Source organism: Homalodisca vitripennis, chromosome 5, assembly GCF_021130785.1.
Source record: "Homalodisca vitripennis isolate AUS2020 chromosome 5, UT_GWSS_2.1, whole genome shotgun sequence".
NCBI classification, from domain to species: domain Eukaryota; kingdom Metazoa; phylum Arthropoda; class Insecta; order Hemiptera; family Cicadellidae; genus Homalodisca; species Homalodisca vitripennis.
This window is the reverse complement of record NC_060211.1, coordinates 129,655,176-129,727,264: the sequence shown is the minus strand read 5'-3', so window position 1 is coordinate 129,727,264 and position 72,089 is coordinate 129,655,176. Positions and strand designations below refer to the sequence as shown.

Below are 72,089 nucleotides of genomic sequence, written 5' to 3'. Positions count from 1 at the left end.
TTAAATGCCTTCCCTTATTTTCTTACGAAGCTCGTCATGACATTTTTTTCAGATCTTATGGTTTTTCTCCTATCCAGCTCACACATAGCACTTACAAACTACTTTTGATGCTTCAGGATGCATTTCTCAAACAACGTCACGATCGAAGTAGGTGACTGTTTCGTACACTCAAAACTACAGTGTATTTAGTGTAACAATGTTATTTTTCGGCAAAAAAGTTCAGATAACATTATGTGCTGACTCGTTTGCGTTCTGCGCTTTTCTGTCACACATTTTTGAAGTGAGACTGGGTTGAAATAGTTTCTACTTTTGTTGTATAAGAATCATTACTTTTTCAGGGTGATGGAAATTATTTTTGTGGTTGTAGGCTACATATTATTTAATCCTTCTGCGATACTTACACCAGGTACTTTCTATACTTGAGCAAAAGTCGTACTGTGGTGTCTTATTCGATGACAATAAATCAAAATACTTAATCTAGACTGCACCGTAAATGTCTTTGGCAGAAGATAAGTTTTAATATGGCTTGTTTATAATCTTCTTGCATCTGAAGAATTGCTCTATTTGTTCGTGATTTTCACCAACGTTACTTCCATTCAGTAGTAACGTTTTTTATCGTTTCAAAACTTTAGCCTTGAAACCATTATTTACTAAGTTCAACATCGTCACTATAAGACAATAATACAAACTTCAGCGCACGTTTACGAATCAACGTCACCTAAATATTTAGTTCGTTACTTAGTCTAAGGATATCATAGTTATGTAATAATCAACTAAATATTTTTACTGCGTAATTAACTTCCATCATACCAAAGCTTCCATGAAATTTTTCCAAGCAACTGTCTAAATGCTGATTTTTTTAGTCTGTCATACAAGACCAGAACTTAGACAGAACTTTAAAAACTAAGACCCACCCTGAATCTAATGAGGTTAGAAAAAAAAAACAATTCAGGGACGAGGGGTCCTTATTTTGCCAATACCCGTTGATAGCCACTGCGAAATCTCTAGACTTGTTATTTATAGCTAGAGAATTCCATACTACAGTTTCCCCATATTTTTTCTAAACAGTGTCTAACATGAAAGATAAGAACTGTTCATGGAAGAAATATTTAGAAGGAGGTGGACTGAAGTTCATTACAGCACATATCACATCATCTGCTGCCTTACTCTTACCTATGGATCTGAGTCTGTAAACTAAGCCAAAATTTACATTGTTAACCACATCTTAGATTTTATTCAACCCAATGTTTACTATATGCTCAAAGTTCGGATTAATCAATTTTTGCTTGCACAAAAAAAACTCAAATTCTAAATTTCCAGCAAGACCTACAATCTTCTTTCGCTTTATTATCAAGACTACGTAATATGTCTTACAAAAAGGTATTTCATGTAGAGTGTTTCATAACCTATGTCCACAATATTTTTAGAATCATCAGTAAATGTTTTGTAAACATTCAAACTCTGAACTTATTTTTTATTGGATTCAGACCTAAACCTAGATTTTTCTTGCGCTGGAAAATCTAGGGTACAACTAACATAAAACATAAAATAGGCCTAGGCTTCTTTTTCCAGTTTCTTTTATCACAAATACTGTCTGATATGTTGGCATCACAATATTAGCAATAATCACTGCATAAATAAAAGTAACTACTATAAACAAAACACTCACGGTTTAACTCGTATTAAAACACAGATAACCTCTATAAAATTTAGATGTACTATTTGTAAACATCTGTGAGCTGTCTACTGGCTAAATTCAGCTTCATCAGGTGAGACAAGTAATAAAAAAAAACTTATTTTTTGTACCTAATATTATGTACAAAGGTCAGCAACAACACACAGTTTAAAGTGCAGTACATAATACTATGATAAAAGTTACTCAACTGCTAAAATCTTTGAAACTAGTCTAACATATAAATTTATTTATGATATTTTCCGAAACCGTAGAAACATAAATTATACCGGAGATTCTCTTTCATTTTGAGCAATAGTCAGAAAATCGATTTTTTTCAACATTGAATGGCGTTAAAAAAGAGAAAACATTATCTTTGTATTAAAATGTGGAGGAAAAGCTGCTGATCTCTAGCCTAGATGCCTGTAAGTTCAGGAAGTATTTGCAAGTTTGGACCATTTTCCATAAAGAGTTTTGTTGTGATTTATTAAAACAGCATTGTGGTAGAGAAATCCAACTTAAAAAAGCTTAAAGGTAGATTGTTTTATTTGTTTTATGTACACTAACTTCTGTGATTGCACCTTTTTCTAATATTAAGCTTTCAGTGTTGGCTCTTCAATCCTGGTTATATTTAATAAATATTTGATTTCTTTAATATTTTGTCTTTAGTTATTTTATTAACAAATAGTAATCTTTCAGAAACCCCGTAGTAACTATAAACCCCGCTATATACATACGGGTTTAACTTAAATATAAATTTCGGTATATAATTTTGAATAAGGAAACAAATTTTGGTTATGTAATTTAATAAGGGAAGTATCCCATTCACTTGTTATTAGTGACGAATGAAATATCATCAAAGATATTTGGTAGAAAGCCCATTCTTAAAGTACCATGGAATTTGGCTGAATGTAATGCTTTTGTTAGTTTTTTCCTGTATGATTATTTTCTGTTTGTCTATCGGTGGACACGTCTACAGTTAAATAATTTACAGATTGGATATTTTACATGCGACCTCCGCGAGGCCTGTTACGCGATACGTAGGGAGCCATACCTTTTCCTTAGATTAAGAACAATAAAGCTTTTAAGAGGTCGTATTCAACTGTTATTTCAATTTTTACATTTTTTGTACTATTAGAAATCTATCTGTCTTACCAGTTAACGTTGAAACCAGTAGTCAGTATCCAACGAGAATTTAGAATTACTCCAGAGCCAAAGTATATAGTTTTGACTAATATGGAAAACTGTAACAATAAAAATTTGTATTGCAACATACAAATAGCTGATATTAAACAACTTAGACCTTTTATCAAACAATAATTCTTAGCTATATGTTATGGATAGTTTATGTATCGTAAGAGTACCTCATTATAGTGATGCTTTAAATACCTAGAATAAGTTAGATCAAACAAAACTATGAGAGCTGATTGGAATTCAAACAAGCCTAAAAAATTAATTGTGTCCATGTATCTATTTTTGTATATATTATAGATAATTATAGTTAATTAATGTAAACTTCTTTTGCAAATACTAAAAGTGTATAGGAAAAATAATATATTTTATGTCATTTACAATATTTTCAACATTTTGTATATTATACAAGAATTTGTATAAATACTATACTTACCATAAAGGGAAATTTTGCTATAGTTGTTTTTTTACCATTATATATCCCAAGACTGTTTTCCTGATTGTTTCTGATACTATCGTGGGTGTAGGCGTGAGAATGTTTCCCAATTAGAATCTCACTTGCCAAACCTGTAAATTATAGTTACGGTTTGTAATGTACATTATTTTTTTTTAACTAATCTTCCTTACAATTATTAACCATTGAATCACATTGCTCCGCCGGGATTCGAACCTGGATCTCTCACTTGCCGGGTGAATGTGCTACCATTACACCACAGAGCGCTTACTTTTTCTTATTCAATTATTTTTTATTTGGACGTATCTGTCACATATGCGTTTAAATAAGCAAACTAACATATGATCGAAAGACCAAATACCTGTCAAACGACTTTCATTTACATTAAATTGTATAAATGGCAATAGCCTTATTTAATTTCAATAAACATTGAATCACAAAAAGCACTTGCTTCGCAGGGAGTCGAACCCGGACATACATACACACAAACACACACACACACACACACACACACACACACACACACACACACACACACACACACACACACACACACACACACACACACACACACACACACACACACACATATATATATATATATATATATATATTTCAATGGGCGTAGTATAATTTGAATTGGAATAAGATTTATAACGTATTAGTAACATAATACTGTTCTAGTACGTTTGGTGTAAGTACAAGGTATATTGGTTATTTCACAATATTTGCGCCAATATCAACTTTCATTAAAAACAATTACTGTGATCATTATTGTACTATACATTTATTTTACGCTCAAACCTCTTGGGAATATGATATATATATATATAGGCCTAAAATAACTGTATAGTGCATTAATGATCATAGTAAATGTTCTTAATGGAAGTTGCTATTTGAAATTATTATGAAATAACCAATATACCTTGTACTTACACCAAACGTACTAGGAACAGTATTATGCTTCTAATAAGTTATAAATCTTATTCCAATTCAAATTATGTTAAGCTCATTGATTCACAACCATTCTGCCCTGAAAGTGAATATCGTTATCAATAAATCCATTAAATGAATGTAGTTGAAACCCGTCATGCCAGCAAAAATGGAAGTTGCAAATAAAAGAAATAATCTACATAGAAAGTATTAGCTGTATCGGGATTGAAAGAAGTTTTAAAGTATATAGAAATTATGAGTTGACAATATATATATATATAGTAAGATTGGTTTTCTTCATGTGGAATTTATTTAACACCAATTAAACATTTCAAGATGATTGCTACACTTAACAAAGTAAATGTATCATACTTTGTTGCAATAAACTGTTTTTTTAAAGAGGCTAATTATCATAAAATACACTATTTATCAAAAGAACAAAATATCAAATAATTACTACAATACTTACACACATGCAACAATAGTAGGCCTAGGCCAAAAGATAAAAATGAAACTTTCATTCTAATCTTTGAGGAACCACGGTATTAGATGAAATCACTTGTATTGAAGTGTACACTCTAAAATGAATGACTACACTAACTTAAACAAGCATTTTATTAAGTCTGATTGAAAAGAGCTGATAAGATATAACTCTTGATGTTTGGTTGCTGCACGTAAACACTTCAACGATAGCATTGTCTTAATTTCAACCTCCACTCACGGCTGAATTGACATGAGTAATATAACAGGAACATATACTGGCTACCTAGAAATGTGTTTCCATTACTAAAATTATTCGATAACGTACGGATTGTTACACGTGTCATAAGTGGAGTATTGCTCTTTAAACTATTTATTCTTTGGTTAAAAGCTTAAACATATTACATCATTAATGATTAGAAGATAATATGGGGGAAACTGTTGCACTATACATTTCAAAATTAACTATAATGTAATTATTTCGAATTATAATTTAAATTAATATTATCATGATAAAACACTTATACTGCAACGGTTTTGAAGCTCGTTAAAGTTAAAACATACGGTTAAACATTACACTTGGTCTAATTATATATGCCCTTCTACTATATATTACATTCATTTGTATACTATTTGTTTCATTACCTAAAACATTCATAACTAAAATCCACTAATTTTTGTTGAATATTTCTTGTCCTCCAAACACGTTATATCGGTATGATTAGTTAATATTGGTTGCCATTTAGTTTGATCCAGAATTTTTGTGTCTCTCTTAAGACAAGTCAATATCGCACCACACCGTGTGACGTAACAGACTTCACTAGGGTTGGATGTAAAATTTCAAATCATTATAGCTCGTTACATTCTCTATTCATTCTCTGTCTTGCTGAGAGATACACAGTCATACAATAATAAAGGAAAGAGATGTTGTCATATCCCCTGTTTCGCCTACTAAGTGATAGGCTTCAATAACGCTTAGTCAAATTCCATGGATGGAATGCACGACAATATAATTACCTTTTTTAACGATATAAAAATTCATTTTAATTCAAAATTAAATGTCTGCAGTTGTAAGTAATCTCGTAATACATAATAATCTACATAATAATCTACGTAATAATCTACATAATAAAATCTCATTTTTGTTCATTAAGTTAGGGTTTATAGCAGTATTCAAATACTAAAAGTTCATGTAAGATTTACTACAACGTAAGAGCGCTCTGAATTAAAATATTGTATTTTTAATACTGACTCTAGTTAACCATAGTTTCTTTTACTCTATGAATAAAATTTCACTTGTGAATAAAATCACCTCATATTATTATACTCACTTCATGAACAAATTTATCTATCCTGCTGTTTTGTCGTTGCAATCATGGCTAACTGTAATAAGGGCAATACAAAATATTCCTATGAAGTAACAGACACAACAACTGAACTCAAGGTTGCCAATATAGAAATGAATCTTCGTGGAAAATACCAAGTCTATGATTTCTGTAGGTTTTTTTATATCCTGGTGTCAGATATGCACGTAAACAGGCAGACAGATAGACAGACAGAAACGAAATATTTCCAGCCTCTAAGCGGTAGGTTTCGCTAACGCTCATTCGATAAGGTTTCAAAATATATTTAGTATAATAAATAGCCGTGTATAATTTTTGCGTCAATTATTCAAGTGTAATTTCTAGAATAATTATAAATAGAGAAACAAATATAGTATTTTTAATGTCAACATAAAAATTATGTATTATATAAACATCCGTTAAGCGTAATTGATGAATCAACGCACATATATGAATACGAAGATGGTAAAATAATTATCAATCATAAAAAAGTACTTGTAATTATTCTACTTAATCGATACTATTACTCAATGTTAAGTTTATTCGGGAACTCCTCAATGTTTGGAATTTATTATGGAGTCTACTTTTTTGGCATTTATTACTTGCAATTTTTTTCGATTTTTGGACAATTTTTTTTTTGCGTTGGGGTATTGGGGTGGATTCATAGATCCTCACACGTCAACCTGAGCTTATTGTGTGCCCCTTTGATGTTAGAGGGGTAAGCCTATCTTTGTGCCCTTCATTAGTCTAAGAAGCTTTTCCCCGATACTAGCATCTGGTTCGTCGCCTGGTTGTTTATCACCGAAAAGAGCCCTTCTCCTTGCTCCCAGTCTCTCACAGTCCAGTATTATGTGTTTTGCAGTCTCTTCAGACTTATTGCAGAGTCTACACTCCGAGTCCTCATTTCGTAACCTAGAGTGTTTACGTGTTTCCTGAAGTGTCCGTGTCCAGTGATCAAGGCAATCACTTGCTTAACCTGATCCCTGCCCAGCCCCATCTGGTGAAGCCGGAGCTAGAATCAGCAAGCAGTCTTTTGCCGAGTGCTTGTCCTTGGTGACTTTGGACAATTTAATGATGGATATCTAAATGAAAACATGTTGTGGAAAGGGGCTCAATATAAAACATTCCTCAATTATAGTGATCCATGACATTTACATTTTTAAGCGTTAATTACACTAAGAAAGTGTTACCTACATGAAACTGAATTATTTACTACCTAAAAATAGTCGGTGGTGATTAAAATGTATATTTAAAGAATTTTATAAATGTAGGCAACATTTAAATTTAAATCTTGTGGATGTTGAGAACTAATTATGTATATCTACATAAGACGAAATTAAAATGCCACAAATTTGTGTGAGTGTGTTATAAAATAACAGCAGAAATAATTCTCATAGCTTGTAAGTATACGAAACAATGAGAAATGAAATCACAATAAAAATACGCGGAGAATAGACGTTGACAGATCACAAGAGAATTAACTCTGTCTCAATACTATCGGACAGTTTCATGACCGTAAATATTATCCCAAATTATTGCCATCAATATAATAACAGCTTACTGAATATCCCCAACATTGCAATACTTCTCTTTATAAAACGAAAATCTGAAATAGATCAAGAGATTGGAATGTCATTTAATTACTATGTAACTAAGGAGTGTTTTATATATTAATAAAATAATGTTCTCATCGTGTTGCTGATATTCAATAGGAAACTGCGTGCAAATTTAAGATTACCCGCTAATATGTTATACTCCAATATAAAACGAGATGCTCAATGTTCCAATGCTTAAGAAATGTTGTGTGTGTTTTATTGTGCAGCAAACACACGACAATCATCGGTAGATTCAGTATAATCATAGTATAATATATGAACGTAAACATGATTCTCGATACCACGTACTTTTCAGTCGATTCCCATACCAATGTTTTCAACGCACCTTATGTTATCAAGACTTCAAACCGTAATGCCAATAATATTATCTAACTGTGTCTATAGATCACGTCAATGAAATATTCAAATCAATATATTTTTTTCTAGTTATTATTTTAACATTACTATGTAAACCAATTAACAATAAAAATTGTTTAATATTTGCAAGTAAGGTGCTTGGTATTATGTTTGTTTGTTATTGTAACATGCAATATTTGCAATAACTGAAGGAAAAGCAATAAAATAACACAATTAATCCATTCCATCAATAACAATAATATGGGGTAGAGTACTACACTACCTGGCCTAGAGTACTACAGAAATCCTTTGAGCTATCTAAAAACAATCATGGAATCTTGCACACAAATTCGAACTGGAATATTTTTCATTCTATATCAACTATCTCATTATTCCAACACTACTTATGAAAGAAATACTCATGAAAACTCTATTATTTACGACGAGATTACGTGCAAAACTGAAAGAAAATGCTAATAAATACAATTTGAGTGCCTGACTTTATAACCAGAACAGCAATGAAATATACACATGTATACATGCAATTTTGTGCTGTCGAGGTGGACTAATGAAGGATTTTTCACTCCAACCTCTGCGCTTGGCAACACTGGCCTCTAAAGTTGCGGAAATTTCCATAAGAAATGTACTGCAGCAAACACTTGCTATTAATTAAAGTATTATGTAATCAGTTGTTTAAAGTTAACTAATTCCAGTACTAAATATATAAAAATAGCGATAATTCTCAAAACCACGGGTTTTTTTCCACTTGATTCCGATGCCAATATTGTCTTTAATTCATTGCACTTAAAACAAAATAATAAAAAAAAATTTTTATAAAAGCTTCAAATACTTCAATACTTCAAATACAAAAAGCAATGAAAATCTTTCACCTTCTGAATAAACCTAGCAGAGATACATTTTATAATTTAAATTGTTTTATAGCACATGACAGCAAGGAAGAGAACGATAAAAATAAATAAATTATAAAATTATAATGAGACATATGACTGCAAAGATACTGGGTTCATATTGTTTCACTGTTATGGCTTAAGAGGATATCAGTGATATTTTACTATAGCAATTATTTCAAATATGAATTAGTGTAAATATTCTATCGATATCATGGAGAAAGATCAGAACTCTCGTGATCTGTTATAGTCCATTCTCCGCGTATATTTCTTGTGATTTCATTTATCATCGTTTGTGACTCTTTCAAGTTATTGAGATTTTAATTTTCATACCTAAGTTATGGAAAAATAATTTGCATAATTTAATATAGCTCGTAATTCTTAGGTTCACACATTTTAACAAGTTCACAATTACATGTTTTAATATTGAGAAGTAATTTTAAATAGCAATCACCATTTTTACTTGTGCAGATATACTTAAAGTTTTCTTAATAAAAGTAATATTTAAAATCTTAATATTTTATGATAAGACAGTTCTACCATCAGATTCCTATTCATTTTTTTCCGGCATTAAAATCACAAAATGTACAAAACTTCAGTTGATGAGAAGAATGAATCGTTTACTATAAAGAATAATTAAAACAAGTGTATTATGATTGATAACAATTTAACCCTCCCCATGTCCGTATATGAATTTTTATATCTCAATTCCGTAGAGTTTTACGAATTATGTAAAACGTATCCAACAAAATTTGAAAATAATAATACGATCATTTATATTTTTATTACTTATCAGGACATTAAAAATAGATATATAGATTATCATATTATCTTTGAATACAATTCAAAAGTGAAGGGTCATAAATGACGGCCTAAACCTGAACTATACCCAAATAACATTTTTACTACCCAATAACAATTAGGAGAGTTTAGGTATAAATACTTAAAGAATTGTAATGATTAGTGTTGGAGAAAGGGTATTAAATTTTTTTCACTGTTAGCAAAAAGTATAGTAAGAATCGTGATTTTTTCACGTTGTGGTTATTTAGAGTTTAATTCGATTTATTTTTTATTTTCTTCAAGTAATCACTGGATTATATAATTTTTATAAGTGCGAAAGATTGTGTGAATTTTGATATATCTGTACCTTCAAGTTTATAAAGATTATGTAAAACGTTTTCAACTATGATTGAAAATAATAATGTGGTCATTAAAGATTTTATTATTTGATCTTGAAATTAAAATTGTAAATTTAAATTATCCTATTATCTTTGTATAAAAGGTATATAAAAGTTAAAGATCACAAATGGCAAACAAGACATGAACTATAAATAAATAAAATACGAGTACTTATAACTAAATATTGATTTTTAATAGTAAAAAAGTGCATTAAGGGTAGTGAGTGATTGTTGCACGTAGTGACTATTTAGTGTTTAGTTCGAGTTACTTTTAATTCTGTTCAAGTAATCTCACTTTAAGCATTAAATCACTGGATTCTATACTTATTACTCGTATAAATATGAAGGCTTTGTGACGATGTTTGACGCTCACGTAATACCCAGTCAATAGATTTCGACAATTAGCAGGCACAATACTTGAAATAAATATAAATTTCTGGTATATTTTTTATTACAAATTATCACTGAAAAATCCTCTTAAAACCAATTTCAATAAAATTATCCACTGTAAAACTAGGCAATATTTCTGACAGCTGATTAAGCAACAGAATGCAACGTGCCATTATTTTGTATTTTATTCATAAATATCAGCTGTGAGGCGAATAGTATTATATAAGTTTAATTATACATGGCAGTAATGAAGGAACTCAAACCAGTTCGTTTACTCTGTTTGGTTTACTGGTTTTACTTAATGGGCAAAATTGAGACTGTATAAATAGAAGGTACAAGAAATTATGTTTCACTTACTATTTTGGAACGTAGTATATAGTAATTTGAGGGAACTCATGACCGTAGCAATGGGAATAACAAAGTAATACACTCGTACTAAATAACATTTTTGACAGGAATGTATCAAGGGCCATCGCTTCCATTTCTCAGTGATGAGGGACAATACTTATTAGGTATATAAATGTTGATATAATACCTAGACTGAACCAAAGAAAGAGGATGATAAAGCAAAAAGGGATTGGAAAGCATGAGTATACTTTTTAAGGTACTCTTTCAGCTTTAGAGATATTCGTTATCTGCGATAAACTATTATCAAGGGTAATAAGCAAAATCACATGCGCTGGGGCCTGTAAAGAAGACATTCATGTCATTTATTTTTTGAGAATTAACTAACCGTAAGTATATCATTAAACCAAGACAGTTTTATTATTATAATCTATGAAACCAGGTGGTCTAAATATAACATCTATCGCTATTATCTCTTTTTTAATAATATTCTTTGTTGAAACTTCAAATCTTATACTTAATACCTTATGGAGCATTTATGTATGGTATTCATTTTATTATTAATATTGGTTAAATAATGTATTAATAAATTGAGTGCAAAGCTAGAGGTAGGTCCTAGAAACTTTAATAAAACTAAAAAATGCTGCAATAAAAGAATTGCCCTAGTTTAAATAATATTTACCATAACAATGTAATTTATACATTTATTTGTACTTTAATTAAATAAATATAGGTATCATTTGTCTACCATGTAACTGAATTATATATATAATTCATATATTAATCATCAAGTTTGTAAGCCAATTATGCCATTTCCAGGTAAACCACTACATTTACTAATTATCAAAAGAAATTCAATCATCCGTACGTTATTTATATAGATTTTGAGAGCATATTAGAAAAGATCCCGACATGCAAGAAAAATCCATAAAAATCGACTACAACCAAGATTCAGAAGTACATTACTTATGGGTTTACGCTGTATCTAGTAACGAATGAGATCAATCGCATGTAAAAATCGATATGTTATCGCGCTACAAACCGAAAAAAATCGACTACAACCAAGATTCAGAAGCACATTACTTATGGATTTACGCTGTATGTAGTAACGAATGAGATCAATCGCATGTACAAACCGATATGTTATCGCGCTACAAACCGAAAAAATCGACTACAACCAAGATTCAGAAGCACATTACTTATGGATTTACGCTGTATCTAGTAACGAATGAGATCAATCGCATGTACAAACCGATATGTTATCGCGCTACAAACCGAAAAAATCGACTACAACCAAGATTCAGAAGCACATTACTTATGGATTTACGCTGTATCTAGTAACGAATGAGATCAATCGCATGTACAAACCGATATTTTATCGCGCTACAAACCGAAAAAAATCGACTACAACCAAGATTCAGAAGCACATTACTTATGGATTTACGCTTTATCTAGTAACGAATGAGATCAATCGCATGTACAAACCGATATTTTATCGCGCTAAAAACCGAAAAAAATCGACTACAACCAAGATTCAGAAGCACATTACTTATGGATTTACGCTTTATCTAGTAACGAATGAGATCAATCGCATGTACAAACCGATATGTTCTAGAGCGAAAAATGAAGAAGATTTGCCTGATGTTCCTACAAAAGTGTTTGAAGAGCTCAATAAATTATCGAAATACATAGCTAAAAAATATAATTAAAAATACATGAAGCCTATGAAATTAACTGAAGAAAAAGAGATTTCATACCAAAATGCTAACTTTTCCCATATCTGTGAATCATCTGCTAATGATGTTGGGTCAATTTAGTATGGTTTTACTCCTGATAGTTGGAAAGATAAGAGTTGTAATAGAATAAGAGATCATTGTCATTTAACAGGAAATTTTAGAGGTGCTACTCATAGAATTTGTAATTTGAATCTAAAATTTCCCCTGAACATTCCAGTTTTCTGTCATAATATTTCAAATTAAGACACTCATTTATACATAAAATAAATGGCTAAACAATATGGAAATGTTGATTTGTTTGCAAACACCGATGAACGATACATAACGGAATAATGTGTAATTTCTCATCATAAGTAAAAATATTTATGGAAATTTTTGGATATTTATATTTGGAATTGTAGCTTCGTTTGTCAAATATGTGTAAATCTTTTAAAGATATTGGATAGTGGAATTCAGAAAATATTTCATCATTGACGAATTTTTCATATTGTTTAGCTCTATCAACATGAGTTTTTGGTTTATCAATCGCGCACCTGATTGAGTATATAAAACAGAAATTATCTTTATTTTTTTATATTCACACAAGCTTTTTTACCTTTATGTCTTGTGGTAAATCGATATATGATCCAGCACTCATCATTTCGTGTTTGTTAAGACTCAAAACTAATTGTTTAAAACTTTTAAATGTCTATACGGAACCCCTATTTGGATGATTTGTCTGTTCTCGATGTGTTAATTTATTAAATTGCTTAGTAATATAATCGTTTACGTCAAATATTTCGTCAGCTTTTATAGTAAAATACATAGGACATGTTTGTGTTTCACCGTTCACTAAAGTTCGTTCTTATTCACATTCTAAGGATAGATAACCTTTCATATTTTTCACATTTTCCTTAAAGTTTTTCTTCAATTCACGTAATTTTTCTATATTATATATCTGTTCATCGTTATTGATTTGATTATTTTAGCCAATTGTCTTAAATAATTTTGCTCATTTTCATGAATATTTTTATTTTTGAGATGATTTTTTTCGTAATGTCTGGTATAATAATGTTCAAAAACTTCTTTTTTGCAGTATAGACGTAATATTTTTTTCGCGCCATTTAAAAAGGAAAAATTTGAATGTGTCAAGTTTCAATAATTAGAGATAATTCAGTAGATTTTTAGGACTTTTCCAAAAAAATTAATTGTTAGAGTGTATGTACATTAAAATCTGCGATTTTGGCTCCAAAACACGTTTTTTTGGAAGTAGAATATCGATTTTTCAACTTAAAATTATATAATTTACCCAATACCTTTCTAAATAAATGGAGCTACTAAAGCAATTAAATGGGGTTCGTGATTGAAAGTTCAAAGACTATAAGAAATTAATGGTATTGGAAGAAAATAAGAAATTTGAATTTTGAATTTGGAGAAAATTAAAGATAAATTCACGTTTAAAATCATGACAGAATTGGAATAATTCAAAGTGCATTTGTCTAATAGATTTTTATATCACTTAGATGAAAAAAGATTAAAGAATTGAGTAAAAATGATAAATTACACTTGATTGATACTGGAAAGAATACAATAAAAGACAAAGAATGTGTTAAAATTAACTTTGTAGAATAAAGATTAAGATTTCTTGATTTTTGTATTAAAACAGCTTAAGAAATTAGAAGCAAACCGTAAAAAAGATATAGATTCGGTAATTTTTCATTCGTGATTTACTGTTAGATTTCTCAGATTCATTTATGGTACATTGAACACTATTTTACATTGATTTTCTGACTGTCCCAAAAGTGGTCTAGAATCGCCATATTTCTATCACTATAATAGTATATATATATATATATATATATATATATATATATATATATATATATATATATACTATTTTTAAACTTCAAACCAAAGAATAAATCATTTAAAGCCTTATAAGCTGAAAGTTGTAGACATTATTGAATAATTTTAGCAATGGAAATTCATTCCTGGTATCCCGAAAATTTTCCAAATATATATCACTCATATCTATTCAGCCGTGAGATGAGATGGTAATTAAGACAATGCCATTGTTGAAGTATTTACGATTTAACAATCAATCATGTTGCAATGTCTCAAAAGAGAACAATTATATCTTATCTTAAAATCCTTTCAATCAGATTTAATAAATAACTTGTTTAAGTTAATATAGGCATTCATTGAAGTATACGTTTTAATACAAGTGCCTAGATTTAATACCGTGGTTCCTCAAAGATTAGAATGAAAGTTTTATTCTTATCTTATCGCCTGTTACTGGTGAATATATATAAATAGGTAGTATTTTAATTAATAATTATTTATTTTAATTTCAATAAACAGAATTATTTATGGTAATTTATATCTATAATGAGGTAAAAGGTTCGACCCTTTAAAAGTAAGATATACTGATTCTTACTGAGTAGATAGTTGAAAATGTTTAATTCTACGTATTTATTCTACAACGGTTCCAATTAAGAACCATGTAAAAATTTTCACGAAATCTCAGTCAAATCCCATGGAGTAAAGCGGCCATCATTGAATTTCAATGACGCATATTCTAATATGAATATTTGGTATAGATATTAAGCTTAGTTCAAGGTTAAAGTTTATAGAAAACTCTCGGATTCTTGTGAGAAGAAGGAAACAGGCTTACAGAAATAAAACTGTTCCAACTCCTAGAGAGGTAGAATTTGCTGACGCATGCCCAATAATTTGAAAGTCACTATATTAATTTATTCAATTTGTTAATAAAATGCACTGAATCATAAATATAAAGAAGATGAAATCAGGATAAATAACAAATAAATAATTAACTATACTACAATTTACAGGTTTGGCGAGTGAGTTTGAGATTGGGAAGCCGTCCCATGCTTACACCCACAATGGTAACAGTGTTACTATAAGGAAAACAGTCTTGGGATATACAATGGTAAAAAAAAAACTATAGCGAAATTCCCTTAACTAGTAAGTGCAGTATGTTATAATGGTTTTCTGTTAACAATGCGTATATATATATATTTCATAGCGCAAAAATACAATACTCAGTATTTTTATTTGATATTTAAAAAATAAGTCAACGCATTGACGGCGGCGTACGCTCATTACTATTATAGTCAAAAACTTTTAAATGTAAGTACCTAAAATGCGGCCTTAATTTCGCATGTGAAACCCTGTACAAATTAAAAGTTTTTGACTATAATAGTAATGAGCGTACGCCGCCGTCAATGCGTTGACTTATTAATATTGCGTTGAGATTAATATATATATATATATATTATAGACAAGGTGAGTCAGAAATATGGTCAAATATTTTTAGACGTGATACTAGAGATGAAAACAGGAAAAAAATGTTATGTAAAGGTAGGTCCGGAAACGCTCCATTACTGAGTAATGGCTGGCGAAAGATTTCAGTTCACCTGATGAAATTAAGTCATTCTGAAATGTTTTGTTCTTACTTTTTAACTCAAATAAGGTGGATTTATAAGGAACATTACCTGATAAATAAAAAAAAAACCAATCTAAAGGTTGTAGTGTGAAAAGTTTTTGAGAAAAAGTGTGAAATTTGCCAAAAGCCTATAACAAAAATACCGTCTTAAATGTTTGATGTCCAATAACATTGTTAAATGACTAATCACCCAATTCTTTTTCCTAATACAGATTGTAGAGATTGTAATTCTGAAAACAACTATAATAGGCAAAGGTTACTAAATGTGTAAAAAAGCTATGAAATTGACTCCTCACGTATTACACTACACAGCTAACTTTTGCTGTTTTATAATAAGGAATGAATATCTGATTGGTAACGGCTGGTGAAAAACAAACATATTATTTTTAGTTTAAGATTTTATTTTTAAATACAATAAACATATCTATAATCGCTTTAAGTCTTACAGGAAGATTAAATATGATGCATAAAATGACCTTCGTTGTTCAAATTGCACGCGTTCAGGCGTCTTCTCATCGAGTTTCGGCCCGTTCAAAAACTCCAGGTGTCTGCTTAATGGTTTCTATTCCATTAGAAATGTTTAATCAGAGTTCTTCAATGGTATTTATTGGAGAAGAGTAAACCAATGTTTTTAAATGTACCCAAAGGTAAAAGTCCAAAGGATTTAAGTCCGTTAATCTTGCTGGCCATGAAACTGGTCCACCTCGGCCTATCCATTGATTTGTGAAACTCTCATTTAGGTGTCCACGAACAGCCAGAGAGTAGTGCGCAGGTTTGCATAAACCACATGTTTGGGCGCAAATGCAGAGGTACATCATCAAGCAGGTTAGGTAGCTCGTCTCTTAAAAAGTTCAAGTACACCACGCCATTAAGCCTGGGAGGAACCACGAATACGACTAAATGATCTGCTAAGATTCCAGCCCAAGCATTTACTAAAAACTGATGTTGTGGGCGATTTGGTTTGATAGCATGAGGATTTATGTCTGCCCAATTGTGGTTGTTATGGAAGTCAATGATAGCTGTTCTTGTAAAGTGAGTGTTTGGATCAGCACATTTTCCCAGAAGCCATCGACAAAAAGCAACACGGGGAGCGTAGTTTGGACGTGCTGGAAGTGGTATGGGTGTAACTGGTACTCGTGTAGTATTCTCCGAATACTAGATTGGCTGACATTAAACTGTTGTGACAATTCTCTAGTGCTCCTTAAGGATAATCAGAAATATCATTAAGAACCAACTCTTCTAATTCAACAGTCCTACATGATCGGGCGATGCCTGCATTACTATGCTCCGAAGATTTCAAAGAACCTGTTACAGATAGGCGTTGATGAATAGTGGCAACACATCTTGCGCTTGAACACCTGCGGTTAGGAAAGTTCTCTTGATACAGACGTCTTGCTGCAGTAGGCCTACTATTGCAGCGTCCCAAACCATACATTAAATGCATGTCTGCTAATTTAGAGTTTGAATAAAAATGAATATTACCTTCCATTTTTAATAAATGAAACACACAACACAAAATCACTAATAAAATGGATTAAAATAACTGGTTAAAATACTTAACACAAACACACAGTATCTTTACAGTTTGTTGTTTTGTTGAATAATGAGGTGAGATATGTCATCTAATAATAAATGCCCAGCTATTTATTTATAAATTAAAATGTTAAAACCACTGTTGTTTAAATGAATAATTACCAATCAGATACTCATTCCTTATTATACAACAGCAAAAGTTTGCTATGTAGTATAATTCGTGAGGAGTCAATTTTATACCTTTTTTACACATTTAGTTACCTTTGCTTATTATAGTTGTTTTCAAAATTAAATTCTCTACAATCTGTAATAGGAAAAACTATTTGTTGATTGGTCATTTAACAATGTTAGTGGACATCAAACATTTAAATCCGTATTTTTTATTAGATTTTTGGCAAATTTCATACTTTTTCTCAAAAACTGTTCACACTAAAACCTCTAGTGTGGTTTTATTAGATTTTTCATGTGATTTTCCTTATAAATCCACCTTATTTGAGTTAAAAAGTAAGAACAAAACATTTCAGAATCACTTAATTTCACCAGGTGAACTGAAAACAAAGAAAAATCTTTCGCCAGCCATTACTCACTAATGGAGCGTTTCCGGAACTACCTTTATATAAAAGTTTTTTTCTTATTTTCATCTATCATCTATCATCTATTATTTTCATCTTATTTTCGATGTCCTTCACTCGCTAAAATGAATTTCTCCTGCGCCCTTATGGTAGGTTAGGCAAAATGAAATACTTCCAGGCTTGAATATTTCGTCCAAACGTCTAGTTAAAGGCTAGCTCTTTAACCAGATATTTTAATGAGGTGATCAGGCTCATTTGGGGACATATACTAATTCAAGTAGAAAGCATGTTACAGTAAAGTAAATAAAATATTTTTTAGTGTAACGTATGTTATTATGCAAAGGTATAACAGTTTAAGTTTTTATTTCAATTTTTACATGATCTAAAATCATTATAAATACATATATATATATATATATATATATATATATATATATATATATATATATACATATGATATATATATATAATTATAAATACATTTACACTTTGGTTCTGGAGTGATTTTAAATACTCACTAGATACTGACTACTGGCTTCAACGTTAACTGGTAAGGCATACCTAGAATAAAGTATATGATTTTTATATAATTTTGATATAAATTGGTCAATCTCTGTAAATGTTTACTGCACAAAACTTTATAGGGAAACCTAATTAATTACAAGTATTAAACATAAAAAGGAAACAATGAATTGAATATACTACCAAAAAAAACAGTGTCATAGGATAAGCTAATTGGTTTTTGAAGGTTGTGACTCAGGTTAATGAAAATAAACTTCAAAATTTACTGATAATCTGTAGAATCCTGAAAATAAATCCCATTGCCCTCCTAGCGTGCCAACATTGTCGGGGATTTAAAAATATAACTACATGGACTATTTCAATTAAGAAAGAAATATTTATGAAACCGGTTACAATGTTTTTTATACGATGGGCTCTCTACAAAATTTCATAAATAAATTTTGTATAATAAAAATTCTAAATAAAAATTATCCAAGATAAACTAACAATAAAAGTAACCGCTTGGTTATTAATGGTAAAAAATACCCATAAAAAGTACAATATAGACTTAATATACAATATAGAAATTTACTATTATAAACATAATGACAAAAAGAAGTCATGAAAAACTTATCGATATTTTTTTATTACTTGATATAAGTCAATAATTACTTTTTATTACTTGATATAAAAGGTTCAAGAGACATGTACACTCGCCTCCGGTTCTATACTGAAAGTTCGAGTTAATAAATTTATTGTTCTCGAGCTTTTCTTGTCCATTTTCTAGTTGCTATTATAATTGCCATAGTTTGACTTAGAGCATTATATAACTTTACTTTACCTAGTTAAAATTTTAATTCTTCGTTTGTGTTCTGTTTCTATGATTTATTAATTTATTGTGTTTCTGATGAAGGTTTCTGAGAACTCGTAAATTAAATTATGAGCGCTAGATTTTCTGTTTTTGTTTAAACTGTTATTTTTAAAGTGATCCAATAGCTAACTTTTTATTCACACGACTTAGCACCACACTTTAAATTTGGAACTTGCTCAATTTTAAGTTTCACTCAGGAATACACTTTCAAATTTTTTGAACAAGGCCGCCATTTTTCAACATGGCGGCCAACTTTAAAAATTTTATGGAACGCCCTGTATTTTATGTTGTTTTTACATTCAACTCTACAAATCAAGACATTACACAAATCAAGGCTTCAGTTCTACACTGGAAGTTCTAGTGTCTAAAGTTATCGTACTCAAGCCTTTCTTGTCCATCTCCCAATTGCTTAATAAATTAGTTGTCTTAGTTTGACTTATATAATCAGTTTGAGCACTGTTCCTTTGACAGCCCTGCCTTCAAGCGAGGTTACGATGGGCATCAGTAAAACAATAGTCATGGGAGGCCTAGCCCTCGGCTACCATTTCGCGTGCCCCCTCTGGTGAAAAACAGTAGAAGCAGAGCAGTTTGAATGCTGTAGGAACAAAATTAATAATGTTGTCTAGTCTAGTTTAGCAGTGGACTATTTTGCTTTTAGTCTCACTTATTATTCTGAATTATTTTGTCATTTCTTCGTTATAAAACTATTGCCCTTCTATGCCAAATCGTATAATAGTATACGTTTCATTTACATGGAAACAACGGGGAACGGATTTACGCCTTCAAAAATCATTTAAAGTAAGCTTTACTCAAATTTGGTCCAATTTCGATGTTTCTCTTAGCAAAGGCACAAGGTTTCGGGGAATAAACGTGATACATGGAAATCGTGCAATAGATATATTCCTCCTTAAAATTTCAAAGACGTATTATAAACATACTTGTTTAGTTTTCTTTGCAAAAGGAAGCAAAATGCTATTAAACAGTATTTTTATATTATTTAATCCTTCGAAAAGAAAACATTAAAATAAATTACTTTAAAAACACCTAATTTTTTATTACCTTTGTGTATCAGATTTATTATGTCATCAATTTCTAGTTTTCAAATCAATTTGGTTTTATAAGAGATAAAAATATTAGAGATAATTTATTTATGGTTACAAAAGAAATTCATGAAACAATTAGCCCTAATAAAATATAAATGTATTATGGTGTTTATTGACTTGGCGAAAGCTTTTCATTCTGTTGACCGTGGTATTTTATTAACAAAATTGGTAAATGCTGGTATAAGTGACTTAGCACTTGATTGGTTCAAAAGCTACTTAATGATAGGCGTCAGTTGGTATCGATAATGTGTGTTGGTAGTAGATTAGCAGAAATTGATGGAGGGGTTATACAAGGGAGTACCATTTGTCCAATTCTATTTTTAATATATGTATATGAACAATCTAGGTTGGGTTAGGTTAGATAATGGCAAGATATTTCTTTATGCTGACGATACTGCTATTATATTCGAGGGTTCGACCTGGGATGAAGTTTATGGTAATGCTGAACAGGGTCCCCGTAAGGTTAACGGATGGTTTGACCAATATAAGCTTACGTTCAATACGCAAAAAACTAAGTGCATGGCCATTTCTCTTAGATCTTCTTCTGATCCTGTGGGATTACAACTCAGGTTACATACTTGTGGCAGAATGAATGGTTGCACAACGTGTGAGAATATAAGTATTTAGGAGTGACATTTGATAAGAGAATGAGTTGGACCCCACACATCATTACAATAAGGAACAAGCTTAGAAAATTCATATTTGTTTTAGCCAATTTGCGCCGGTTGGTTAATCTGAACGTTGTTAAATGTGTGTATTATGCTTATGTTCAATCGGTTGTACAGTTTGGAATAATTGCCTGGGGCGGAGCAAATAAAAATGTAATTAATCCATTAGAAATAGTACAAAAAGATATTATTAAATCTATCTTTCAGAAAGGCAGAAGATACCGGACAAACTTAATGTTTGATGAATTAAAAGTTTGCAATCTAAATCATCTCTATGCAACAATCCTTATTTTATATATTTTGACAACAAGTTTACCCTTTTCACACCTATAGGCCATCACTACCTTACTCGTTCAGTGAAAAATATTGGAATTGTGATTCCTAGATTATCGAAATCTGTTAACCAAACCTGTCGTTTTACATAATTAACGTGTTGTATGCAAACTTACCAGCACACCTTAAAGTTAACGATGTCCTAAGAATAAATAGTTACAAAAAATTAGTAAAACAATGGTTAATTGAAGTGGGTAGAGAAGGTGTTGAACGGTTTATTGTTTCTATATATTCCTAAAGAGTGGTGTGGTGTGTGGGTGTGTGTGTGTGTGTGTGTGTGTGTGTGTGTGTGTTTGTGTGTGTGTGTACGAGAGCGGCTGGGTGTGTGTGAGAGAATGAGTGAGAAAGTGGGAGGAGAGTGTGAGTGAATGTGTAACAGGGAGTGAGAGGGAGATTGACTGAAAGGAGAGAGTGAGAAAGAGATAGAGAGAGAAATAGCTGAATCGTCTTGTATTTGTTGATAGTTTCACATGCAGGACGAAAAGATGCCAACATTTATTACAGTGTTACATAATTTTACAAGTTAGGTCGTTGTAATTAGCTTTTTGAATAAGTAGTCTCAAATTGTATTACCTTTTTTTCTGATCTATTTCTAATTCGCTAATTTAAGTTATGTTAAACCTATTCATAAATTGATTACAAGAGTTAATTTTTTGTTTCTTTCAATTAATTCTACTATCTTATTTATATTTATACTTTATGGTTGCTATATTTGCTTAGTAGACTTTTAGAGCTCGTTCCCAGCACACAGGCATATGCCTTCGCTGGGAACATATTTCACTTACAAATACGTACGTATATAATGCTTACTGTGTGAAATAAAGTTTCTCATTTCTTATTTCATTATGCAATTATTGGAAATTACTAATAATATTACTTGTATCACTCACAGAAAATAAGTGCAAAACCTTTTTTCAAGTATAGTTTTTCAATTAATATTATTTACCATTCAAGTTATTTGGATTAAAGATTCACTTACATTGGTTTCAATATCATCAATTTTGAACAGGTTTGTATCTTCTGTAAATACAGTGATAATCACGATGAAAATCATGATTTTAACTATATTATTCATTGCAGTCGAAAAAATACAGTTTATAATTTTATGAAAACTATTGTAACTGCATAAATAACGGTTATATTTATTTTAAATAAAATATATAACATAGCAATCTTAGATAAAGCGAAGATGTTACAACATTAAGAATTTTACGATAAAAGGGCAAAACTTTTATAAATCTCTTTATACGTATTTCGTACTCACATATCTTTGTATTGTCACTACTGAATTATTATAATAAAAATATGACGAAATTTTCTACATAAAGAACTGCACATTTACATTTTTATTTATATATCGTACTATCCCAAAAATTGCACTTAACAATACATTAATTTCTGTTTTATTCTTTTAAAATTACGCATCCCGAAAAATATGAGTCTCAATAATAAGAGAAGAATTTAATTGCAGCTTTCAATGTATATTGAACAAAGGCAGTCACTAAAACGTTTTTCTTTTTTTAATCCTTCAATAGAAAATTGTCTACTTCTTTTTAACTATCACTAATTTAAAACTCGGTCCAGTTTGGTAAATCAATTAAACATATACCACATAGATAATAACGTATGAGTAAACAATATTAAGTAATTAAATGTTAGTATTAATTTAAAACAATCAGTTAACAATGTTGTCGAAACCATAATACTTTTAAAAAGAGTAGCATTTTCTGTTGCACATATTCCTATCAATTACCTTTACAATGGGTTCAAATTTCGAACGCATTTTAAGACATAAGTAACCAATAAATGTACCTAATTATTTTTAGGTCCCCACTAGAAGATCTGTCGTTCCGAGTAGGAAGTACCAAATGTGACAAGGGCGGCCAGATCTTCACTGCAGACAAGGTTTTAGTGAACGTGAACTACACTGGTTCCTGGGACTACGTCATCGCAGTTGTAAAGCTCAACAAGCCCATCAAGTTTAGCAAGTACAAGTTTTGCGATAGCTAGATGGGGACCGGAGTCAAAAGTGAGTGGTAGTGTATTCCAATTGTTTTAAAAATATATTACGGAATAAAAAGAGTGTATGTAAATTAGCTGCCTAAGCATTGTTTTTAAATATTACTACTACAAAAAGCTGTTGATTGTTTTATATATTTGGTCATATAAATGTCTCAAACTAATCACTTGGTTTAAGAGTAGTTTCCCCAAAGCTTGCATCTTGAGGTTTCGGTTGGTTCTTCGATGTTACTTCTTACGCTTATTGCTGATTTTTACTTGCCAACAGAACCTAAACTTTAGCAGAGAAAACTGTATAGTTGAAGTTGTTGAAAAAAAAATTTACATCACTAGCCGTAAAAAAACTTATGATGTTGTAGAGAGATATATCAAGGGATATTATTTATTAGCTGAGAGTTAGGGGGGGACTATTATTCAAAAGGTTGGAATATTCTTTTCTATGTGTGTCTCCTTATGACGTTCAGAGAATAAACTGACATTTAGACTTAAAATGAAGCTTCATTCTTATACAGGAATCATTTTAAGCTTATACAAGCGACACTAAATTCAACCATTCCATAGGATGTGGCTAAGCGTCAGCGAAAATGATTACACTTCTACTATGGGTAATCATGATTGTAACGGGATATCTTAAACAACATTTTAAACAAATGCATGATATTTGAATATGTAACTCGGCTGATAGTTAGAGACTGTACGCCGGTGCTTACAACTGTCTCTCTGACACTGTTGTGTACGTGAATGGGCCTATATTGGTCGACTGGGTTACAAATGCCATTAAGGAGTGACCGTTTAGTTAAAAAAAAAAACGAATGACTGAATAAATATATTTCTCTTCATAATGTATCTTATTGACATACCTATCAAAACTCTACAGTTATTACGTAAATGTGTTAGAATAGAATGATTTTTTCGCCAAATTATCTCTGCATCTCACTACTATCCGACCTTCTCAAAATAAATTAAACTTATAGTAGATAGCAATGTGCTTAGATGTACGCTTATAAAAATATATTTCATAAAATAAACATAATTGAGCATATTCAATTAAATGGTCAATCTTACATATAGAATCATTTACTAGAGATTACAGACACAAACTTCTATTTAAGATATCAATCAGAGAAATTAATCCTCGCTGAACAATAAGACCTACACTTGACTAAAACAACACAATGTCTCTTTTGAAATTACCTTATTTTCAGCACCGCATAAATGGATTGAATATATACAACGTAAATTAACGCCTATTCACCGGGCAGTTCCACCGCAAGTGGGCCCTTCTGTTGCCTTCAGCAGTTGCCGGAATGGAGATTGAAACAGCTACGGATTGGGTGAATGTTTTTAATAAGTGGTATTGTAAATTTAACTCACCCATTTCGTGTCTGTCGACGAAGTTGTGAGAAGCAGGCCGCCCTGAAGTCGCCCATCTGTCGACCATGGATGCTTTCAAGAGATAGCGACCACCGTTACCAGTCCATCTGCCACTTACTCCTCCTTCGTCTTGGTGACTGTAAAAGTCCGGACTGATATCTAGAAAGATAACTGCCAGTGTTCGTATAGTATCCAGCGTTTCAGACATGGATGCTTCGTGGTGGCCTTTAAAACAGGTATTTGTTTATACAGCATATATTTTTGACGTAGAGCAGGAATTTGGAGAACGAGCCCTATTCACTGTCGTCCCCGCATTTAAGTCGGTAAATTAATTCACAATGGTGAAAAATTGATTATTGTCTGCTGTGAGGTTTTTGGCGTTTCATTATGTAACACGAGGACTGACAACTAACATTTATTCAAAACGTTTGTAACCGCCGATTTGAAAGGGGAATATTTTGAGTTTGGGTTTGTGGCATTGTGTTCTCCTAATATAGAGACTTTTATAGTTGCAACTCGATATATGTTCTCCTTTAAGACTTGCTACTGACTCCTTGTGGAACGCTACCAGTATGATGTAAAATTGATAATTGCTTAAAAAATTTGATTTTAGGTGTAGTATTTGTATGTGAAGTTTTGTTAAATTATTTCCAATACTTAATATTTTGCCATGCACTGCATGCTTAATATTTGTAAAATTTTCGGTTAAAATTACATACTTCAGTAAAAATTGTAATTCTCTGTATAAACTCTGTCCTAAGAAACTATTTCAGAAAACTTTGAAATTACATGTGCTCTTCACATAAAGCTTACTCTATACTTAAAAGACTATAATAATAAAGAAATTTAAATGATAGATAAATTAACTAAACAAACAGTTGTGATACCATAAAACAATGTTTACACAGAACAGTATATTTCACACAGATATATATATATATATATATATATATATATATATATATATATATATATCAACATATATATTACACAGATATTTCAAATGCTGTTTCATTTTGAAGTCAAACCACATGAAGTGAGGCACCACAATCGAAATCACTGTTGCTAATATAGAAATGAATCTTTAGAGAAAATATCAAGTCTATTAGACAGACAGAAATGCAATGTTCCAGCTTCTTTAGTGTTTTTTTTATTCGTATGTAGGACAGTTTTTGACGGATTTCTAAATAAAAACGTTTTTTGGAAAAGTGCGCAATACAGGACTGCCTTAATTGCAACCTCCTCTCACGGCTGAATTGACATGATTAATATAACAAGAACATTTAATGGCTTCCGAGAAATGATTTTCCATTGTTACAATTATTCGATAACGTATAGATTGTTACATGTGTCATGTGAGCAATATTACTTTTCAAGTATTTCAAGTATTTCTTCGTTGGTTAAAATTTTTAACATTGTTTTAACCCACCTACCATCATCTTCCAAATCTAATCAAAGACTATAAGAGAGGCTGGTGCAGTGGGAGAAAAGCTATAATCAACGGAGTTTACTTCAACGTGAGTCTTTCGGGTTATCATAGGCTGTTGCTCAAAGACGCTAAGCTAAGAGCCAGAACACATGGCTACGCATTTGTCTGGTTTAGTGGTGGAAGGATATTGGTGAAAAAGGGAGAAACCAAGTCACAATTCTACGACCTAAAAAAGACAATCTAGGTAGCCTATAGTAAAATCAAACAAAAAACAAAATAAAATTGTTTATTTTATTTATTGTTGTTTATTGCATCTATATCTCTATTGTATGTTGTTATTGATTATTGTTCTTCCTTTACCTCTTTAGTTTATAGAGGAGTCAAAGAGGGTTTGTTAATTTTGTAATAGTCTATTTAGCTTGTTATTACTTGTTGCCTCTCTACCTATTGCCAATAAAAATTAGATTGTTTATTACATTTTAAATTGTCTATTCTTAACTCATTGTTCATGTAGGAGTTAAATACCTATAGTCGTTTATATTACTGTAATAACGGCAGTTTTGAAGAATGGAAAAATAACCTAGGTGAAAATAGAATGGATATTGACCTGCTTTATCTAAACATCAGATCACTGAATAAACCCTGGGACACATTAAAATTACAACTTTTATCCAATAATAGTAGGCCATAGTTTGATCTGATTATTTTATCTGAAAAGTCATGTGACACTCATGAGTTAGCTTTACTATTTAGTTTGCCATCCTACACTTAAGTGTCATAACTTAGAGAAAACAAGGGGGCAGGGGGGATTGTTATGTTTATCAATGACCTGATGCATCAGTTTTCACAAATTACAGTTGATAATATAAGCACTTACAAACAAATTACTGGAGAAATGAGTATAGCAGGGTATAAAATACCTTACAAATTTATTATTCATGCAGTGTAGAGACCTCCCACTTCCTCTAGTGGTTTTCACTCCCACAGGTCATCGAAGAGCTAACTTATGCCCTCACGAAACTGCACAAACTCAAAAATTTGATACTAATAGGGGATACCAATATAAATCTGAAGAACAAAAGTGATACAAATGTAATGAGTTAAAGGCAGCATTAGGAGAAAGGGGCCTAGAAAGGGGTATGGAGGTTCAAAACTAATTTTATAAATGTATATTCTAAGATGAAAATAAAATGACAAGTTTTTACGAGTGACTTTATGAAAAACAGCATAAATAATTTTCACAGATTGTATGTATATTAAACATTTTATATTTGTAATCACCATTAATAATGTAGTTTATTCTTTTATATACTTTAATTAAATACGTAGAAGAATATATTTTCTACCATGTCACTGAATGATTTGTATAATATTATTAATCTTCAAACCAAAGAAAGAAAGAAACTTTATTTCTCACAAATAACAATTAAGATACGTGTTTTATATAATTGTACAGACTAACCAAAAAAATTACATTTACTTACACATAAACAATACATACACATGCAACTACAACTACTATTACACTACATAACACTATGAGAAATAAAGAGAAAAAACTCCAAGGCAAAGCCTGTTTGGAGTAATAAATATCATAACATTAACAGAAAACTAGCAGCTTTATAAACAGTACAGTAATATTTTTAGCAAAACTTATTTATTTTTACTCTGAATGAAGTTCGTGAAAAACACTACTAAATTAATACAAAAATAATCTTAACTATACATCAAATAATCAACTAAGTCTAAATGTAAAAAATTAAACAAATAAACATGGAGATAAATCAAAATTACAGATACGATTTTTATAAACTTGTACAGACTAACCAAAAAAACATTACATTTACTTACACATAAACAATACATACATATGCAACTACAACTACTATTACACTATACAACACTGAACACAACACAGGAACATCAAGAATACTATACATAATGAACACAACTAGAACATAAATTAGATGATGCATTATTATCATTATTAGAAACAGATTACAAGGAAAGGAAACAATCTCATTTTAAACATTAATTTTAAAAAGTACTTCTTCAATATCCTTCATAGACAATAGCCACTTTTTAAGCTGTTTTAGAAAAATATTAATTGAATATTAACTCTTTATATGCTGCGGTAACAGATTAAAAAGTTTTGCTGCTAAAAAAATAAAAGTTTTTGTAAAGAAAGTATTTGAAGGTTTTGGTACTAATGACTCTTCTGCATTTCTGAATTTAAGTTTAAATTTATTTGTTCACTTATGATTCTTGCTTCTCAAGAAAAATATTTTAAAAACTTTAAAAACAAACATATATCTTAAAGGAAGAATATTCAATCTCAAAAACAAAGTTTAGGAAGGGTAGGGTTTGAAGGGTAGAAGATATCATTTAACGCCTTATAAGGTTACTGATAGTCGTAAAAGCTGACGTTGTTGACGTTATTGAATAATTTTAGCAACGTACATTTATTTCTGTTATCACGCAAATTTTCCCGATACTTCAGCCGTGAGAGGAAGTGGTCATTAAAACAATGCCATCGTTGAAGTACTCATGTTGCAACGTCTAAAAAGAGAACAATGATATCTTATCTTAAAATCCTTTCAATCAGACTTAATAAATAACTGGTTTCAGTTAGTGGAGGCATTCATTTGACTATACGTTTTAATACAAGTACCTACATCTAATAACGTGGTTCTTCAAAGATTAGAATGAAACTTTTATTCTTATCTGTTTGCCTGTTACTGGTGAATTTATGTAAGTACGTAGTGTAAGAATTAATAATTATTTTATGTAATTTTAATATACAGAGTTATTTGGGGTAATTTATATATATATATATATAAATTATATATTTATATATATATATATATATATATATATATATATATATATATATATGTTAAGGTAAACGGATCGAACCTGAAAAGATAGATATACTGATTTTTATGAGTAGACAGTAGCCATCTTAGATATTTTATTGGTATTACATTAATATTAATTTAAAAAAACAGAAACAATCATCCAATTGTACTTTTAGTTTAAACTCGTGATTATAATATTTGTCAAATCTAATTAAATATGAGAAGTGATGACTCTTATTAGCGAATTTTTTAATTATACATTTCTTATCTTTGCTGACATCACATGTTAGATATACATTTATCTAATAGAAATTCCTTAATGAATAATATTCATATGCACTATGTATAGAAATGTTGTAAATGATTGCGTTTCCTGTAATTTTTGGTGGAATGAGATTTGCAGTAATATTATTGGAAGCATTTCATATCCAATCGCCCACCATCTTGAGATTTAACGAGGTGTTATAAAAGTCATACGAAATCTTGAAAAATAAAATATTTTATCTGTGCTGTATAGTGAAGAATTTATCTCACATAAAAATGTTCCACAAAATGTTACTATCTTTAATCGTTTGGTGGAGAACTTACCACCTCAATCAAGGCAATCGAGTATATAATATATTGCCACCATTGAGAAAATTACCGTACTAATTTAGTTTCCAACTCGCTCATAATCATTATAATCATCAATGATAAAAATTTAGCAAGATAATAATCACTCTCATGTAACATATCTTGACACTAAGTTATTATGTTACTAACTACTAATTTGTCCTGTTATGAATAATAGACAAAAACAAATATTGCCCGAACGATTCAAAGTCCTATTCATAACAGAACCATTATAGCGTCTAAAAACTCAAACTGGAGCAATTTCACCTTTGACATCACAATTCTTTCCATATGGAATACCAAGCGGCCTAACTACGCTATATTCAACAATTATTGGAATTGTTTATCACTATATGACAACTCAATCTTTTCAAGTAAACATAGAAACATCAGAATTTACGTGTTGTCTTTATCTACTTATTATAGAGGTGGCATACATATTATTGAAAAAGTTAAACAGAGTTTCCATTATTACACCTGATACTGTCTAGTTCGTTACTTTCCCCTTTATGTTATTTTCCTCTTCTCTCACTCCTTTTTCCCTTCCTGTTTGTTCAACTGATGAGATGCGAGTTAGTCAAACCGCGTGTCGCGTGACAGACTCCACTGGAGTTAGAAGCCCAATTTTAAGTCTATAGATCATTTCAATCTCGATATGCCCGTCGATAGACGGAGATACAATGAGACGGAAAGAATTTTCGGCCCACGTTATAGAAACTTGGTCTGAGTAAAAGATATCTGTCAGCCAAATCTCGCAGATGGACATTACATCATTTTGAACTAATTCCTGTATATGTAAAATTTAAGTTGTATCAAAAAGTTAAAATATTTAATAATATTTAAAAATTTAAGTATGAAACCTTTCCCGACATTCATCCGGCGGATGGTTAGGCTAAGTGAATGCTCGGTAAAATCCTACAGAAGTACATGCCCGTCATCAAACATGACGCGTTTTGTAATATAAAATATGAATAGACATGCTTAAATAAACATGAAAATATATTTCTTGATATCTCTTCCCGAGTTATATGCTACCCTAACACTCAGCTAAATTCCTTGTACCTCCCCTTATATGTATCACCCTTTAAATAACTCTATACTGTATTTATGAATAAGATATATTATGATTACGATAAGATGGAGCATCCAAAGACCTGACAGAAGATAATATGAACCTTGCCGACGAATTGTGAATATAAAATAACTTCATTAGACGTGAGACTATGTCACATGTGAAAATGCTTGGTTTTTTAAAGACATATTCGTTATACGTATTTCTTGTCTCCATCATGGTTCCCATTAAGGCCTCTGTAAACATTCTCACGAATGCTCAGTCAAATCCGATGGATTAACACAGCCATAATTAAATTTCAATAATGAATAAACAGTATAGAAACTAGGCTAAGTACAAAACTTACAGTTTATAAAAGAATCGTTTTCGAATTCTCGTGCGAATAGACAAGCAAATATACAGAAATTAAACTGTACCTATATGCTAACGCATAGTCAATAATATAGAAGTTTTTGTATTGATTTATTACATTTTTTAATATAAATGTATAATAAGCATTTCCACATACACTGAATATTTACTCAAATTATAAACAACAAATAAATAACTAACAATACTACAATTTACAGGTTTGGCAAGTGGGTTTGAGATTGGGAAACCGTCGCATGCTTACACCCACGGTGGCAGCCGTGATAATCAGGAAACTAGTCTTGGGATATACAATGGTAAAAAAACCACTATAGCAAAATTCCCTTACATGGTAAGTACAGTATTTTGTAATATTTTTCTATTAAAAATATTAAAACCTATTTTACCTAGCACAAAAATATATTTCCCAATATTTTTATTGAATATTAAAAAATAGGTTAACACATAGACGGCGGTGGACGCACATTACTAATTTAGTCAATATTCCTTAATTTGCACATGGGTTCAGAGGCAAAATTAGTGCCCCTTTAGGTCCTTACATTTAACCTAAAAAAACTAGCACAAAATTAATAACTTCAGTAAAACGTAATATATTTTTAGTATTTAAAATTATTAAAAAATTCAAATAAATATTAAAAATGATATTACTTTGAGTAATAACATATATCGATCTACAAAGAGAATATATTTGCTATACTCACTGACCTGGAGGCAGTATATTATTAGTAGTCACTGTCACAGCGAAGGTGTTAACATTTATAATTTTGTGTTCCCTTATCCAAGAAATATATACAAATGACCAACAAAAACCTTTTTTTCTAACTGAGATTGCCAGAATTTGTGTCTATAATTCTACATTCTTCTGTTCTGTATATTAAGTCAATATTCTGCATATTACGTCGATATTAATCCATGTCACTCCATAAGATCTTGTTAACCATTAAGCATTAGCTTATATAGGGTGAATATAAAGTCAGGAACCCCCCCCCCTACTTTTTTCTATATGTAATATAATGCGATATCCTTTGGGTAGTGGTGCATTATGGAAAGGAAGTTTCATTTTATTATACTGACAATTTTTTGTGTCTCCCAAAAATGCGAAATTTTGGGGGCAACCCAAAAATTTCAAATGTAAACCCCTATCAAGTGACCCCTCATTTTAAAGAGCATAAAAAAACTTAAATAGTGGTGAGAACCAGAGATCACTATATCTTTCCTAATCCGAAATAATAGCCAGTATTACTAGAAAAATTGTAACACAATTTACAACATAGCCAATAAAAATTTTAATGAAGTCTTTACACCTACATTTATTTTGTTTGGGTACAGTTTCCGTCTGCGTGGAAACAGGTTTTTTGGTTGTTTGTGTTCTCAATGAGGCATGCAATGGAAGAAGGATCCAATTTTAGAAAGTAAACTGATAAGGAGTTTATTGTCAATGAGTGACTGGGCTTTCCCGGTTCGAAGTACAGTTAGTACAAACTAGTCCATTCTTTGTTTCAATCTTGTGAGAACAGGTCATACTTTGACAGTAGTTATTATCTTAGTGGATCATTATTATGCAGTGATATTGTGTTGATACTGTTCCGTGAAGTATTTTGAGAAGTTTTTATGTGTTTTAGTGTTATTAGAAAATTTATTTAGGTGCACTTTCGCATTGTAAGTTTTAAATAATATTATCTACTTAATACTGATTACGAGTAAAAATGTCACGTAGTCACGAAGATAAAGTAGAAATAACATTTTCTTTCGGGGCTTCGAATGAAAATTATCATGAGGCAGAAAGGCGGTTTAATTTGGCCCATCCTGATAGACCTGTGACAAGGAAATACTTTAGTAAATAAGTTCCGAGAATTTGGTTCCATCAAAGATGCCCCACGCTCAGGTCGTTTCCCAAATGTCTGTGGTAATGTTATTGAAAAAAAATTCACACTTATAAAATTAAGCTTTTCTATAAGTTAAACAAAGGCGATACAGACCGTCGTCTACAATTTTGTGGAGAATGGAAGCACTAATTTTTGCGCATCCATTGTTTGTTCGAAACGTTGTTTTTAGAGATGGATGCGGTTTTTTTCGTCAATAGAGATGTGAACTAACACAACTGCAGGTACTGGGACACAGAAACTGCCCATGTTTTCCGTGAATCTCGCACCCAGTACCCAGAAAAAGTTAATGTCTGGGCTGGGATTTTTGGGAATCACATTATAAGAAAATCTTTTATTAATGGGAATCTCAATGGTCAACTGTATTTGAAAATCTTACAAGAATCAATTTTTCCTGCAATAAATACTGTTATTAGGGACAGTCAATATGAATTTGAAGAAGAAATCGTTCATTTCCAGCAAGATGGTGCCCCACCACATTATCATCGTGCTGTACGACATTTCCTGGGAACTCAGCTACGTGGTCAGTGGTAGGCGTGGTGTAATAGAATGGCCTGCACAGTCTCCGGACCTTACACCCATGAACTTTTTTCTATGGAGTCCCATAAAATTCATAATTTAAAAAACACAAGTAGCAAACCTGGAAGATTTAAGAAACAGGATTATTGATTCTTGCAACCAAATACCACCTCAGACATTTCAAAACGTCAGAGAGGCGTTCACCCTACGCGTGTCTTACTGCCAAATAGTAGGAGGGCTTCAGTTTGAACATTTGATTTGACTTCGTGACGTGGTGAGTTATTAAAATGTTTTTAGTAATACTGGCTATTATTTCGGATTAGGAAAGATATAGCAATCTCTAGTTTTCACCACTATTTAGGTTTTTTCATGCTATTTAAAATGAGGGGTCACTTGATAGGGGTTTACATTTGAAATTTTTGGGTTGCCCCCAAAATTTCACATTTTTGGGGGACACAAAAAATTGTCAATATCATAAAATTAAACTTCATTTCCATATTGCACCACTACCCAAAGGACATCTCCTTATATTACCTATAGAAAAAAGTAGAGAGGGGGATCCTGACTTTATATTCACCCTGTATAAGCATTAGCAAAACCTTACACATATATTGGAAAGGGCTCTGTTGTGTGCACATTCCCCGGGCAAGTGGGAGGTCCGGGTTCGAGTCCCGGCGGAGCTGGTACTTTTTGTGATACAATGTTTATTGAGAAATTATATATATATATATATATATATATATATATATATATATATTATTTCTATATATAATATATAGATATATATATTTATATATCAATATTATTTATGTATATAAATTTATATTTAGATATAAATATTATTTATATACATATATAAATTTATGTGTGTGTGTGTTTGTATTTGTATGAGAGGCGATTATCTGCTCATGCGATTCAACAAAAACAAAATAAATAAGAAAATTGCTTCGGCCTAAAAGGAATCTACCATTTATATATATGGTTATAAATGGTTATATATATATATATATATATCACTATGGTACATTGGTAACTATAATGGTAATTGGAAAATATCTGTTTACAAAATATGTTCGGTACTAACATACGAGATTTTAATTAACAAGTAAATTAGTCCTGGAATAAAAGGAATAAATAATACAGTGGAAGTCAATTGTAAAAGTTGGTGACAATTTCAGCGCATTCTTGCACTGTATTACCCTCCCCAACACACAGGAACCTCTATTATCTAAACACTGCTATAAAACCTAACGCAATTAACATACATGTTCATGCATTATATAGCAATATTCTAGGATAAAAATCATTGAAACACGTTAAAGCTGTTTTTTATTGTAAAGTTTGATCATTGCAGGTTTCCATATTATATCTAAATTCATACATTGGCTCTGGAGTGATTTTAAATACTCACTGGATACTGACTACTGCCTTCAACATTGTTTGGTAAGTCATATCTAGAATGCAGTAAACGAATGTTATAGACAGTAATTCATGTCTACATATAAATAATTTCAATATTTAAGTGGAAGTTTATTGTTTATCTCCTCAAAAGTTATCTGTCTTGAATACCAAGCTAGTTGAAAAACTATCTTTAGTAAGGTAAACTTTATTGATTCAAATATCTCTTAAAACCAACAGTAGGTCTACATTGGAGAGAGTTTATGGACTTGGTACCTTTTACACAAAGTAATAAGTTACATATTTAATTAAAAAATGGCTTACTTATGCCATATTTTTTAGTATCTGGTTGTTAAATCTTCGTTAAAAGTCTGAGTGATATTCATCAAATATAAGTTCCAACTGTTTTTACAATCCTCAACTGATCGCCTCTGGCAGAAACAGAACCTTCGGAACTAATTAACCTTTCTCTGCTAACCTTGTATTATGCCATAATCCATTCTGACTTTAATCGTGATATAAATTGGTCAATCTCGGTAACTTTTTACTGCACAACATTTTATAGGAATTCCCTAATTAATTAACAGTATTAAACTTAAAGATGAAGCAATGAATTGTTTATACCACTAAAAAAAAATCATAGCATAAGGTAATTGGTTTTTGAATGTTGAAGGTTGTGACTCAGGTTAATAAAAGTAAACTTCGACGTTTAATGTTAATCTGTAAAATCCTAAAAAGATATCCCATTGTCCTACTAACGTGCCAACGTTATCGGGTACATTCGGCTTTGGTTCTACACTGGAAGTTCTGGTTTCTAAACTTATCATACTCAAGCCTTTGTTGTCCATTTCCCACTTGCTTAATAAATTAGTTGTACTAGTTTTACTTCTATAAGTAATTAATTTGAATACTGTTCCTTTGACAGCCCTGCCTTCAAGCGAGGTTAAGATGGGCATCAGTAAAAAAATAGTCACGGGAGGCCTGCCCCTCGGTTGCCCTTTTACGTGCTCACTCTGGTGAAAAACAGTAGAAGCGGAGGAGTAATACAATGCTGTAGGAACAAAATTAATAATGTTATCTAGTCTAGTTTAGCGGTGGAGTATTTACCTTTTATTCTCTCTTGCTATTTTGTCATTTCTTCGTTATAAAACTATTGCCCTTCTATGCCAAATCGTATAATATACGTTTTATTTACATAGAAAGAACTTGGAACTGATTTACGCCATCAAAAAACATCTAAAGTAAGCTTTACTAAACTTTTGTCCAATTCCAATGTTCCTCTTAGCAAAGGCACAAGGTTCCGGGGAATAAACGTGATACACGAAAATCGTGCAATAGATAGATTCCTCATTAAAAATTCAAAGCAGACTTATAAAAATACTTGTTTAGTTTTCTTTTCAAAAGGCAGCAGAGTTCTATTGAAATGTTTTTTATATTCTTTAATCTATCGAAAAGAAATCATTAATATAAATTACTTTAAAAACACCTTATATTTTATTACCTTTATGTACAAGAATTACTATGCAATCATTGAAAATTACTATTAATATCACTTGTTTCACTCACAAAAAATATGTGCAAAAAAACCTTTTCTCAAGTATAGTTTTTCGATTGATATTATTTACCATTCAAGTTATTTTGCTTAAAGATTCACTTAGATTAGATTTAATATTATAAATTTTGAATAGGTTTGTATCTTCTGTTAATACAGTTATAATCACGACAAAGATCATATTTGTAACACAATTAATGCGTTCCAATCGAAACAATATGGCTTATAATTAAAACAAAAACTATTGTTTATAAACTTCATAAATAACGGCTCTATTTAATTTAAAAAATATACATAACATACCAATCTTAGATAAAGCGAAAGTGTTAAGACAATATGAATGTTACTATAAAAGTGCAAACTTTTACAGATCTGTTTATACGTATTTCGTGCAGACATATCATTGTATGGTCACTACTGAATTATTATTATAAAAATATGATAAATTGTTGAACATAAAAAAAACTGCACCTTTACATTTGATATATATATATATATATATATATATATATATATATATATATATATATATGTTTGCTCCTATCCCAAAAATGGCACTTACAAAACAATTTATGTTTTATTAGTTTAAAATTACGCGTCCCAAAAAAGGCATTCACTAATAAGTTTTTCTTTTTTTAATGCTTTAATAGAAAACTTGTTACTTATGTTTTAATATCGATAATTTAAAACTCAGTAGAGTTTGTTATATAAAGTAAACCGATACCACAAAAATATCAACGTATTATTTAAACCGTTTTAAGTAAGGAAATGTTTATATTACTATAAAAACAACAGCTAAGAATGTTGTCAAAACCATAACAATTTTAAGAAGAGCAGCACTTTTTAGTGCACATATGCCTATCGATAGCCATTACAACGGGTTGAAATTTCTAAGGCATTTTAAGACGAAAGTAACCAATAACTAATTATTTTCAGGTTCCCAAAAAAAGATATGTCGTTCCGAGTGGGGAGTAGCAACTGTGAGAAGGGCGGCCAGCTCTTCACTGCAGACAAGGTTTAGTGAACGTGAACTACAGTCATACCTGGGACTACGATATCGCAGTCGTCAAGCTCAACAAGCCCATCAAGTTTGGCAAGCACGTCAAGCCCATCAAGCTCGGAACTACAAGCCTCAAGCCGACGACTAAGGTTGTGATAGCGGGATGGGGACCAGAGTCACAAGTGAGTGGTAGTGCATTCCAATTAATTTTAATATATATATATATATATAAGTTTTTATTATTTTAGATATTTGTTCATATCAAAGTCCCAAAACTAATCACTTGGTTTAAAAGTATTTTCCCCAAAAGTTTGCATCTTACGCTTTTCGGTAGGTACTTCTTACGCTTATATGCTTGTTTTTACTTGCCAATAGAACCTAAGTTTCAGCACAGAAAAACTGTATAGCTGAAGAAGTTGAAAAACAAAATTTACATCACTAGTTGTAAAAATACTTATGATGTTGTAGAGAGATATATCAAGGGATATTATTTATTAGCTGAGAGTTAGGGGGGGACTATTATTCAAAAGGTTGGAATATTCTTTTCTATGTGTGTCTCCTTATGACGTTCAGAGAATAAACTGACATTTAGACTTAAAATGAAGCTTCATTCTTATACAGGAATCATTTTAAGCTTATACAAGCGACACTAAATTCAACCATTCCATAGGATGTGGCTAAGCGTCAACGAAAATGATTACACTTCTACTATGGGTAATCATGATTGTAACGGGATATCTTAAACAACATTTTAAACAAATACATGATATTTGAATATGTAACTCAGTATGACATGAATTTTAGCCATCCAAACACAAAAGTTTTACGTAATACATCATCACATGGTAGCATGGTGTGTAGACTATCAGAACAAAAATGTGAAATAATAATTTGGCAAAATACTTTTAAACTATTTCTTTTGTGAAAAGTTTGCAACAAGTTTCATTTCTTCATAGACAACAATGAGTCCTATTATAGAACTTGTCCATAGCAATGACTAGAATGGGCTTAGCATCATTGAATCCCATTACTAAGTAGGGTTGAACATTTTCTCATGTGTTTACCGTAGAATTTTGAAAGTTTCGTTTCTGTTTTTTCTCCTGTCCGCAAATCGATCAAGAATAAAATAAGCTATATTTTAAATATTGCACGTAGCCTGTTATGCGTCACGTAGTAAATAGGACTCTTATGTAGGAGTACACTTAGTTCCTATGATACAAAACATATAATCAAAAATTACATAAATAAAACCTCACTTATGCTCCTAGCACACGATAAACCCAATAATAGCGCTATTTCAGACTTTAAAAAGTGCACAATGAAACTCACTCATTCTATCATTTATTTTTTAGTATACGATGAATAAGTACAAACATAAAGATAGGAATACTGTTATTATTTTAGTATGTTTAATTAGTGAAATTTATTCTTTAACAGTAAAATGGAATAACAAAATGATACTTTTAGTCTGAAGACAAGTCGAAGACCTTGCGTACAGCTAAAGTGACAGTGTACGACTGGAAGAAATGTGAAGCGACGTACTCCTCTAAACTGACACAGAGACTAATGTGTACATACGACACAAATGTTGGTCCTTGTGCTGTAAGTAACAATTTTACTTTAACCTAGGTATGGTAATATGGTAAAGTAATATAGTGAATATGTAGTTCCAAATCTAGTACTGTTTATTATAGTCACATGCGATAATTTAAGTAAGTTTTGCTTCAATCAATACAATTATTTGTTGAAGGCTTCAATTTCTTGTCAAGCTTGCGTTTTATTATGCGTTAAAAGTGTAATACAAGTTGAGTAAATATAAGTCGATTGGACTTTTATATCACAGAAATAAATATTCTAAATCTAACCGATACTATTCTTTGTCTCTATTTTTCTAATATATTTCAATTTTAATTTTCTATGAGGTTTTACTGAATTATTATTAGTTTAGCATTACTTAATGATTGTGGATGATTTAAAACACGACCACAATTTTATACATGTCATACTCATGTATTAAAAGTAGTTCGTGGTTTCTAGAGCAGACATTTACATTTTGATAATTTAAAACTATCTATAAAGCATATAAACATACCAAAGTTGACGACTTATATTATACGTTTTAATATTTAAATATTTGAAATATTCTTAAATATTTAATTTTTATAATTATCGCACAAAACAATCCTTTTATCATTTCAGATTTATTTTTGCAATATATACTTATTATTGTACTACTGCATTCCTAATGACGTTGATATTAGAAAATTTTGCTGGTGTGCTTGCATATTTTCTACGAAATAAATTGAGGGCAGAATGTTTATTAAACCATTTTTCTTTAACTGTAAACAGTAACGTGAACTACATACTATATTTTCAGTTTAAATTATCCAGTATTAGGAGTATTCTCTTGATTCTTGAAAATTTTTCTTTATTTATTTATATATTTGCGCCATTTAGCGTTTTATAATTTTTGATACTTTCTCTTTTAAGGTACTTTCTTAACGTTGAACGTGTTTTTTTAAGTATTTCAATGTAATTAATAGATATAAATCCTAGAAATTATTCGACACGCCCTAAACTATCGTCATTGCTATTATGTAGTAGGAGTATTCTCTTGATACTTGAAGATTGATCTTTATTTATTTATTTTTTACTTCATTTAACATTTTGGAATTTTTGGGACTTTCTTCTTTTAAACGTACTTTCTTAACGTAAAAATTGTTTTTTAAGTATTTCAATGTAAGTAATAATAAAAAATCCAACAAATTATTCGACACACCATGAACTATCGTCATTGCTATTATGAAGGACAGCAGATCTAAAAAGGATATAATATAAATAGTTTATTACAACTTGGAAATAAATCAACTTTTAAATATAGCTTATACTATTTTAATACTGTTACATATACATGTAATTTCGTGTACAGTCTGATTTCGGAGATCCTCTGGTGTACAAGAATGCAGTGTACGGATTGTTCGCCGGTGGTTACAAATGTCTCTCTGACCCTGCTCTGTACGTGAATGTGCCCGTATTGGTCGATTGGGTCAAAAATGCAATTAAGGAGTGAATGTTTAGTTAAAAAAATAACTAATGACTGAATAAATATATTTCTCTTCATAATGTTTCTTATTTGACATGCCTATGAAAACTCTACAGTTATTACGCAAATGTGTTAGACTAGAATGATTTTTTCGCTTAATCATCTCTGCATCCCATTACTATCCCTCCTTCTCAAAATACAGTTCCAGTTCACTATTTTAATTAAACTTATCCTTGATAGCAATGTGCTTAGATTTACGTGTCATAAATGTATTTTGTAAGATAATCCGAATTGAGAATATTTAATTAAACGGTCAATCTCATGTATTGAACCATTTACCACAGTTTGCACACAAAACCTTCTACTAAAAATATCAATCACAGAATTTCATCCTCGCAGAATAAATAAGGCACACACTTGACAAATCAACACTTTTGAAATTACCTCATTTGCAGCACCTTTAAGGTAACATAAATTAACGCCTATTCACCGGACAGTTCCACCGCAAGTGGGCCCTTCTGTTGCCTTCAGCAGTTGCCGGAATGGAGGTAGAAACAGCTACGGATTGGGTGTATGTTTTTAATAAGTGGTATTGTAAATTTAACTCACCCATTTCGTATCTGTCGACGAAGTTGTAAGGAGCAAGCCGCCCTGAAGTCGACCATCTTTCGACCATGGATATTTTCAAGAGATAGCGACCACCGTTACCAGTCCATCTGCCGCTTACTCCTCCTTCGTCTTGGTGACTGTAATAGATCGGACCGATGTCTAGAAAGATAACTGGCAGTGTTCGTATAGAATCCAGCGTATATGGATGCGCAGTGGTGGCCGTTAAAAAGAGGCTTTTGTTTATACAGCATATATCTTTGACGTAGAGCAGGAATTTGGAGAACGAGACCTATTCAACATTGTCACCGCATTGAGTCAGTAAATTAATTCGCAATAATGAAAAATTCCTTGTTGTGTACTGTGAGGTTTTTGGCGTTTCATTATGTTAGGTAACACAAGGACTAAAAATTCACCTATTTTCTAAAATCTTTAACCACCGTTTTGGTAAGGGGAAGATTTTGAGGTTGGGTTTTATAGAGAGTAGAGAATATAGCGAATTTTATAGTTACAGCTCGACATGTGCTCTCATTTTAGATTTTCTACTGACTCCGTGTGAAACGCCACCAGTATGATGTAAAATTGATATTTTTTTTAAATTTAATTTTAGGTATAGTAATTATACGGAAAGTTTTGTTACATTAACTCCAATACTTAATATTTGGCCGAACACTGCATACTTTAAATTTGCTCAAATGTACAGTTAAAAGTATATTCTTCAGTATAATTGTAATTCTTATCTGTATAAACTCTGTTCTGAAAAGCGATTTCAGAAAACTTACAGAGAAATTACAAGTGTTTTTCCTATAAAGCTTACTATATACTTACAAGCCTTTAATGGTACATAAATTTAAATGGCAGGTAAATTAACTAAACATACAGTTGTGCTGTCATAACACAATGTTTACACAGAACAGAATATTATATTTAAATTATCTTGCATGTCTAAGCCAAACCCCTTGAAGAAAATATCAAGTCTATTGGGTAGGTTATACATTTACATCGTAGATTCTAATATACAGGTAGACAGACAGATAGAGAGACAGAAATGTAATGATCCAGCTTCTTTAGTGATTTTTTATTCGTATTATGGACAGTTTTTGATGGATTTCTAAATGAAAACTTTTTTTTGAAAAGTGCGCAATACTGGTATATACTGTCTTAATTGCAACCTCCTCTCACGGCTGAATTGACATGAGTAATATAACAAGAACATTTACTGGCTACCTATAAATGAGTTTCCATTGCAAACCTTATTCGATAACGTATGGATTGTTACTGGTGTCATGTGTGGAATATTACTTTTGAAGTATCTCTTCGTTGGTTAGAGGTTTTAACATATTATATTATTTATGATTCAAAGATAATATGTAGCGTAAACCGTTCAACTGTGAATTTCTAAACAGATTATAAATTTAATTATTCCGTATTATGAAATTAAACATTAATATACCCTTACACTACTTATTACATTATATGTACATTTTTACCGTTGGATTTAAAACACTTCTCTAGGTATAATTAGTTAATTTTTTCCCATTTACTTTGAACCATAATTTGTGTGTCCCTAATAAGTGATGACGAGTCGAGAGGTCATCACACCACGTGTCGACTAACAGGCTTCACTAAGGTTGCATGTAAAATTTCAAATCAACATAGCCCTTTCATTCTCTAGATGACCTGCGGACGGAAAAAATCATACAGAAAATAGATGTTTTCATATCCCCTACAACAAAAAATAAATAAAAACTGTGTCAGCCTACTAAGTGATAGGCTTCAATAACGCTTAGTCAAATTCCATTGACATACACCATTGGTCCCAACAAACATTTTTTAAGGACCCCCTTATCAGTCACTTTACTGATACGGACCCCTCAAATTCTTACACTTAAATAGTAGATTACACGCCTAATAATCTGAGTAACATTAGTCAATAAGTACCTTGCCTACCCATTTACTTTAAGATAGAAACTGTTCTTATAAAAATTAAATTTAAGCTACCACAAATTTATTATAGTTTATTCAACAAGAGCAATGATTTTATTTTTATTTAAGAATCCTAAAGTAAGACCTCCAATATGTCAGAATATGTAGGTCCAGGCGATGTTAATTACACTTTTGTATATTACTCATTTCTTTTGTAGTAAAAAAGTACTACACGTTTGTTTTGATTGCGATATCCAGAGAAAAGTATTGATTACAATAATATATAATAGTAAGAAACTGAATAATATCATTAAGTCAAAATTATTATTTATAAACAAGGCATGCAATAATTCATGATTTCTGATATGTTCGTTTCCATACGTGACTCTTTTACTCTGAAACTGCATTTTAAGCCGATTCTTGTATTTATTTTTCATGAAGCACATAGTTTGAGAATGCTTGTTCACATCATATTGATGGTTGGATAAGGAAGTAATACTTTAATTTTCATATCACTGAGTGCTTTGTAGGCCTTACGTGATGTTAGCAAACTTTCTACAATTTTGTCGCATTTAAAAACATTTTTCATTTTACTAATGATATTCAGCTCTATAAGATGATCTTGTCCCTCTTCTGAGAGACTCTGGACTTTTTCTATTTCCGGAAGCAGAATGAATTTCTATTCCAATCTTGGTTAGGATCTGGCTTGGGAAAGTGTTCCCTAACAGTGGTTACTAAATTTTGAAGGTGCTGAATTATGTTTTCCTTTATTTGGTTTCTTAAGTTCTCGTCAGAAGACTCCAAAAATGCTTTCAAACGTGGGGAAATTTGTAAAAAACCATTTATCGACTTTTGTTTCCCAAAATTGACACTTTTTAACCATGGCACTAACTTTATCTTTAACTACGTGTACATTGTTACCTTGTAAGTATAGATTTAAAATACTGAAATGTTCAAACAGATCAGCTAAGTAAGTAGTTACACAAAGCCAAGAAAAGTCAGTGAGAAAATCTACATACTTGGAATCAAGAAAGAAGAGTCAGACCACAACTTTAAGCTCGAAAATCTCTTCGCTATTACAGCCTCTCGATGAATGCAACGGTGCGTCGATTTCATGTTAGGAGCTACAGATTTGATACGAGCTTCAAGACTTGTTTTGTATCCATCCATGGATTTTGTTCCATCTGTAGACAAACTCACACATTTCCTCCAGTAATTTAACATGTAATTTCAATGCAGTGAAAATATAATCAGCTGTGGTATGAAGTAATTCACATGAAAAAAGAAAATCTTCGAACAACTGGTTTTCCCATAGATATCGAACAAAAACCAACATCACTGATTTCTTTTGTGTGTGTGTGTGTGTGTGTGTGTGTGTGTGTGTGTGTGTGTGTGTGTGTGTGTGTGTGTGTGTGTGCGCGTGCTCTCATCCAACTGAACAGCAAATATGTCACGGAAGCGAATCCTAACCAACATGGTATTTTCAAAGTTACTAACCATATCTGTAATTCGTCTACTAGTACAGAGGCTGCATCACCTAACATTCTTTTGCAAAGAATTGCCAAATTGTAATATAACTTGTTCTGCAATTGCATGGTTTTTATCACATTTTACAATGATAATTTGAGCTCGCCTAGTTTAATTCTAAAATAATTTACTTAACTTTCGTGTAAAATCACACATAGAGGTTTACACCGATCAAACCTGGAATTGGTTCATGTTCACCCATGTACCGTTGCTGACTAGTGTTTACATACATGCTAAATATGCAGCGCGCACGATCTCTAGTGGAAATTGACAAACGTACGACTTAGTAAATGTAGTACCTAACATTGTCGTTAGATTGAGCTAGTGATAATTGACTGTAATGATGAGTGCCTACTGAACCTACACGAACACTATAATAGCTACTAAAAGTAAAGTAAAATATAAAATATTTTAATTTCTTAGAAACAACTTGCGGAACCCGTGGGTCACTACTTGGGGTTGGGAACCACTGAAATACACAATAATAGAAATCACTCCTGTTTGAAGATATGTGTAAAATAATTGCAAAGCCAAATTAAGAGTTTACAGTAATTTTTCCTACACGATACAATCACATTTATGTTCACTACGTACAGTTTTACAGCAGTATTGATATAATGCAAGTTCCGCTAAGATAGTGTACTAAAACGTAAGAGTGCTCTGAATTAAAATATTGTAACCTATTTTTAATACTGACTCTAGTTAATCATAGTTTCTTATAATTCTAAATACTTGAGGAAATTTATAAGCAAACAGAAACTGAACACAGTTTTCAGCGTCAACTTAATCTATGAATACAATATGCCAATAGTATTTTTAATCTTGATATAAAAAGTAGCTATTATACTAAACATCCGTTAAGCATGATGGAATTGAGGAATCAACGCGTATATGGATGTGAGTATGGTTAAATTATTATAAATAATAAAAAGGCACTGGAAATTATTTTCTTTAATCGATGCTATCTCTTAATGTTCACTTTATTTTAGAACTCCTCAATTTTTGGAATCTTAATATAGCATAACTTTTTTGTAGTAATTCTTTTCAAAGTTTTTAAACGTATTTTGGACAGTTAAGTGATGGATACCTAAATAGAAAATGTTGTGGAAAAGTGCTCAATATATAAAGTTTCCTCCACTATGGTGTCCAATACGACATTTACATTTTTAAATGTTAGTTATACTAAGGAAATGATAACTACAACAAAGTAAAGTTTTAAATACTTATCAATAATCGGTGAAAATTCTTTATTTACATTTAAAGAATTTTAAAAAGGGTAGGCAACATTTCAAATTCAATCTTATGGATATTAAAAACTAATTTTTTACATCTTTTTTCTAAAATTAAATTTAAATGTGACAAATTTGTATGAGTGACTTTATAAAAAACAGCAGAAATAATTCTCACAGTTTGTAAGTATATGAAACATTTTTTATAGTATTTTACCATTAATAATGTAGTTTATACTGTTATATACTTTAATGAAATACATAGAAGAATATTTTTTCTACCATGTCACTGAATGATATGTATAATATTTTTAAACTTCAAACCAAAGAATAAATCATTTAACTCCTTATACAGCTAGTGGTAGTCGTAAAAGCTTATCGTTGTTGAAGTTATTGAATAATTTTAGCAATGAACATGTATTCCTGGTATCCGGCAAATTTTCCCGATACTTGAGCCGTGAGAGGAGTTGCTAATTAAATCAATGCCATAGTTGAATTATTTACTATTTTGCGAAAAATCATGTTGCAATGTCTAAAAAGAGAACGATTATATCTTATCTTAAAATTCTTTCAATCAGACTTAAAAAATAACTGGTTTTTTTAGGAAATCAGGTGGTCTAAATATAAAATAAATTTCTTTTAGTGAAACCCAAAATGGTTTCACTTCTACTGGGGGAGTTTGTTTCAGATTATCTTCCCTGCTATTATACCTATTCTTTATTTTTTACTCCTGTTTGTAGGAGGGAAATGTCAGAAATTATAAAATCTTTAAAAACAAAGACATCCTCAGGCTATGACAACATGTCATCTAAACTGCTTAAGTCATGTTGCGAATCCCTTGCTGATCCACTTGTGCATCTCGTTAACTGTTCTTTTGAAAGTGGAACCGTTCCAGATTTGTTAAAACTAGCTATCGTCAAGCCTTTGCACAAAAGAGGAAAAGTTGATGATCTCGATAACTTTAGACCAATCTCCATTGTTTCAACGTTCTCTAAGGTTTTTGAAAAGGCAGCTTTAAGTAGATTATGATCTTTTCTGATTCAAAATAACATTTTGATCAGCAACCAGTTTGGATTTTTCAAAGGGGGGTCAACTGTCAATGCTATGTTTACTTTTATTGATAAATTCATCAAGGCTCTGGATAGAGGCAAGTCTGCTTCTGGTGTCTTTTTCGATTTGCGAAAGGCATTCGACTTGGTTCCTCATGAGCTTGAGAGCATTGGTATACGTGGTGTCGCAAAGCAGTGGTTTTCTTCTTAATTGAAAGAACGTCGACAACTCCTAGAACTGCCTTTTGTGGATGGAAGCACTTTGAAGCATTGGCATTCTGATGTGCAAACTGTTAAGGCGGGTGTACCCCAGGGTTCCATTCTGGGTCCTCTTATGTTTATTTTATATATTAATGATCTTAGAAGATGTATCTCAGATGCCTACTTGTGCTTGTTCGCGGACGACACATCAATTGTGATAGAGAGCCAATGGCGTGAAATCATGGAGGTCAAAACCTTTGTAGAATCTAACCGGATAGTCCAATGGTTCCAAGAAAATGGATTAGTTATCAACACTAATAAAACCACATTACTTGAATTTTCTATCACAAGAAAGCATAATGATGACCTTAGTGTTTGGGTTGATGATGTAGAAGTCTTTTCTGAACAAAGCGTTAAGTTTTGGGCTTATCTATTGACAGAAATTTAAGTTTTTCCTGTCATACAAGCGACGTGGCGCAGAGGATAAGTTCTGGAATATTTGTACTACGTAGGCTTTCTCATTTTGTAAACACTGATGTTCTACTTACAACATATTATGCACTTATTTTTCCTTTCCTGTCTTATGCGGTAACCATCTGGGGTTCCGAGAGATGCAATACGCATTGTATCTTTGTCTTGCAGAAGAGGGCAATGCGACTTGTTTCTGGCATTCGTCAAAGAGAGTCTTGTAAATCTGTTTTTAAGAAGCTTGAAGTTCTGACATTTCCTTTTGTTTACATTTTTACACTTTGATGTTTTTTAAGCAGAACCATGGTATTTTTCAATCTCTTGTCCCTCAATCTGGATATAACCTGCGAAACAAACAAAAACTGAATATTCCTCACCATACCACTTCCTTCTTTAAGCGTCACACCTATTACAGTGCTGTATCATTGTTTAACGCTCTTCCTGATCACCTTAAATCTAACTTGATCTAAACTATTTTAAAAGAAAGCTCAAGTCATTTCTAATTGAACATTGTTTTTATTCTATAGAAGAGTATATTAAAGGTAGATAGAGTACCATACATAGATTGCTAGTAGTTTTTAGTTATATTTACTTTGACGCAAGCCAATGCATGTACTTATGTTATTATGGCAATAAAGAAATTTTGACTTCACTTGACTACTTCTTTTTTAATCAATATTCTTTGATAAAATTTAAAATATTCTACTTAATATCTTGTGGAACACTTGTCTATGATATTCATTTATTATTATTATTATTGTTTACATAATGTATTGAGAAATTGAGTGCAAAGCGGCAGTAAAAGATGTATTAAAATTTATTAAGATTTAGTAAAAGAATTACTTTATTTTAAATAGTAATTACCATTAATAATGTAATTTATACTTTTAAATACTTTAATTAAATACATGGAAGAATTTTTTCTACATTTTCACTGTATGATATGTATATAATATTAATTAACTTCAAAAAAAGAAGAAATCGTTTAACACCTTATAAGGCTACTGATAGTCGTAAAAGGTGATCGTTGTTGACGTTATATACTATTTTAGCAATGGTCAATATTTCCATGAACATAATTCCTAGTATCCCGCAAATTTTCCCGATACTTGAGCCGAGAGGAGGTGTTAATTAAAACAATGCTATCGTTGAAGTATGTACTATTTTGTGAAAAATCATGTTGCTGAGTCTAAAAAGAGAACAATTATATCTTATCTTAAAATCCTTTCAATCTGACTTAATAAATAACTGGTTTTAGTTAGTGTAGGCATTTATTTCACTATACGTTTTAATATAAGTACCTACATCTAATAGCGTGGTTCTTCAAAGATTAGAATGAAACTTTTATTCTTATCTTTTTGCCTGTTACTGGTGAATTTATGTAAGTACGTATATATATATATATATATATATATATATATATATATATATATATATATAATAAGGTAAACGGTTAGAAGTTGAAAAAGATAGATATACTGATTTTTTTGGGTAGACAGTAGCCATCTTAAATATTTTATTGGTATTACATTAATATTAATTGAAGAAACCGAAACAATTATCCAATTGTACTTTTAGTTTAAACTCTTGATGTGAAATGTTAGTTATACTAAGGAAATGATAACTACAACAAAATAAAGTTTTAAATACCTATCAATAATCGGTAGTAATTCTTTATTTACATTTAAAGAATTTTAAAGGGTAGGCAACGTTTCAAATTCAATCTTATGGATATTAAAAACTAATTATGTACATCTTTATTCTAAGATGAAATTAAAATGTGACAAATTTGTATAAGTGTGTTTCGAAATAATTTTACCGTTGGTAAGTATATGAAACAATGAAAAGTGAAATCATAAAAAATATACGCGTAGGGTAGACGTTTATAAATCACAAGAGTTTTAATTCTCTCTCCATTAATATCGGTCAGTTTCATGACCGTAAATCTTATTTTAAATTATTGCCATCAACCTAATAACTGTTCCATCCATCCAAATTGCAATAATACGAATCGCTGTAAAGATATACTTCTCTTTAAAAACTAAGTTTGATATAGATCAAGAGATTAGAATATTATTTTATGTATATCTGGAGTGTTTCTAATGTTAATAAAAAAATTGTGTTCCTCATATTCAATAGGAAATTGTTTGCTAATCCAAGGGTAACAGTTAATACGTTATACTCTAATATAAAACTACATGACGTAACTAATTTATCAACGCCCAAAAACACCCAAAAAGATAGAGACATTCAATTTTGTAATTAGATTGAACATGTGTCCAAGTGGTCCTCTCCGAACTCAATATTTCTAAAATTCTATAAGAAATTTATTGTTCGAAGTAAACTAATTCAAGTACTAATTTCAACCGATTCCCATACCAATGTTGTCAACACTTTAGTAAAAACTCTTTAATAAAATCAACAGACATGTTTCGAATAAGTTTTAAAAGGAAAATTATTGTGCTTATATGTCTACATTATTGTCTACATGATGTACAAAAAAAATGTGCGATTGGCCATCTTTTGATTTCCAAAATCTAAAATATAATTTTATGGAGATACCAATGAGATATATATATATATTCCAAAGGTTTAATTAAAAGGAGAAATTTCTAGTATATAATAACTTGAAATGCCAATAATATTATGTTCCTTTTGCTATAGATCACATCAATGGCAGACTCAAACCAATTTACTCTTTTCTCGATATTATGTTAACATTGCTAAACTATCAAATTAACATTAAAAAATTTTTTATATTGTGTATCTAAAGTTACTTTCTCAATATTGTGTTTGTTTGATATTGCAGCATGGAATATTTACAGTAGTTCAAGGAAAAAAAGAGGGACGGAAAATATCATAACTCAATTAAGCCATTTCCTCAATCACAATAATATTATAGGGATAGTACTAATCCATCTGGCCTAAGAATAGTACTGAAGCCCTTTGAGCTATGTATTAAAAATCATGGAATGTTCCTCGTAAAATCAAACTAAAATATTATTTATTCGCCATCAGTTATGTAATGAGTCCAGTGCCACTCTCAACATATAAGATATATGTATGATGAACGTATTACTTACGAAGAAATTGCGTGCGAAACCGTAAGACAATGCAAATATATCAATACAAAATGAGCAGACCCGACAGACGTTGTCCTGTACACACGTCTTTACTTCAAAAATTTTAAACTTTGATTAATCTGTAACAATGTGGGCTGTTTTGATAAAAATGTCTATTAAAAAGTTATTACAATATCTAACTTCATCACATGTAAATTTAATCACACTTCGACCAACCGATAGTGTGTGAGTATAACATGAGTGATGTGAAATGTAGAGGATGTTTTAAATGAAAACTTACTTAATCTGAAGGTAAAAAAGTTGAAACAAACTATTTTATAACAGGTATATTTTTTCAATTTACAACTTAATTTATTGTAATGCCATTGAATGTACAATATTTTTTGTTAATCCTTTAGGAGTATACACAAACAAATTAGATGATTTTCCGATAGGGCTGAAGTATAATAAGTGACCTCCATCACAATCGAATTATTGATATTTCTGAATAGCCTATATAACTACTATCCGAATTAGATTATAGTTATGTAAAGGATGAAGTATAATAAGCGGCCACCATCACAATCAAATTATTGATATTTCTGAATAGTCTAAACTACCGAATTTCATTATAGTTATTTAAAATTACAGTATAGTATCGGAACTGGCCAACAGAATTTAATTTATCTAAAATACTAAATAAGTATTCCGTATAGGGCTGAAGTATAATAAGTGGCCACCATCACAATCGAATTATAGATATTTCTGAATAGCCTATCTAAACTACTAAAATGACGAACTGAATTAGATTATAGTTATTTAAGGGCTGAATTATAATAAGCGGCCAACATCGCAATCAAATTATTGATATTTCTAATTAGCCTATCTAAACTACCGAATTTCATTATCTTTATATTTATATTTCTTGTTTGCGTGTGTATGGAGCTGAACTCCTCCTAAATGGGTGGACCATCTTGGAATGTTTTACATTGTATCCAGCAGAATGCGCTACGATCTCAGTTTCAAATGTTTTCTATTTTAATTCCAGGTTTTCATGACAGTTTGTGCTGCTATCAAATATGTGTGTTGTTTTGTAACATCGTGTAATTATTGTGTGAGTGCTAATTGTAATATTACATTAATAGAGATTGAAGATGTTTGAAGTACATAAAAATCTATAGTTATTTATTGAAGTTATTGAACTAATTTTGAAAATTTATTGAACGAAGTGAGTATATTGGTCGCATAACCTAAGTAGTATACAAATCAAAAGGTTGTGTTTCTATGTGTGAATAACTATTGTTAACAGTTTGGTCACATAAGTTCAAATTAAGTAGGATATAAATCACATGATTGAATAACTATTCCTCCTCTTCCACGAAGACGTGGCATTTTTCTGTAAAAATAAAATTCTATATAATAGTACACAATGAATATGAGTAACTTATTGAATATGTAATTTTAATTAAGTAACTTCTAGATAAAAATGTATAACAACGTAGACTACGGTATCTAAAATACTAAATAAGTATTCCCTATAGTTCTGAAGTACAATAAGTGGCCACCATCACAATCGAATTATTGATATTTCTGATTAGCCTATCTAAACTACTGAATTGCATTATTTTATTTAAAATTACAGTATCATTATAGTTATTTAAAATTACAGTATAGTATCAGAACTGGCCAACAGAATTTAATTTAAAACCAATTCCTACATTATTAACAATAGTTATTGACACATGTGATTCTCTATTAATTTAATATTACAATTAGCACTCACACAATAATTACACGATGATACAAAACAACACACAAATTTGATAGCTGCACAAACTGTCAGGAAAACCTGGAATTAAAATAGAAAAACATTTGAAACTGTGATCGTAGCGCATTCTGCTGGATCCAATTTAAAACATACCAAGATAAAAAACAATTTATTTCTAAACAAAAAATTAACTGATCAATCGCTGCACATATTTACGAATTTCAGTTAAAAGTGTATTTTACTAAAATTTCCAATTTTATATCTGGATAACCTCTATTGATATTCCTGATTAGCCCATCTAAACTACGGAATTTCACTATAGTTATTTAAAATTACAGTATAGTATCAGAACTGGCCAACAGAATTTAATTTAAAACCAATTCCTACACTATTAACAATAGTTATTCACACGTGATTTGTATGCTACTTAATTTGAACTAATCTGACCAATTTTGACTGCAGATTAAAAATGTAAATTACAACAAATTATTTTAAATCCATTAGTTTAAAACTTGATTATCTAAAATGTTAACAATAGTTATTCACACATAGAAACACAACCTTTTGATTTGTATGCTACTTAGGTTATTTGAGGTAATGCGACCAATAATCTCTATTAATGTACTATTACAATTTTAGCACTCACACAATAATTTTTATTTTCTTCTTTTTGCCTGTTGGCTGGCCTTTATAAACTTATAACGCGGCCACGTAGTACACTTTTTATAACTTCATTCTATTATATTTTAATGTTATTTGCCGTATTTACTTTTGAAACATGAACCTTACAAAACAACACACACATTGATAGCAGCACAAACTGTCGGGAAAACCTGGAATTAAAATAGAGAAACATTTGAAACTGCGATTGTAGCGCATTCTTCCAAGATCAACACTTAATATTTAGGCTAATAAGAATTTCAGTTAAAAGCTAAAACTTCTAATTTTATATCTGGATAATCTCTATCCTCCAAAGTGAGTACAGAATATATTGAAATAAGAAGTGGTGTTATTTTTATATGTTTATGCTTACTCTATGCTTTCAAGACTATAATTGATTAAACGTAGGCTATGGCTGTGTTGTAATATTATAATGTTTACATATAACAATTGGTGAAAATTTAACTTTGCAATCTGCATTAGACTACTGATCAAGCACTTTATAATAACGTAATCTAAATGTAAACAAATGTTCCTGCCTCTTTGGTGAACTTCAGCTGAAAATATTCACAGCTGTTAAGTATCAGTTCACTTCGTATTACGTGTCGTAGCGCAGTCTGTCGGATCCAATATAAAACACTCCAACATCAACAACAATTTATAATTAAAAATTTAATTAAATTTGACCGAATAAATAACTATAATGAAATTCAGTAGTTTTGATAGGCTATTCAGAAATATCAATAATTCGATTGTGATGGAGGCCACTTATTATACTTCAGCCCTATCGGAAAACCATCTAATTTGTTTATGTACACTCCTGAAGGATTAACAAAACATATTGTACATTCAATAGCATTAGGCCTACGATAAATTAAGTTGTAAATTAAAAAAATATACTTGTTATAAAATTAGTAATTTAAAATTACAGTATAATATCGGAACTGGCCAACAAAATTTAATTTAAAACCAATTCCTACACCAATAAGTAGTTATTCACACATGTGATTTGTATGCTACTTAATTTGAACTTATGTGACCAATTCTGACTGCAGATTAAAAAATGTAAATTACAACAAATTTTTTTAAATCCAATTAGTTTAAAACTTAATTATCTAAACTGTTAACAATATTCACACATACAAACACAACCTTTTGATTTGTATGCTACTTAGGTTATTTGAGGTATGCGACCAATATACTCACTTTAATAAATTTGCAAAATGAGTTCAATAACTTTAATAAATAACTATAGTTAAACATCTTCAATCTCTATTAATGTATCATAACAATAATTATCACTCACACAATAATTACAGAATGTTACAAAACAACACACAAATTTGATAGCAGCACAAAATGTCGGGAAAACCTGGAATTAAAATAGAAAAACATTATGGCTGTGTTGTAATATTATAATGTTTACGTAGAGCAATTGGTGAAACTTCATCTTTGCAATCTGCATTACACTACTGATCAAGCACTTTACAAATTTAAAATATGAACTTTCTAAATTTTAATTGTGAACAAATGTTTCTGCTTCTTTGATGAACTTCAGCTGAAAATATTCACAGCTGTTAAGTATCAGTTCACTTTGTATTACGTGTCGTTCGTGGCGCAGTCTGGCGGATCCAATGTAAAACACTCCACCATCAACAACAATTTATTATTAAAAAATTAATTAAATAAACTATTAAAATTGGACCGAATTATGAATCTAAACCATTCTCGGATCCAACTGAAGACACACAAAAAGTTTCATTAAAATCGGTCCACCCGTTTAGGAGGAGTTCAGTACCATACACACGCACACAAGAAATATATATATAAAGATATGTATGATGAACGTATTACTTACGAAGAAATTGCGTGCGAAACCGTAAGACAATGCAAATATATCAATACAAAATGAGGGAATGATTTAATTATGGACAGAAGAGCTATAAGAGATTGCCCTTTAAATTTTGTACACGATGTGCTCTTGAGGAACAATAATGAAGGATTCTCCACTCCGACCACTTTCTTGATGAAATTCCCTTAAGAAATGTACTGAGCAAACGCTTGATGTTAACTGAAATATCCTGATGGGTTTAATCAGCTGTTCTAAGTTAACTAATTACGGTACTTAATATATGAACATAGCTATAATTCTCGAAACCACTGTTTTTTGTTTTTTTTTTCTACTTGATTCTGATATAAATATTATCAAAATACTTTATGCCAAAATAATGAAATATTTGGGAATGTATAAAATGCTTTAAAAAAAGTTATGTTGATCTTACACCCATTGATGAAAACTATCAAAGATACATGTTATTATTTGAATTGTTTTATGACATATGACAACGAGGAAGAGCACCAAAACTATAAATTAATTTAAAAGTATAGCAGACATGTAACTGTTAAAATACTAGGTTCATATTATTTCATTAAGAAAATGTCAGTGATATTAATAGTATAGTGTCATTTATTTCAAATATGCAATAATATCAATATCCTATCAATATCGTGGAAAAGGGTCAGAACTCTCGTGATATGTTTATAGTCTATTCTCCAAGTATATTTATTGTGATTTCTTTTTTTATCGTTTGTGAATCTTGCAAGTTATCGATACTGTAATTTTCATACCCAATTTATGGTAAATACTTTTCACAAATTCAGTATAACTCTTAACCTCTTAAGTTAAAAATTTTAAGAAGTTTACAATTCTATGTTTTATTATGCAGAGGTAAGTTTTAAATAATAACCACCATTTTTTAGATATTAATTCTGAATCACATAAGATTATTGTTCGGTAGGTATTCAATACATTACTTTTGCAGATATAATTAAAGTTTTATTGGTAAAACGAATTATTCAAATCTTAATATTGGGTACTAAAACTGTTCTATCGCCAGCTTTCTATTTTGTTTTGTTTTGTTTTTCGGCATTAAAATGTTAAAATTTATAAAACTTCAGTTTATGTGAAAAATATATAAACAATATTTAAAAGTGTATTATTAATAATAACAACTTAACCATGCCCATGTCCCTATATAAGCTTTGAGATCTCTGTTCCTTCAAGTATAACAGATATTGTAAAACTTATTCAACTATGATTGTAAATAATAATATAGTCATTTAAATTATTATTACTTATTCTGGAAAATAAAAATGGAAATATAAATTATCCTATTATTTTTGTATTAATTGCAAAATTATGGATAGCAGATAGCAGCCAAAAACATGAACTATACATAAATAAAATATTGACTACTAAATATTTGTTTATCACTAAACAAATTGCATTAAGAATAGTGATTGTTGCAGGTGGTGATTATTTAGTGTTTAATTCGAATTACTTTTTATTCAATTTAAGTAATCTCACTGTAAGCATTAAATCTCTGGATTCTATACTTATTATAAATAGGAAGGTTTTGTGAGAATTTTCGATGCTCACGTAATACACAGTCACGGGTTCGGACATTTGGCAGGCACACTACTTGGATATAAACATAAAAGACTAGTATATTTGTTATTACAAAATATCACTGACAAATAATCTTAAAATCACCTGAAATCAAATTATTTACTGTAAAACTAGGCAATATTTTTGACAGCTGATCAAGTCACAGAATGCAACGTGCCCCGCAGTGTCTCAGTATTTGGTATTCAATAAATAAATCAGCTGTAATGCAAAAAGTATTATATAAGTTTAATTATACATGGCAGCGATGATGAACACAAACTAATTAGTGTACTAGTTTACAGGTTTCACTTAACGGTTCTATAAAATTGAGAATATACACACAGAAGGTACAAGAAACCGTTTTTCACTTCCTATTGTGGAACGTAGTGTATAGACATTTGAGGGAACCCATGACCGTAGCAAAGAGAATAAGAAACTATTACATACATACTAAATACAATTTTATGACAGAAAATTGTCGGGGGACGTAGATTCCTTTTTCAGTGATGAGGGATAGTTATGAGGAAAATAAATTTTGATATAACACCTGGATTAATGTTTACATAATGTCCACAAGATATTGCTTGCAAAGCTGCGGTTAGGTCCTAGAAACTTTAATAAAACTGAGGAATGCTGCAGTAAAAGAATTACTTTAGTTTAAATAATAAATACCATCAAAAATGTAGTTTATACTTTTATTGTTACTTTAATTAATGACATAGACTAATCTTTTGTCCACCATGTCACTGAATGATATGCATAATATTTTTAAACTTCAAACTAAAGTAAATCACTTAAAGCCTTATTAGGTCACAGATAATCGTAAAATCTTAAAGTTGTTCACGTTATTGGATAATTTTATCAATGGGCATCCATTCCTGGTATCCTGCAAATTCTGTTAATATATAAATAATCTCTTCAGCCGTGAGAAGAGATGGTAATTAAGAAAATACCAATACCGATAAGATCGTTGAATATTTACGATTTATCGACATATCATGTTGCATTTTTTTAAATAGAACATTTATATCTTATCTTAAAATCCTTTCAGATTTAATAAATAACTTGTTTAAGTTTTAATACAAGTGCCTAGATCTAAAACCGTGGTTCCTTAAAAAATTGGAATGAATCTTTAAATCTTATCTTTTTGCCTGTTACTGGTGAATATATGTAAGTACATAGTGTATGAATTAACAATTATTTTTTGCCATTTTAATAAACAGAGTTATTTATGGTAATTTAAATCTATAAGGAGGTAAACGGATCAACCCTGAATAAGTACGATATACTGCATTTTATGATTAGATAGTAGCCATCTTACAAATGTTATTGGTATTACATTAATATTAACTGAAGAAACAGAAACAATTATCCAATTGAACTTTTAGTTTCACCTCGTTATTCACATACTGGTCACATCTAAAAAAAAAAATAGTGATGCCTCTTATTAGCGAAATAGGTAATTATTTTTCGGTTATCTTTGCTGAAATCACATGTTACATATACATTAGTAATAGAAATTCTTTAAATAATAATATTCATGTGCACCATTTATCCCAGAAATGTTGTGAATGCTTACGCTTCTTGTAATGTTTGTTGGAATTAGATTTGCCGTAATATTATGGGGAGCGTTTTATATCCGAAAGTATATCATCTTGAGATTTAACGAGGTATTATGAATGCCACATGAGAGTATTATAAAATCTCGTAAACTAAATGAAATCTTATTAAAAATAATGCTACGAAATATTTTAGTCGAGCTATTAAATATTTTTGTTCACTATTACGTGAAGAATTTATCTCACATATAAATTTTCCAGAAAATTTTACTATCTTGAATCGGTTAGTAAGAGAAATTTCCATCTCATTCAAGGCATTCGAGTATATATATATTATATATATATATATATATATATATATATATATATAGCCACCTTTAAGAAAACTAACAAACCATTTTTTTAATTCGCTGATAGTCACAATCATCATCAGTGATAAAAAACGTTTTAAAGTTAACTAGATAACAATCACTCTCAGGTAAGAATTGTTGAGACTAAATTATTATGTTACTAACAACTAATTTGCCCTGTTGTGAATAAGAGACAAAACAAATATTGCCCAAGCGATTCAACGTCCTATTGATACCTGTACGTTCATAGCGTCCAAAAACTCAAACTGGAACAATTTCACCTTTTACATCATAATGCTTTCCATATGGAATACCAAGCAGACTAACTACGCCAGATTCTGCAATAACTGGAATTTTTCGTCATTATACTACAACTGAATCTTTTTAAGTAAACATAGAAACTCAGAATATACGTTTTGTCTAACGAAAAAGATAAATCTACTTATTATAGAGGTAGCATAAGATTAAAGAAAGAAAGAAACACTTCTTTATTGAGGCGAAATTAGGACCATGTGGTCCTTTCTTTTATTTAACATCTTAAAAAATTAATCTTAATAATGCAAATTAAGGTTAATTAACTATAACTTACACTTACGGCATTCCATTCACTCTTACATTCACACAGTCACGATTCAAAGAGTAGTCTCGCCGCCCGCCACGATAATCCGGTCCAGGTATTTTCGTCTCAGCTCCGCCACAAACCGTTTTCGGCTCTCAATTTGTTTGACAGGATCTGGTAAGGAGTTCCATAATCTACAGGCGGTAACGGTGAAGGATCGGTTATAGGTTTTGGTTCTATGTATTGGAATTCTGAGACTTAGTGCACCAGACCGAGTTTCTCTTGCGCCACTCCCCGCCAAAAACAGAAAGTATTCAGATAAATATTTTGGTGAATCTGTATTAATAATAGAGTACAACAATGACAAAATTCGAATCTTGAATCAGCTAATTTTAGAATTGATGATTGAATAAAATATGGTGTAACATAATCCCTTTGACGTAAATCAAACCGAAAGCGAATGCAGTAATTTTGTGCTCTTTGCAGTTTAGTGCTAAGGGCTACAGTCATGTCATTGATTAAAGAGTTGCAGTTGTTAAAGTAAGGAAACACAAGTGACTTGATCAACAGAAGGTTAATGTGAAATGGTAGAAGTCCTTGCATTCGTTTCAGAGTGTGCAGAGCAGCGAACACCCTGTTACAGGTGTACACCACTGCATCGGTCCATCCAAGTGCGTTACGTATGGTAAAAGTTTTCCGTCTACAGTTATTGTCGGTGTATTTTGTAGGTCAATGAAGTTGGCAAGTCGTTGATAACAATCATGGGTTGGGTTTTATCCGGGTTAAGTTTAAGTCCATTTTTTAAAGCCCATTGAACAAGTCGTTGTATGTCTTCATTCATCCACTTCACAGTCTGGTTTATGTCGATAATGTTAAAGTGTGAGTAGATTTGTAAGTCATCAGCATAACAGTGAAATTTTCAATGCCGCAATACAGTGTTAATGTCATTTATGTACAAAATAAAAAGTAGTGGGCCAAGAATTCATCCTTGCGGAACTCCGCAGGTCACAGTTCTGAAATCAGACATTGAGTTGTCATTGCACACACACTGCTTTCTGTCCCTCAGGTACGATTTTGTCCATGCTAAAGCATTTTCAGAGAAAACTAAATTTTCAAGCTTTTCATTTAAAGAACATTTATCACACACAAAATATGGAAGAGTTGACAAATCTGCTGTAGCCAAGCACTGCATTGAATCAGGACACAGAACATCAATTTCAAATCTAAAATTAATAAAAGAAATAACAAAATCAATGAAATTGAATGCTTGGGAAACACTATACATAAACAAAAATAAAGAAAAACTCATGAACAATGAAGAGGGCCCTATTGAAAATTCCAATCTTCTTTCTTCGCAATTTATTCAAAAATTAAACTCTAGTCAAATCTAATATTTTCATACTGGCTGAAATGTTTCCTAAAAATTTTTGTATTTATATTTTTACACCATATGTTATTTTAATATTAATTTTAACAAACAATGTGTAAATATTTATTTGTGGAGTTGCCTGAAGATGAAACCTTTGGTTTCGAAAGGCCTCGTCCGAAAAATAAACAATTTGGAAAAAGTAGTGTTTTTATTAACATTTAGTAATATTTAAAGAATTTTCCAATTGCTCTAAGAGTCTACAATGAACATGGCACTCAAGCCCAATGAGCTGAACAGACTTCACAAATACAAACAAAAAGTAAGGTTATTAGAATTAGATATTCAGTTTTTAAGAAAATGCAAGAAATTTAAGATTTTCCCAAAGTTTATTAAAATTAACATTCCAATTAAAAACAAAACCACTGACAGAGTTATACATAATGCAAAATTGAATTGGCTTAACCTTGAAATAAAAAATCTTTACTCTAAACAAGATACTTTATCATTACAAGCTTTAGAACTACATTAAATTTGGACATAAGTAAAAACTTATCAACGATCTACCATGAACTTTTCCAAGAAAAATATTGTAATATGCTTGATAGTATTGATTTTAAATACAAAAAGAAATAGGAAAAGTTAGAAAACAAATTTAAATTACTTCTAAATTCCAATGAGCCATTTCTTCATCAAGAAACAAAATTTCCAATCAAAAACCAACAACTAGTGTGTAACTTGTCATCAGAAACATTTACCGAAGATGAAATGAATCTTTTAAACAAAGGTTTAAATTTTAACCTAACAAGTAGAAATGACAGTGAAAATGTAATTGTTGATATAGAAAGTAACATTCAATATTTAGATGAGAGTACAAAGACTGCCATAAGATCCGACATATACTCTACCTTTTCCAAGAATCTAAAAGAAAAACGTTCCTCACAATTACATAACACAAAATACAATAGAACAAGAAAATGTCTTAAACAGAAGAATGTATTTTATTTGAAGGCTGACAAAAGTAATACTATTGTCATTATGAACAAAGAAGAATATCATAAAAGAGTTAAACAAATTTTAGACACTGGACAATATAATATCCTTCAAAAAAATCCAATTCAAAAGTACACTAAATCAGTATCAGAAACCTTAAAAAACTGTAAAAATTTAATTAACAACCAATTATATAGAAAACTTATAGTTCCTAATCCTACCATTCCAAAATTACACTGTCTCCCAAAAATTCATAAACCTGGGAATGGAATGCGACCAATAGTGTCATGTATAAATTCCCCAACATATTTTCTGTCTCAATGGTTGTCGAAAATTCTTCAAACTTTAGAAGGTTTTCCTTCATTTTCCATCAAGAACAGATACGATTTTATAGAATCAATTAAATACATTGTTCTATATAAAGATGAATATCTCGTTTCTTTTGATGTAACATCGCTTTATCCTAATGTTCCAATAAAGGATACAATTAAAATAATTACAGATTGGTTAACTTCTCAAAATTTACAAAAGGAAATAATTGATGAATATTCCCGTATGATAAATTTATGTATGAATCAGAGCACATTCCAATATAGAGAATCTTACTATACCCAAATTGATGGAACAGCTATGGGAAATCCTCTCTCATGTTTTATTGCCAATATTTTTATGAGCTATTTTGAAACTACAGCCAAATCTAAAATGAAATATTTCCCAAGAAAATGGATACGATACGTCGATGATATTTTTGCAATATTTAATAAAAATGAAAGCATACAAGATTTTATCACAACTCTAAATTCGTTTTACCCTACTATTAAATTTACGTATGAAATTGAACAAAACAATAGTATCCCATTTTTAGACGTATTAGTTATTAGAAATGAAACAAAATTTGCATTTCATATCTACAGGAAACCAACTCATACAGATAGGTTCATCATCAATGAATCTAACCATCCATCTGCACAAAAAAGAGCAACATTTAATTCAATGATTTATAGATTGTTAAATACACCACTTTCAACAGAAAACTACAAGAAAGAACTAAATTACATCAAATCTATTGTTATGTTCAATGGTTACACTACACAACTCATTGACAATATACTAAAAAAAGCTTTAAAAAGAAGAAGTAGAAAAGATAAGACAACATTAAGACCACCTCAAGACACAAAACATAAATTTATTTGCACAACATACAGCACTTTTTCAAACCAAATATGCAAAACTTTTAAAAAGCATACAAATAAAACTGTCACTCACAGAACAAGCAACAAATTATCCCAAATTTTAGGAAACCCTAAGGACAAAATTTCAAATGATAGTAAATCGGGAATTTATGAAATTGGATGCGATGACTGTGACAAAATTTATATTGGACAAACAAAAAGAACAATAAAAACACGATTTAAAGAACATTTATCACACACAAAATATGGAAGAGTTGACAAATCTGCTGTAGCCAAGCGCTGCATTGATTCAGGACACAGAACATCAATTTCAAATCTAAAATTAATAAAAGAAATAACAAAACCAATGAACTTGAATGCTTGGGAAACACTATACATAAACAAAAATAAAGAAAAACTCATGAACAATGAAGAGGGCCCTATTGAAAATTCCAATATTCTTTCTTCGCAATTTATTCAAAAATTAAACTCTAGTCAAATCTAATATTTTCATACTGGCTGAAATGTTTCCAAAAAATTTTTCTATTTATATTTTTACACCATATGTTATTTTAATATTAATTGTAACAAACAATGTGTAAATATTTATTTGTGGAGTTGCCTGAAGATGAAACCTTTGGTTTCGAAAGGCCTCGTACGAAAAATAAACAATTTGGAAAAAGTAGTGTTTTTATTAACATTTAGTAATACTTAGTAAAGTTGATACAATTTTCGTTTGCCTGTCGAGAAAATTTAAAAACATATTTTCTTTATTATGTCTGTATGTCTATCGTACCGTAATAACATCTCGATAATAACATTTACCTGAAGGATAATATTCTATTCAAGCATTAAACGTATAAAATGAGCTACTCCTAACTAAAAAAAGGAAACTATTAAGTTTTATAACATACCCATTACATATAGTTACGAATTGTTGCTTTGTAACATGTTGAAGCTGTTACCTCTTGGGTATTTTTTATTGTACATTTTAATTGTTGCAGGTTTCCATATTATTCAAATCTGCGTTCATTGGTTCTGGAGTGATTTTGAACTCTAACTGGATATTGACTACTGGCTACAACGTTTACACGTAAGAAATAGCTAGATTAAAGTGAATGAATTTTATAGGCAGTAACTCATGTCAAGGTATAAATAATTTAAATATTAAACTGGAAGTTAATTAATAATCTTGAGGAGATCTTCTCTGTATTTAATAAAACGCTAGTTGACACAGTATCTTTAAACTAAAGTAAACTTTATTGATTAAAGTATCTCCTAAATCAATAATAGGCATACATTGGAGAGATTTTATGGACTTGGTACCTTTTACACAAATTATTAAGTTATATTTTATGTTGTAAAAATTGTTTACTTATACGATGTTTTTTTCATATTGGTTGTAGAATCTTGGTTAAAAGATCTTTCGTTTTGTAAGTCAAGAAGTTGAATAGCCAATATGCTTTAAAAAAAATTCAATTAAGAGATTTTGTAAGGAGGCCATCGTATAACTAACATCGAATCCGGTTTCATAAAAATGTCCTTCCTATTTGAAATCGAACATGTCGTTGGATTTATAAACCCCCGATAACATTAGCGCTCCTGGAGAGCAATGGGATTTCTTCTTAGTTATATTCTACAGATTAACGTTAAAATTTGAAGTTTACTTTAATCAACCTGAGTCACGTCCTTCAAAAACCAATTAGCTTGACATATCACACTGTTTTTTTGGTAGTACAATCATTTCATTGGTTCCTCTTTAAGTTTAACAGTGTTAATTTATAAAGGGAACAAGATTTCGAATACATGATATATAATTAATGAGGTGGCAACATTTTCATGCAAAATACAATCATTTTGTTCCGAGTAAGCGAAATAGACAGCAGGTCTCGGAAGCGCGCCCCTCCCCAAACTCGGAGCAAAGCATAAAAAACCACATGCCACTAGTGGGAAGAGAGACAAAGAGAGACAAGACTTCGAGAACGTGATTTATAATTAAAGAGGTGGCGAACATTTTTATACAAAAATACAATTACTTCAGCACCACGGTGCACCGCGTAACTTAAAAACTAAATAACAAAAGATAAAATTCCAATATAGACAATAACATAATAAATAGAAATAATAACATAATAAATAAATAATATAATATAGAGATTTGATATATAAATAACAATTTCAGGTACGGCATGTAGGAAAAATTATCTTTAACTGGTAAGTGTTATGAACTGAGGTTAGGGAAAAGGTTGTAGAATTTTTAGGCCCACTATTTTTAAAAAGTAATTTGGTTTCAGGTTTGTAGCCAAAAAGTAAAAAAAAATATTTAAAGCCGATTTTCGAAGGAGGCGGGGGCTTAGTTGCCTCCACGAATCCGAATTAAAGATGAAATCCTCCCCTTCAGTTCATGTAACTAAACTAAATACACACTAGTCTTAACACTGGCCCTCCTCCAGATCTAATATCTGGCAGCGCTCCCTGCACCCCAATCCTCGCAAGTTCAGTATAAGAAAAGTAAAAAAAACATTTTGGATCCAACCTTGTTCCAGATGAAATGAATATGAGCACATACACTCCGGTTGGATGCCGGTACAGGAGCGCTGGCAGGGCACGGGGCATTCAGTTTTGGTTTCAGTGGTTTCATTGGGCAGACTCGCCGCACCAGTCCCGCTGACGGCACTCACGGGGACCCTATAGAATCCCAACATAACCAGTAGATATTTAGAAAAATGTTATTGCAACCTGAGAAATAATAAAAACTTAATTATGTTTGCCACAAAGTATATATATAAAATATTTAAATTTAACAACTAAAAATAACCATCTGTAACTAACAGTACCTTTTAAGTATCAAAGACTATTTCCTAAAAATAACTCAAGACACCAAGTATTATAAAATACACTACTTGGTGACAATATTAAATATTATGTACAAAACAAATTTTCAAATATATAAACATTTACTTGCAGGCTAGAACAGCCATACTAAATTATTCAGCGTGATAACATTTACTTGTAACAATAATTCGCTGGATTTTAATCATTCTATTATAATATTATAATAATTTACATTTTTCTATTAAATATTAATTGTAAGGTAGGCCTAATAATAATTATATAATTTACAAATAATAACAGTACATTATTTCCCAAATAACAATAATTAAATTATAATCCGTTCACGCTACTATAAGGCAATTAATTAATTAAACAATAAAATAAAAATCATGAATGTTGCCACCCAATTTTGCACGCAACACAAAACACGAGGTCACAAAATTTGCAAAGTCTGTACCGTCTCGCTTACACTAAATAAAAACAAGGTGATACTAAATAAATAATTTCCGTTCGCCGAACGGATCGATTAGAAAGCACGGCGCAAAAATATAAAAACTTAACTGGCATAGTTAAAAACATTAACAAATTTAGAAAGTACGATAGACAGGAAAGAACACTTTGCGACACGAAACAACTTACACGAGGAACACAAGGTACAAAATAATATATAAACTACTTATAACTAAACTACGATAATATATGTCTGCGTGGGAGAGAAAAACCGCCAACAAAATAAAGTTAAGAGGGTGAGAGAGACAATTACCTGCCGAAAGTAGTGGAGCTAGCCAGCCATGGGGAAACGGGAAGAGCAGAGAACAGCCAGAAACACAGTAGCTTCTCCGAACGTGTCTGACCGCTCCGAACAGTAGCCGGTGCCGGTGAACAGCTGGTCGGTAAACTAGTCAAGGTCAACCAGCTGACCTCAACCAAACAGTCCAACCAGGCAGAAAATCAATACTTGACGGAGTGACTCCCCCACCGACTGATAAGAGTGGCCGAGGTGGGAAAGGTAAGACAAAAACGTTCAAACTGAGCCCCGGCTCAGTTTCCTACAAAATTTTGTGTGATAATATGTACCTAGATTGACCAATTTATATCAAACATAAAGTCAGAATGGATTATGGTATAATACAATGTAAGCAAACTAGGGTTGACTACTTCAGAGATTCTGTTTCTGCCCAATGTCAATCAGTTGAGGATTATACAAACAGGTAGAACTTATATTTTAGGAATACCACGCAGAAATCACCCGTATATATAAAATGACTAAAAGAGGTCATGATAAACTTAAATTATTAAATATCAATCTTTCGTTTACTATTTGATATAGAAGGTTAAAAGAGACGTGTACACTCGAATTTGGTTCTACTCTGGAAGTTCGAGTTTCTAAACTTACCTTACTAAAGCCTTTCTTGTCCATTTCACAATTGCTTAATTAATTATAGTTGCCATAGTTTTCCTTATATAAATAGTTTGAGCACTGATCCTTTGACAGTAAGGGTAATTTGGGCATAATACACAATAGTCACAGGAGGTACTTCACGTAGAACTGATTTACGCCTTCATAAAAGTAAGCCTTACTCAAATTATGTTCAATTTAAATTTGTTTCCTAGCAAAGATACAAGGTTTTGGGGAACAAAGGTAATACATGCAAATCGTGCAATAGACATATTCACCATTAAAATGTTTTATAAAAAGAAAGTCACCAAAAAATTTTTATTTTTAAAGCTTTAATGGAAAAGTGTCTAGTCATTTTTAATCATTACTAAATTAAAACTCGGTAGAGTTTGGTATCTCAAATGCATAGATATGTGATAAATAATAGCGTATGATTAAATATTTTTAAGCAATGAAGTGTGTATATAACAACAATAAAACAGCTATGAATTTTGTAAAAACCATAACAATTTTAAAAAGAATAGCATTTTTGGTGCACCTAATATATCGATAACCGCACATTTCTAAAGCATTTTAAGTAATAAGTAACCAATAAAATCACCTAATTATTTTTAGAGTCCCACAAGGGGATCTGTCGTTCCGGGTGGAAGGTACCAAATGTGAGAAGGCCGGCCAGCTCTTCACTGCAGACAAGGTTTTAGAAAACGTGAACTACACTGGTACCTGGGACTACGATATCGCAGTCGTCAAGCTAAATAAGCCTATCAAGTTTGGCAAGCACGTCAAGATAAATTTTTGGACGTAAAAAACTGCACATTTCCATTTTATTTATTTATCGTCCTATCCCAAAAATTATGCTTGACAATACACTAATTTCTGTTTTATTTTTAATTACGCACCCCGAAAAATGTGGGGCCCAATGAGAAGAGAAGAATTTATTGCAACTTTCTATGTATATTGAACAAAGGCAGTCACTAAAAAGTTTTTCTTTTTTTAACACTTCAATAGAAAATTGTCTACTTCTTTTTAACTATCGCTAATTTAAAACTCGGTACAGTTTGATAAATCAATTAAACAGATACCACATAAATAATAACGTATGAGTAAACAATTTTAAGTAATTAAATGTTTAAGAGTAGCATTTTCTGTTGCACATATTCCTATCAATTACCTTTACAACGGGTTAAAATTTCTAACGCATTTTAAGTAACCAATAAATGGACCTAATTATTTTCAGGTTCCCAAAAGAAGATCTGTCGTTCCGAGTAGGAAGTGCCAATTGTGAGAAGGGCGGCCAGCTCTTCACTGCAGACAAGGTTTTAGTGAACGAGAACTACACTGGTTCCTGGGACTACGACATCGCAGTTGTCAAGCTCAACAAGCCCATCAAGTTTAGCAAGTACGTCAAACCCATCAAGCTCGGCACTACGAGCCTCAAGCCGACGACTAAGGTTGCGATAGCGGGATGGGGAGCAGCGTCACAAGTGAGTGGTAGTGTATTCTAATAATTTAAGAAATATATAACAGAATAAAAAACTTTATGTAGATTAGCTGCCTATGCATATGTTTTAGATATTTCTTCATATCAAAGTCCCGAAACTGATCACTTGGTTTAAAAGCAAATTCCTCAAAGTTTGCATCGTACGCTTTTCGGTTGGCACTTCGTTGTTACCTCATTCGCTCATTTGCTGGTTTGCACTTGCAAATAAAACCTTAGCTTTAGCACAGAAAATCTGTACAGATGAAGATGTTGAAAAACAAAACTTACGTCACTAGCCGTAAAAAAACTTGCTGTAGAAAAATATATCTTGGGATATTATTTATTGGCTGAGAGTTAGGGAGGAATATATTCACAGGCTTGGAATATATTCTTTTCTATATGTGTCTCCTCACGACGATTCGAGAATAAACTGACATGTAGACTTAAAATGAAGCTTCATTCCCGTATATGCAACACCTAATTCGATCATTAATAAGTGACACAATATCACATAAAGTGTAGCCATGCAAACACAAACTCTTACGTAGTTCATCAGCACATGGTGGCATGGTGTAATCATCACACTTGTAGACCATTACAACAAAAATGTGAAACTCTCATTAGTTAAAATATTTTTTATATTATTTCTTTTGTGAAAATTTCGCAACAAATTTCATTTCTTCATAGACAACAATGAGTCCTGTGATATATCTTGTTTATCCCTAGGATTTGGCATCATTGAATCCTATCACTAAGTAGGGTTGAAAAGTTTCTCATGTGTTTACCGCGGAATTTTGAAATTTGTTTCTGTGTTTTGTTCTGTCCGAAATTCGTCTCAAGAACAAAATAAGCTATATTTTAAATATTGCACCTAGCCCGTTAGGCGTCACGTGGTGAAGAGTACTCTTTTGTATAAGTACTCATAAGTCCTATGATACAAAACATGCACATCACTTATGCTCGCAGCACAAAAAAAATATTTCGAGATATACCCAATAATAAAGTATTTAAAACTTAAAAAACGTAACAATGAAACTCACTCATTCTACTGTATATTTTTTTCCATACTATGAATAGGTATATAAATAAGGATAGAAATACTTGTATTATTGTGGCATGTTAAATTAGTAAAATTTATCATTTTAACAGTAAAATAAAATAACAAAATGATGCTTTTAGTCCGAATTCAAGTCGCTCACCTTGCTGGCAGCTAAAGTGACAGTGTACGACTGGAATAAATGTGAAGAAACCTTCTCCTCCTATCTGACACCGAGAGTAATGTGTACATACGACACGAATGTTGGCCCTTGTGCTGTAAGTATGGATTTTACACTAACGTGGATATGGTAATATGGAAAAATAGTATAGTATATATGTTGTTCAAACTCGAGTACTCATCATAATGTCGCATACGATAATTTATGTAATTCTTTTTAATTAATATTATTTATAGAATTTATAGAATCTATGATTATAAAACCTAGTTCCATTATATCTGCAAAAATGTGTATTAAATAGTACTATAATTATTTGTAAAATTTTTTACTATCTTGTGATAGTTTTATTGTTCGTTAAAAGTCTAAAACAAGTAGAGGAAACAAAATTTTACTGAACTTTTATATTACAGAAATAATTATCTTTGTCTTAAATCCAATCACTATTATGATTTTTCTCTATTTCTTCTAAATTATTGCTATTTTAATTTTGTATGAGTTTATACCAAAAATGATAAATGGTTGTTAAAAATTAAAGCGGAATTATTATTTGCTTTGCATTACTTAATGATTGTGGATGCTGTAAAAGATTACCATTATTTCAGACATTTTATACGTAAAAAAGTAAATTAGAGATATCTTATTTTACCAGGTGAAGTTAGGGCTAAGAATCCTTCTCTAATACTTAACTTGGGGACCAATGGCTAATAACGTATATATTAAAAGTAATTCGCCGTTTTTAGAACAGGCATCTACTCTATTTTGAAAATATAAAACCATCAGCATATGAGAAATAAATAATTACATTCAAATGCAACGTACTTACTCAAGTTGACAACTTATACCGTATATTTTAAGATACAAAACCTAGATAACTATTTCGTGAAATATTAAATTTTTGTAATTATAACAATGCTCTTATTATTGTATTACTGCATTCCTAATGACGTTGATATTAGAAAATTTTTCTCGTGTACATGCATATTTTCTACGTACTAAATTGAGGTAAGAATGTTATTAAAACATTTTTCTTTAACTTTAAACAGTAACGCGGTCTACATTCTATATTTTCAATTTAAATTATCCAGTAGTAGGAGTATTCTCTTGATTCTTGAAAATCGTTCTTTATTTATTTATTTCTTTACGTCATTTAGCATTTTATAATTTTTTTGACTTTCTTGTTTTTAAGGTACGTTCTTAACTTAAAACGTGTTTTTTAATTTTGTCAATGTAATTAATAATGAAAAATCCAATAAACTATTCGACACGCCCTAAACTATGGTCTATGCTATTATGAAGGGCAGCAGATCTGAAAAGGATATATCATAAATAGTTTATTACAACTTTAAAATAAATCTAGTTTTAAATGTGGCTTATACTATTTTAAAACTGGTACCTATACATATTATAATGTCGTGTACAGTCTGACTTTGGAGATCCTCTGGTGTACAAGAATGCAGTGTACGGACTGTACGCCGGTGGTTACGACTGTCTCTTTGACCCTGCTGCGTACGTGAACGTGCCCTCATATGTCGACTGGGTCAAAAATACCATTGAGAAGTGACCTTTGAGATGAAAAGAGAACTACTGAATGAAAAAACATATTTGTCTTCGTAATGTATCTTGTTCTCATACCTATTAAAACTCTACAGGTATTTAGCAGACGTATTAGTCTAAAATTTTACTCAATCATTTCTGCATCCAACCACTACCTCTCCTTCCCAAAATACAGAACCAGTTCAATATTTTAATTAAACTTATTTTATAGCAATGTGCCTAAATGTACGCGTCTTAAAATCTATTTTATAAAATAAACTGAATTTAGAATATTCAATTGAATGGTCAATCTCATGTATATCATAATTGACCGTAGTTTGAATACAAAAACTTCTTCTAAAGATATCAATCGCAGAGGTTCATCCTCACAGAAGAATTAGCCTTTCACCTGAAAAAATAACTGTGTGTTTCTGTTGAAGTTACTTCATTTAAAGCACCTTATACATGGATTGAATGCATTAGAAAACTAAATCAACGCCTATTCACAGGACAGTTCCATCGCAAGTGGGCTCTTCCGTAGTGTGCGCACCTCCGTTGCCTTCAGAAGTTGCCAGAGTCGTGGTCGAACCTAAGAAGCATGGATACAGGTTGATCGAATTTTTGTAACAAGTGGTACTGTAAATTTCACTCACCCATTTCGTGGCTGTCAATAAAGTTGTAGGAAGGAAGCCGCCCTGAAGTTAACTACCTCTTTCAAGAGATAGCGACCACCGTTACGAGTCCATCTGTCGATTACTCCTCCATCTTTTTTGGTGACTGTACAGTTAGGAATGATAACTGGTAGTGTTCATATAGAATCCAGCGTATCAAGCATGGCTTTGCAGTGGTGGCCTTTAAAAAGACGCTTTTCTTTATACAGCGTATCTCTTTGACGTAATACAGGAATTTGGAGAACGAGCCCTATTGTCCCCGCATTGGAATGTTG

The 72,089-nt window shown here is 30.9% G+C and overlaps 3 protein-coding genes across 3 annotated transcripts in view; 2 read left to right on the top strand and 1 right to left on the bottom strand.

Annotated features, from left to right (window-relative positions):
- The window catches only part of LOC124363919 (trypsin alpha-3-like), a 9,070-nt gene extending 4,245 nt beyond the window's left edge, over positions 1-4,825 (bottom strand). Inside the window, exons 1-2 of the mRNA XM_046819191.1 lie at positions 4,720-4,825; positions 3,300-3,430 (exon numbers count right to left, since the gene is read on the bottom strand). Of these exons, the coding sequence (XP_046675147.1) occupies positions 3,300-3,430; positions 4,720-4,771 (183 nt within the window). The 5' untranslated portion in view covers positions 4,772-4,825. The remainder of the gene's footprint in view (positions 1-3,299; positions 3,431-4,719) is intronic.
- A 24,248-nt stretch (positions 4,826-29,073) lies between these two features.
- LOC124363918 (achelase-1-like) lies at positions 29,074-37,869 on the top strand. Its single transcript, XM_046819190.1, has 4 exons — positions 29,074-29,181; positions 31,542-31,672; positions 35,098-35,186; positions 37,630-37,869. The coding sequence occupies exons 1-4, from the start codon at positions 29,136-29,138 to the stop codon at positions 37,712-37,714; spliced, it is 351 nt and encodes a 116-aa protein (XP_046675146.1). The 5' UTR covers positions 29,074-29,135; the 3' UTR covers positions 37,715-37,869.
- LOC124363613 (trypsin theta-like) lies at positions 37,857-71,171 on the top strand. The gene is made up of 7 exons (XM_046818870.1): positions 37,857-37,875; positions 39,168-39,295; positions 40,623-40,708; positions 67,529-67,714; positions 68,151-68,397; positions 69,573-69,707; positions 71,031-71,171. The coding sequence occupies exons 1-7, from the start codon at positions 37,857-37,859 to the stop codon at positions 71,169-71,171; spliced, it is 942 nt and encodes a 313-aa protein (XP_046674826.1).
- Positions 71,172-72,089: the final 918 nt, after the last annotated feature.

What these genes read in the sequence shown, in the direction of transcription:
- LOC124363613 (XM_046818870.1), top strand. An exon ending in CAAATGTTGGTCCTTGTGCT is followed by an intron (nt 39,296 to 40,622) that starts GTAAGTAACAAT and finishes TTTCGTGTACAG; the next exon opens with TCTGATTTCGGAGATCCTCT. An exon ending in CGAATGTTGGCCCTTGTGCT is followed by an intron (nt 69,708 to 71,030) that starts GTAAGTATGGAT and finishes TGTCGTGTACAG; the next exon opens with TCTGACTTTGGAGATCCTCT.
- LOC124363918 (XM_046819190.1), top strand. Translation starts at nt 29,136, where the DNA reads ATGAAACTTTTATTCTTATCTGTTTGCCTGTTACTGGTGAATTTAT. An exon ending in CCTGTTACTGGTGAATTTAT is followed by an intron (nt 29,182 to 31,541) that starts GTAAGTACGTAG and finishes TACAATTTACAG; the next exon opens with GTTTGGCAAGTGGGTTTGAG. An exon ending in TAGCAAAATTCCCTTACATG is followed by an intron (nt 31,673 to 35,097) that starts GTAAGTACAGTA and finishes TGATCATTGCAG; the next exon opens with GTTTCCATATTATATCTAAA.